We start from the raw sequence: 72,089 nt of genomic DNA on the forward strand, positions 1-72,089 counted from the left end.
TAGTCACACTGTTGTTGTCACCACCAAGCTTAAGTTAGGTAATCACTCTGTTGTCACCACCAAGCTTAGTTAGGTAATCACTCTGTTGTCACCACCAAGCTTAGTTTGGTAATCACAGTGTTTTTGTCACCACCAAGCTTAGCTTGGTAATCACACTGTTGTTGTCAACACCAAGCTTAGTTTGGTAATCACTCTGTTGTTGTCACACCAAGCTTAGTTTGGTAATCACTCTGTTGTCACCACCAAGCTTAGTTAGGTAATCACTCTGTTGTCACCACCAAGCTTAGTTAGGTAAGCACTCTTTTGTTGTCACCACCAAGCTTAGTTAGGTAATCACTCTGTTGTCACCACCAAGCTTAGTTAGGTAATCACACTGTTGTCACCACCAACCTTAGTTAGGTAATCACTCTGTTGTTGTCACCACCAAGCTTCGTTAGGTAATCACTCTGTTGTCACCACCAAGCTTAGTTAGGTAATCACTCTGTTGTTGTCACCACCAAGCTTAGTTAGGTAATCACTCTGTTGTTGTCACCACCAAGCTTCGTTAGGTAATCACTCTGTTGTTGTCACTACCAAGCTTTGTTAGGTAATCACTCTGTCCATTATTATCCTGGACACACACACTGTCATACTGTTAGCTTGGGACAGGAATACAAAACAGCTGGTAAAACACACACCCAGTGGCTTTAATTTGGCAGATCATTGGTAACCAGACTCTATTTTTTTTACATTTCACCTTTATTTAACCAGGCAAGTCAGTTAAGAACACATTCTTATTTTCAATGACGGCCTGGGAACAGTGGGTTAACTGCCTGTTCAGGGCAGCTCGGGGGTTTGAACTCGCAACCTTCTGGTTACTAGTCCAACGCTCTAACCACTAGGCTACGCTGCTGCCCCTAGTGGAATCAGTCATAACCCTCCAAACTGAACATAGAGTATTTGCTTGGCTATTTTTAGCTCTGGTCCATGTCGTTAGTGTGAGCTCCTAATCAAGGTTGTTAATGAGCATGGAGAAACTCACACTAACTTTTGCAGGTGTCTCTGCAAAAGTGAATGGGCCAAGAACACCATTTCATTTTCACTGATCACATTTAATTTTCACTGATGACATTTAATTTTGACAGAGACAACATCACCATTGGCTCTAGTTAAATCAGAGCACCGTATGCCGAGGCCTGGTCCCATCTGTTTGTGCTCTTGCAAACGACATAGCTGTCATTGAGAAGCTGAACACGACATTGTCATTGGCATGACAAGGAGTTGGCATGATAGCACAAACAGACTGGCCCCGGGGCTACCATAGGCCCATCCATGTGGAGGAAGAGGAAAGCCAACACGGTCATATAGGACCAGTATATTCCAACAACAATTCAGTACAAACCTAGCCTGGTGGTCCAAGATCTAATTGTGTTGTCTTGTCAACTACTAGGCTATATGGTCATTGTCATTGCCACACATCAGCCATAGGAGTCTGCAAACAGATCTGGGACCACCAGGCTAACACAAATCCTACTTTTATATGGGAAAACACAGTCTACTTTTAATTTCATGATTGAGATACAGTTAATTTAATAGCCTGGCTCCACTTCAAAATGTGGATATAGGGTGACTGCCTTGTGGCACAAACAACATTCATTAATAAATCACATCATTACTCTGCAGATACCACATAGTCCCATGTGATTAACATTAACCTTGAAGAATAACTTTAATTATAATTTCCCTATGGAGGGGAGGAGCAGGGCTTATTAGAAGACAATCAGGGTCAGCACAAACTCATTCATTATGGGGCTTTCGTGCCATGGATTTAATTACACCAATGAAAGACCCCTCCACACTCACACAAACACGCAAACGCACGCAAAACACATGTACAGACACACACTTAAAATTTGATATAGCTATCTCCTTGCAGTCTTTCAAATGTATTATAATGGGCTCCTCACGCTCTTGCGACTCCTTGTGGTGGGCCGGTTGCCTCAGGCTGACTTCGGTCATCAGTTGAACAGTGTTTCCTTCGACACATTGGTGCAGCTGGTTTCCGGGTTAAGCGAGTGGGTTTTAAGAGGTGCGGGTTTGGCGGATCACGTTTCAGAGGCTGCATGACTCGACCTTCACCTCTCCCAAGCCGTTGGGGAGTTGCAGCGGTGAGACAAGATCGTAACCACAAAATCGGGTAGGAAAAAGGGGTAAAAAATATCTATATATAAAAATAATATATATCTTTTTTATACACAGCTACATCAAAGTTTGATATTTCAAAAAATAAAATAAAGGGATGCATGAATGTGTACACTGAGTGTGGTGGACCTTCCTTGATACACACTGGAAATAGTTGAGCATGAAAAACCCAGCAGTGTTGCAGTTCTTGACACAAAGCTGTGAGCATGGCACCTACTACCATAACCTGTTCAAAGGCACATAAATATTGTCTTGCCCATTCACCCTCTGGATGGCACACATACACAATCCATGTCTCAATTGTCTCAAGGCTTTAAAAAATCCTTCTTTAACCTGTCTCCTCCCCTTCATCTACACTCATTGAAGTGGGTTTAACAATGGACATCAATCAGGGATCATAGCATTCACCTAGATTTCGCTGGTCAGTTTATATCATTGAAGGAGCAGGTGTTCTTAATGTTTTGTACACAGCGTATTTCTTCATCATACACGTGACATTTTAAGTTATCCAAAACATGTAGGCGATAACCTATTCTGTATACATGCGTGTAACCTAATTGTCAATGCTTCGACAATTATTTACACTTTTAGAGTCTAATGCATGCACAATACGGTCCTCAACATCTGTGTACAGTAAGTCATATAGTGGAAGAAAGCACTTCAAATACTTACAGATGGAGCCAAAGACGTCATGAAAATAATCCAATAGAGAAGGACACGCATCTTGAGTGTTCGATGCTGTTTGAATGCGTCAGATCAACTCAGCAAACCGTCCACTCTCACTGAACTGCCGTCTATTTAATTAAGTCTCCAATGAAGAAGGTAGCGGAAAAACGATCTCCCCACCACAGGGAGAGATGCATCTAAAACCATCTCTCCGCTGCGTCGGAGCCTGCGCGTGCCACCGGCTGTCTACACTACAAAGTCACATTACTGAAGCTAGAATCGGTTTGAAATTTGATTATCACAACTAACACTACCCATGTAAACTTTTATTGTGGGTTTACTGCGCTTTATGTGCGTTAAACCCAGTGTCCGATTGTATTCCAGTCATTTCTTGTGCATCATTGGACATTTCTGTAAGCATGTGTGGGGTGTAATTACAGTTGATTTATTTTCCTCTATATTTTAATCTTAGAAGTCAATACATACATTAACATTAAAGCACAATGCGCACTTAATTCACTAATGGCCTGGTAGCTCCGACGCACACATCAATGCACATTTTCGCCTCATATTGTTGTCACGGCTGCCCCCAAGCTGCGTGGATACGATTATCTATGATTCCATGAAGGTAGGGGGTACCGGAGCGCCAAGTCTAGTTCCAAACTGCTCCTTAATAGCTTTTACTCCCAAGCCACAAAACTGAACAATTAATCAAATGCCCCCCCCCGGCCTGGAACCCCAAAAAGCGCTTTGCCTGGTTGAGTGTTCCCTTGTTAATGTCCAAAAGCGGAAGTCAAGGGTGATATGATCCATCACTATCTGTTCTACGATTTGTCGTGTCTAGACATGGTATTGAAATGAGTATCTTATAAGTCCACTGTGTCTGCATTGTGACCAGAGTTCCTGGTGCCACCCTGTAAGAAAATTATTTAACAGATATTCTTTTAACATTCTTTTTTTAAATATTTTTTTTTACGACAATTATTGATGCCCTAAGTCAATGATACCTGTCAATGGACAAGATACAATGGATCCTCTGTAGGTGGTAAGGAAGATCTGATCACAATGCATATCTTAATTGAATACTTCTGTCTAAAACTGTGAGCCCAATCAGAATGTGGACAAGATGCATGTTATACCCAGTGCATGTTAGCACCAGATACCAGCACCAGATATAAACAGGGCTAAAGACTTCCAACCTGGAACAGGTGTGGGGAGTTAGGAGGAGGAAGAGAGTGACATCATTAACAAACTTTATTTTTAAGTTGAACTGTACATGTTTTTACATCATAGTGAATGCATAGATCAAGAACAGGGTCATGTGGATTTCACTGAAGTCACATGATGCTGGTGGCAGACTTGAAAGCCCTCAGTTTGTTAATTTAAAAAAGATAGGATATCTTTCCCTGCACAATCTCTTTTACAAACACCAGAAAATACTATCAAAATACTATTCCTTGTGACATTGTAAATCATTATTATTGCTAAATTCCATCCAAAAGTGCAAAACTGTAGAGAAAATATGAGGCTTTGTATACAAATTGCACACATGTAGACCACTTATAAAATACAAAAGAAAAGCTCCCAATAAAAATGGAAAACAGTTCTCTGTAAAAGCAGCATTCGATGTAGCTACTGAGCCCCATTGGTGTAGGTAGGGTGAAGTTGCCCCTAGAATCTGATCTTGGGTCAGTGTTGAAATTTTCCTCACTAAGGGTTAAGGTTATGACTGGTGGAGCGGAAGCTCATCCTAGATCTGTACTAAAGGAAAATTCACCCCAGAGCTGGCTTCATTAGTGAAGAACATTGGTCGCCTCCTTGACTGATGGTATAACTGAGATGTCATTCCTTATTGCTTTCAGATACTATAATACATACAAAGGAAAATATCAACACTTAGGATCCTTACAAGAACAAAAAAAACAGAGGTCCTATTTATACACGGTATCTAAATGTATGGCTATAACAAAATTCTAAAATCCCTTATAACGAAACATAACGAAATCATATTCCTATGATGGTATATAATCTATAGGCCTGCTGTTATGCTCAATCCAGATTTTATCCAAAGAGACCTTACAGAAACATAAGCTTGCCATGGTACACTACACTATGCTTTGGGGTGCTCAGGGAGGATAGCCTAAACACAAAAGTCTATAAGCCCTGGGCACAGCAGTGTATTCTCAAAGATGCGGACTATAGCAAGAACTGGCTATGCCAAACACGTGTAAATCCACACTTGGAAAATCATATTTTTTTATCTTTAAAGTGCAGTTTTATATGTGTCTTTTGTAATTAAAACATAATTCAAAACTATGTTGAAGGGGAATTTATCTCTTATAGGCAAAAGTTGGCACTTGCTTTGTCGGTAAGTGACATTGAGCTTATAGGTCACAGTAATAGATCATGTTAGTTGATAGTGTGCTGTATAATATAACCTTGAAGCAATACAACCAAACTATTATGTTGCAGTTATCTTAATGAAATTATCATTAAACATTATTTTGCATCAAAACCATTTGAAAATTGATTTCTTAAAAACTATCCTTTTGGGATATAAATGCTCCCCACGTGCTTTTTACATTAGAATAAATATTGCAGTCTTTCATTTTAAATCTTGGAGCTATGGAAAAACCTGAGGAAAGCCTATTAATGGTCGAAGAGAGTTCCTCTATAGTGTATAACCCATGACTCTGAGTTCAATTCATTTAAACAGAAGGCTTCAAAAGCTCCCACAGACACAAGAAATTGGTAGCAAAGCTTTCAATCTCTTGTATTACTTAGTGCCCATTTTCCCCCCCACACAATTATCTTCCCTTCAGCCTGGCAGCATTTGAGGATGACACAAAGTAACTGCCTCCTCCTAAACATAATGTAGTCTAGCTGGACTTGTTTTAGCATGAAAAAGATGCTATTTTGTCCAGTATTGTCCTCTGTATTGTGTGATTACAATGTGAGCAGTTGCTCAATAAGTGTCATCTTACTTGTGGACACTGTGTTAGTCCATGATAGAAAACAATCATAGCTAATAACATTGTATAAATGTGTGCGCAATAACCTCTCTATCTCTGTTTAACAAGACCATGTAGTGAACTCATAAGGCTACCCTTTTAACTCTTCACCTGTGGTTAAGTTTTGAATTCCTGGTTTTCCTACAGATGTAGGTTCTAAATTTGGACCCAGTTTGCTACAGCAGGAAAATAATCCTGCAGCAACAGAACATGTGAATTATATTGTGGATTATAATTAATGGGCATTTTTTAAATGGTTTGATATATTTTTGTAAGGGAAAATCAAGTCTGAAATGTAAAAGTGGAAATAACAAACTTTAGAAGCCTCTTTAAGCCTCAAATACACAACAGGTTTTAAATTTCATGAAAGTTCTCCTGCAAGAGGGTAATCAAATCAAGACCCTACATCTGTACATTTGTTTCACCACATACTCTATGTGAAGAGTCCATTAGGTCAAAACAACCACCATGTCTGTAGGGTGTTTTTGCTCTAACTAAAACATGACCAACACACTCAAAACATAAAAACATTAGTGTTAAAAATATAGGGATCCAACAAAACTTTTTTTTAATATATAAAAGAGCAAAACCAAACATAAAATAGTGAACTTGGTGGGGCATCCAGAAACAAATACGCATTTGAAAAAAAAACTATAACCTTCACCCTGCGTAAGTATCCATTATCCAGGCTTAGAAGTCACTCCCATCGTATATAATCGTCTTCTCGATTGTCAAGTGGTAGAGGACTTTCTTTGAGATGAACCTGTCAGGGTTGTAGTGAAGAAATAGAACAATATAACATTTTGCAACAAAAATGAAACCCTCACAAGCAACTTCGTAGTACTGCAGTGCTTCAGAGAGCTGTGTCATCCTTCACCACAAGGGCACATGGGAACTGGAGACTGACTTGATGCTAGCGATAGATGTTCTACAGAAGCACACTGCCATGAGAAGGTGGGTTTCAGTGTGGTTACGGTTAAGAACGTGACTGTTTTGCCTACCGTTCGCTGAGAAGGGGTAACGTTCTGCTCTACACAAGCACACAGAGAGGTAAAGAGTGTCGACTGACTACAAGGGTCATTCTAATAATAAAGGTGTGTGGTGTATCATACCTTGAGAAGGAGTTGTCAAAGATGAGAGTGTAGAGACCAGGGTTCCTGACTTTCAGCTGGCCTTGGATGGTCTCTTTGTGAGAGTTACAGCGAGTCAGAGGAATCAGCACCTGAGACGAGAACACGAGAATAAGTCAATTGATTCCTAGCTTATAACACTCAGTGATAATATTGTCAATTTGGAGCCGTTTATATTTGAGATATTAAAGCTCATGTTCAAAAAGAGGCCCCAATCTTCAGTCTTGTTGTAATCTGATAGGTTAATTGAATTGGGAAGTGGGGGAGCCCTTCTTTTAGGTGACCATTCAAAACCAAAAAGTTAATTTATTGAGAGTTTTAGCCCCCGCCCTCTCCTGTCCCTATGGAAACCTCTTTCTCAAAGCTAAGAATCCGGACCACGTTCTGCTCGTGTTATTTTACACACACAATGTAGCTACTGGTCACACTCCCCGTCCGTTTACGTTTCAGTCTTTACTCAACCTCTTCTGAACCATGATGATGTAGCCTATCTCTCTACCTTTAAACAGCTGAAATAAAAACCTTGTGGCGATTTAAACGAACATTCCCAACAAATATTTATTGTCAGTTGTAACATATATTGCAGTTCCACAAGCAGAACGCAGTCCCTAACACATTGCATTGAAGCAAAAACAATCAGTGTTTTCTGTGATGATGTAGGATCATCTTTGTAGTTGCTGCCATATTGTAGCCACTAGCCACCAGCCACTAGCCACCAGCCACTAGCCACCAGCCACTAGCCACTAGCCACCAGCCACTAGCCACCAGCCACTAGCCACCAGCCACCAGCCTGAGTCCCTGAAAAACAGAATGTAACTCCCTGCTTGAGTTTGAACCCTTCTATCAAATCAAACATAATGCAACGTAATGAGCGTTACAGCAAAAAAACATAAATAAAAAACAATGACAATAAGAAAATATTTATTTATTACACAACAAACATAAGAGGATAAAATAAACATAAGAATAACAATAAAAACTGAAAGACTAACGAACACCCTTTTTTTAACCGTAAGTTAGTTAAAAACTTCTTAGGGCTGAAATCCGTTAACGGGATGATATGACAACAGCCAGTGAAATTGCAGGGCGCCAAATTCAAAACAACAGAAATCTCATAATTAAAATTCCCCAAACATACATGTATCTTATACCATTTTAAAGGTAATCTTGTTGTTAATCCCACCACAGTGTCCGATTTAAAATGTGCTTTACAGCAAAAGCACCACAAACGATGATGTTAGGTCACCACCAAGCCACAATAAACACAGCCATTTTTCCAGCCAAAGATAGGAGTCACAAAAAGCACAAACAGAGATAAAATGAATCACTAACCTTTGATGATCTTCATCAGATGACACTCATAGGACTTCATGTTACACAATACATGTGTTTTGTTTGATAAAGTTCATATTTATATCAAAATCTGAGTTTACATTGGCGCATTACGTTCAATTCTAGGCTGTCTCCACCGGCTCACAATTGACCCAGCGTCGTATGGGTTAGGGGAGGGTCTGGCAGGCCGGGATGTCCTTGTCCCATCGTGCTCTAGCGACTCCTGTGGTGGGACGAGTGCATGCACACTGACACGGTTGCCAGGTGTACGTGTTTCCTACGACAAGAATTGCGAAGGTGTCCAATTGTGTCAAGAAGCAGAGTGGCTTGGCGGGGTCGTGTTTCGAAGGACACATGGCTCTCGACCTTCACCTCTCCCTAGTCCGTACGGGAGTTGCAGCGATGGGACAAGACTGTAACTACCAATTGGATACCACAAAATTGGGGGTATAAAAAATAAATAATAATAATAATAAAGTTCACTGATGTCATGTTTTGACCTCTTATTTTTCAGAGTTCCCAGCTGTCTTGAAAGCACCATAAAACTCATGGTAGGCTACCCTTCGCCAGCTCTTATCATTGCTCTCGTCTGCATTAAAACCAAATACCCATCCAGGTTGGATGTGACAGCAGAGATGAGGTGCTCACTGTCGACCACGCCCCCTGACTTTGAGAAACTCTGACGCGACATGCATCAAGCACACCCATCTCATTAGTGGTGGTGAGATAAGATAGATTACATCAGACTAATTTGCGATTGACTGTCATATCCCCACAATAAAAGTATGGATCATGAGTTGAGAAGACAATCAGAAATACTGTTAGGATGTTTTTCAATTTTCTGTCATAGCCCCAAATATATATATTTTTTTACATTGACTGTTAATTACATACTTTTTTTCAAATGGGTGGGGTCTCAAAAAATGTTCAGATGTCAAAATGGGGTGGTAGTCCCAAAAGGTTTAGGAACCCATGCTTTAAAGGGTTCCCTTTCACCTGTTACCATGGTTATGCATTTTGCTTTTCATAATTGTTTCCATCAGAAGCATTTACATTTAGGCCTGTCCATAGTAGAGGTTGACCGATTATGATTTTTCAACACCAATACCGATTATTGGAGGACCAAAAAAAAGCCGATACCGATTAATCTGATGGTTTTTATATATATATTTGTAATAATGACAATTACAACAATACTGAAGGAACAATGAACACTTATTTTAACTTAATACAGTATAATACAGAAATAAAATCTATTTAGTCTCAAATAAATAATGAAACATGCTCAATTTGGTTTACATAATGGAAAAACACAGGAGAAGAAAGTAAAAGTGCAATATGTGCCATGTAAAAAAGCTAACGTTTTAAGTTCCTTGCTCAGAACATGAGAACATATGAAAGCTGGAGGTTCAATATTCCCAGTTAAGAAGTTTTAGGTTGTAGTTATTGGAATTACGATGCGTCGACTATTTCTCTCTATACCATTTGTATTTCATATACCTATGACTATTGGATGTTCTAATAGGCACTTTAGTATTGCCAGCATTAGCTCCGGAGTTGATAGGATTGAAGTTATAAACCGCATGTGAATCAAGCATTGCTAAGAGCTGTTGGCAAACGCAGTAAAGTTTGAATGAATGCTTATGAGCCTGCTGCCGCCTACCCCCGCTCAGTCAGACTGCTCTATCAAATATCAAATCATAGACTTAATTATAATATAATAAACACAGAAATACAAGCCTTTGGTCATTAATATGGTCAAATCTGGAAACTATCATTTCGAAAAACGTTTATTCTTTCAGTGAAATACAGAACCGTTCCGTATTTTATTGAACGTGTGGCAACGCTAAGTCTAAATATTTCTGTTACATTACACAACCTTCAATAATATGCCATAATTACGTAAAATTCTGGCAAATTAGTTCACAACGAGCCAGGTGGCCCAAATTGTTGTATATACCCTGACTCTGCGTGCAATGAACGCAAGAGAAGTAACCAAATTTCCCTAGTTAATATTGCCTGCTAGCATGAATTTATTTTAACTAAATATGCAGATTTTTTAAAAATTACTTCTTTGTAATGATTTTTAAAAAGGCATTGATGCTTATGGTTAGGTACATTCGTGCAACGATTGTGCTTTTTTCGCGAATGCGCTTTTATTAAATCATCCCCCGTTTGGCGAAGTAGGCTGTGTTTCGATGCTAAATTAACAGGCACTGCATTGATTATATGCAACACAGGACCAGCTAGATAAACTAGTAATATCATTAACAATGTGTAGTTAACTGGAGATTATGTGAAGATTGATTGTTTTTTATAAGATAAGTTTAATGCTAGCTAGCAACTTAACTTGGCTCCTTGCTGCACTCGCGTAACAGGTGGTCAGCCTGCCACGCAGTTACCTCATGGAATGCAATGTAATCGGTCATAATCGGCGCCCAAAAATGTCGATTACCAATTGTTATGAAAACTTGAAATCAGCCCTGCCTATTAATCGGTCGACCTCTAGTCCATAGTTAATTCCCTGGAGTGCAATGGACTACCTGAGCTGCACCAGGCTGCTTGCTCTACTTTAGGTGAAAGGTCAATAAAGAGTTCTGTTCTCAGCAGGGGGAGCTCCTCTCTCATTTACACTGCTCTCGGGTGAAGCTTCCCCTAGGTACAGATTTAGAATAATCTTTCCGTTCCCAATCCAGAATTTAAACTTTAGTTTGGGAAATGCAAAACTGACCAAAGATCAGCGTCTAGTTGCAACATCATCCTACACTATTTAGACTCAACGAGGGTTATTATTTGCTACTGAGATAATCTGCAGCAACAGTCCTCCTAATCACGGCCCCTGGAGAGCAACAGGCCCAGCACTAACACAGTATGTATCAAGCGTCTCCCAGTAGGAATGCTGATTTAGGATCAGTTTTGCCTTTTAGATCATAATGAACAAGCTTACATGGACAGGTGCGGGTGATCCTAGATCAGCACTCCTACTATGAGACACTTGATATATACAGCCCCTGATTCAACTCATCTTAGTCTTGATGACTGCACAAAATCCTGCTTGTACCTCCAATAGCTCTTTAGGTCCAGGGTTAGTGACTGAACATTGGTCTATGAGCGGAGCTGGTCCATAGTGGTCCTACCTTGGACTGTTCCACCGGGACGTCGGTGGTCTCACGGTATACCACGCTGAAAGAGATACTCTTGGGCTCCGAGGAGAACACCCAGCTCACGGTAGGCCCACAATCGACCACAGCGATGTTGATCACGCTGTAGCAACTGGACTTGACAAAGAGCTCTCGGGAGCCATCGCCAAACTGAGAGATGTCTTCGATGCTGAGAGGGACAACCAGCCTGCAAACACAACCAGATAGCAGAGGAAGAGTAGGCATTGATTTGACTGAGATTACAACTTGAGTTTTCACACACAATACACTGGCAGTCTTGGCCAGGATTTGGTTTCGTGATCAGGGTAGGTATTGTGGAAAAAGGAAGTACTGGCAGAGGAAGCTGTAACGGTAGTGCTTTTATTTCCAACATACATGTGTGTGTGATTGTGTGTGAGCAATTGTGTCTGTGCGCGCGCAATTGTGTCTGTGCATGCAAGGTTCTAGACTCACGTGACTTCTCCAGACTTGAGAAGGGTGATCTCTGTGTCCTGCACAGTGGGTACATTCTCTTCCGGGTCATCTGGGGACACTGCTCCTGTGCCTCTGCAGGTCGTGGGTCATATTACAAAAGACGGTGTTGATTTACCACAAAGCTCCTCATAACCACATACAGTGGGGCAAAAAAATATTTAGTCAGCCACCAATTGTGCAAGTTCTCCCACTAAAAAGATGAGAGAGGCCTGTAATTTTCATCATAGGTATGCTTCAACTATGACAGACAAAATGAGAAGAAAAAAATCCAGAAAATCACATTGTAGGATTTTTTATGAATTTATTTGCAAATTATGGTGGAAAATAAGTATTTGGTCAATTACAAAAGTTTATCTCAATACTTTGTTATATACCCTTTGTTGGCAATGACAGAGGTCAAACGTTTTCTGTAAGTCTTCAAAAGGTTTTCACACACTGTTGCTGGTATTTTGGCCCATTCCTCCATGCAGATCTCCTCTAGAGCAGTGATGTTTTGGGGCTGTTGCTGGGCAACACGGACTTTCAACTCCCTCCTAAGATTTTCTATGGGGTTGAGATCTGGAGACTGGCTAGGCCACTCCAGGACCTTGAAATGCTTCTTACGAAGCCACTCCTTCATTGCCCGGGCGGTGTGTTTGGGATCATTGTCATGCTGAAAGACCTAGCCACGTTTCATCTTCAATGCCCTTGCTGATGGAAGGAGTTTTTCACTCAAAATCTCACGATACATGGCCCCATTCATTCTTTCCTTTACACGGATCAGTCGTCCTGGTCCCTTTGCAGAAAAACAGCCCCAAAGCATGATGTTTCCACCCCCATGCTTCACAGTAGGTATGGTGTTCTTTGGATGCAACTCAGCATTCTTTGTCCTCCAAACACGACGAGTTGAGTTTTTACCACCGTTCTTGTGATCATTTTTAGCCCACAGGGTGAGATCTTGCATGGAGCCCACGATCGAGGGAGATTATCAAAGGTCTTGTATATCTTCCATTTCCTAATAATTGCTCCTACAGTTGATTTCTTCAAACCAAGCTGCTTACCTATTGCAGATTCAGTCTTCCCAGCCTGGTGCAGGTCTACAGTTTTGTTTCTGGTGTCCTGGCCCAGTACAGCTAGGGCTTGGCTCCAGTGTAACCTGGCCCAGTACAGCTAGGGCTTGGGTCCAGTGTAACCTGGCCCAGTACAGCTAGGGCTTGGGTCCAGTGTAACCTGGCCCAGTACAGCTAGGGCTTGGCTCCAGTGTAACCTGGCCCAGTACAGCTAGGGCTTGGCTCCAGTGTAACCTGGCCCAGTACAGCTAGGGCTTGGCTCCAGTGTAACCTGGCCCAGTACAGCTAGGGCTTGGCTCCAGTGTAACCTGGCCCAGTACAGCTAGGGCTTGGCTCCAGTGTAACCTGGCCCAGTACAGCTAAGGCTTGGGTCCAGTGTAAACTGGCCCAGTACAGCTAGGGCTTGGGTCCAGTGTAACCTGGCCCAGTACATCTAGGGCTTGGCTCCAGGTAGCCTGGCCCAGTACAGCTAGGGCTTTGGTCCGTAGGGGGATCAACTAGATCACCAGAAGGATACAAAGTGAAAGTGTGGCAAGTAAAGCTCTTTATTTCTCAGATGACTGAGAAACCTGTAAAGGGAGTGACTTATTGATGGCTACGGTGAGTCACAAATCTATTTTTTGGAATGATCTTGGGTGACATCGCTCACTTTGTTCATGGTGTGTTTTTTGATTACGACACCCCTCACAGACAAGGGTCCAATCAAGCCGAAGCAATATCTGAGATTACAATATTCTCCAAAACGGGAGACGATGATATAAGAAATCACACTTATAAATGTGGATGTCTTAAATCGCACCTCTGGATGCATAAACTCACAGTCATGTTCTCTCCCATTGTTTACACCTGGGGTTCTCCTTGGTCTGCTCATGCCTTTCATTTACAATAATTTCAGCAGCAGGTGTTCATAAATGGAAGGCAGCAGAATGTGTGAAGGTCACACTGTACTTTTTGTCTTTCAGAGATTTGAGAGAGAGTTTGTCATGACTTTGACATGACTGTTTGAGAGAGAGTTTGTCATGACTGGACACTTGGACTGTGAATGCTGTGTTTGTGTGTGTATGTGTACGTACACATTTGTGTGTGTGTGTGTATGTGTACGTACACATTTGTGTGTGTGTGTGTGTATGTGTACGTACACATTTGTGTGTGTGTGTGTGTGTGGATGTGTACGTACACATTTGTGTGTGTGCGCGCGGGCATGTTTTATTTGGCTAGGTATCTGTCCCCGTCTGGTTGCACTCACATGTCTAGCACCCCCAGTGGCCGCGCGTCCTGTTCTCCCTCTAGTGAACCGCCTGTTGTTTGGGACAGTGAGTCGCTGTCGTAGGTCCCGTTCACTTCCTCCTGCGTGATGATGTCATAGGCCGCGTCATCAGACTTGGCGCTGGGGTCCAACACTGCACAGGACGTCAAACCAGTCATGTACCTGTAACACTTTACTGTAGCCTCTAATGTATACATTCATAAAGCCTTCATAAGAGCTACATAAGACATGACAGGAAGTCAAACCTATGCCTATTCCAATACCAGACAGTCATACACGTTTTACACAGAGAAAAGCCATTGTTAAGATAACATTGTGTGTTTATGCACAACAGATTGTGATCACCAAGGCTTTTCTCTTGATGTACTTACCAGCCTGTCTACTATCCTCAGAGGTAGACGCAGTGTTGCCAACTAATTTTCAGGGTAAGTTGCTAGAGGCAGGTTGATTTGTAATGACGTAAAACTGTGTCATTACGTAGAATACATAATAACGTTACTCAAATTGACTGGGCATCTCTGCAAAAAAAATATGATTTGACATTTGTTCAGGTACAGACTCCCACTCTTTTCTGTACTTCTGGCTGTACAATTTTGATTGAGACATGTTGATTGATGTTGTAAGTTCTGTTCAAGATCAAACATTAGTGACCAACTATAATCATTGGGTTTGGCTCATCGAAACCCGTACTACTGTTGCCGCAGTCAGCCAACAATGATTTGCAATTTGCTGAAATTGCTGCTGGCCTGCTGCTGCCTGTGCACGAGCTGAGCGCCTGCTGCTGACATCACTCACAATGCACTTTTGAAGCCAGGCACATGTGTTGTGACTGACTGTGTGACAGAGAAAATCACTTTTGTGTCATTTAGAGGGAAAATGCGTGCATTTTAGCGTTTGAGTCACTTTTCAGAAGTTGCTAAAAGTTCCAAATACATTTTTTAAAGTAGCTAAATTTGTTGCTAGGTGCTGTTTGAAAAAAAAGTTGCCAGGGTAGTCTGAAAAGTTGGTAAATCTAGCAACGAAATTGCTAAGTTGGCATCACTGAGTAGACGTATATCCTATATGTTCAAGCACTTCTCTTTTTATATGGGCATAATCATAGAATTACATATACAATCCCTATTCATTTAATAGGGTCTTTGTTACGGCTACAGGTATCCTGTGTGTATATGTATCCTGTGTTGTTTTCTCTCCTTCTCCCCTCACAGGTGAAAATCATCACTCCCCAATCAGTCACCAATCCAATCATCAATCAGAACACACACCTCCTCCTGTTTCCTACCCTATCACAGTTCCTTTCCCTTGGTTTAAAAACCCCATCAGTGGTTTGCTCTAGAGCTCAATCTCTCTGTAAATGCCATGTCTGTAGGTCTCTGTGTTTCACTCTCTCTTTGTGTATTGACCTCTCTTTTGTTTGAGCACCTCCATAGCACTTTGTCCTCACCTGTGAGTATTGTTTTTGGTTATGGTGTGTGTTTGTTTGCTGGTGGGAAAAGGGGAAACCAAGACAAGTCGCCCATGGGCATACACTACCCGTAGGTAGACTTTGTTAAATACACTAGTTAGAACTGGGCGGACCACCCACTGTATTTTTGGTTAGTTAGTTAGCTATTGTTAAAGTAGGCTAGTCTAGCTTAGGGGTGTTTTTGAATACTTATTGTTTCTTTCCTTGGGTCCAGCTCAGCCCCTTGTCCTGCTCCCCCCATTACCGTGTGTTTACAAATAAACCCTGAGTTTGACGGTAGATTTCAGTTGTCGTGGTTATTTCGTTCTCACTTTTACTTTGTCACAATTATCATTTGCATGAGTTATGTTACGGGTCTCACTACCATCCCCCCTAGACTGTCGGGCCAAAAGAGATTCGTAACAGTCTTTATGGGCCTAATAGTGAAGATGTGTTGTTTAACTTAAATGTATTAGCCTACCTATTTAATGTGGCATAAACACAACAAGTCATGATGTTTTTATCCGATTGTTAAAAAATTATTCCAAAGTGCTTGCCTGACGACTCAAACTGAATTATTCCGCTGCATAATATTCACTAGATACTTTTTGTGGCGACTTCAAAATGAGGGGTGTTGTACAAAACATTGTATTGGGACAAATTCACTTATGTGTATTAAAGTTTAGTCTTCAGTCCCATATTTCTAGCACACAAGGACCTCATCAAGCTTGTGACTCTACGAACTTGTTGGCTGCATTTGATGCTTGTTTGTTTTGGTTGTGTTCATATTATTTTGTGCCCAATAGCAATGAATGGTGAATGTATTGTCATTTTGGAGTCACTTTTATTGTAAATACGAATATAATGTTTCTGAACACTTCTACATCAATGCGGATGCTACCATGATTATGGATAGTCTTGAATGAATCATGATTAATGAGTTAGAGGCATAAATATCACCCCCCCCCCCCCCCCCCAAAAAAAATGCTAACCTCCCCTGTTATTGTAATGGTGAGAGATTAGCATGTCTTGGGAGGTATGATATTTGTGCGTTTGCATGTGTGTACATCTCACCTTTAACCCTGGGAGTGGGTTTGTAGGGGGCTGGTTCGGGGGGTGAGTGAGGACCAAAACTGGGGGGAGGTGGCTGGGTATCGGAGGGGCTCAGCTCACCCTCGGTAAACCTCTCCACCACGGCGCTGTGCTGGGAGTAACACTCCCTGCAGCAACGCTCCTTCTTCCCACTGTGCTTGGTCATCACAAAGTTGTTACTACAGTAGTAGCAGAAGACACGTCCACACAGCCTGAAACAAGAAGAGTGTACTGTAGTATTATAACACTGTGGAACATTCACCCAAAACCTGAAACATCTCAGATTTTCTCATTTTCTGGAAACTATTGTACAACAGTTCAATAGAGCGGAGCACCTTTTCTCTCAACATCAATTCAAGAGTTACATTGAAATTACTACTCAGACCGAAGTCTGTGGAAGCCACGATACAAACAAAACAAAGTCTCAGACTCTCTCTGACGTGTCCAGTCAGCTCTAAAAGCAAATCGAAGCACTACCATTACAGCTTCCTCTGCTAGAACCTCAATTACCTCCACCGGTGCACCCGCACATTGACTCTGTACCGGTACATAACCTCCACATTGACTCTGTACCGGTACCCCCTGTATATAGCCTCCACATTGACTCTGCACTGGTACCCCCTGTATATATCCTCCACATTGACTCTGTACTGTAACACCATGTATATAGCCTCCACATTGACTGTACTGTAACACCATGTATATAGCCTCCACATTGACTCTGTACTGGTACCACATGTATACAGCCTCCACATTGACTCTGTACTGGTACCACATGTATACAGCCTCCACATTGACTCTGTACTGTAACACCATGTATATAGCCTCCACATTGACTGTACTGTAACACCATGTATATAGCCTCCACATTGACTCTGTACTGGTACCACATGTATACAGCCTCCACATTGACTCTGTACTGGTACCACATGTATACAGCCTCCACATTGACTCTGTACTGGTACCACATGTATACAGCCTCCACATTGACTCTGTACTGGTACCACATGTATACAGCCTCCACATTGACTCTGTACTGGTACCACATGTATACAGCCTCCACATTGACTCTGTACTGGTACCACATGGCCTCCACATCTGTACTGGTACCACATGTATATAGCCTCCACATTGACTCTGTACTGGTACCACATGTATATAGCCTCCACATTGACTCTGTACTGGTACCACATGTATATAGCCTCCACATTGACTCTGTACTGGTACCACATGTATACAGCCTCCTGGTATTGACTCTGTACTGGTACCACATGTATACAGCCTCCACATTGACTCTGTACTGACTCTGTACTGGTACCACATGTATACAGTACTCTGTACATGTATACAGCCTCCACATTGACTCTGTACTGGTACCACATGTATACAGCCTCCACATTGACTCTGTACTGGTACCACATGTATACAGCCTCCACATTGACTCTGTACTGGTACCACATGTATACAGCCTCCACATTGACTCTGTACTGGTACCACATGTATACAGCCTCCACATTGACTCTGTACTGGTACCACATGTATACAGCCTCCACATTGACTCTGTACTGGTACCACATGTATAAAGCCTCCACATTGACTCTGTACTGGTACCACATGTATATAGCCTCCACATTGACTCTGTACTGGTACCACATGTATACAGCCTCCACATTGACTCTGTACTGGTACCACATGTAAACAGCCTCCACATTGACTCTGTACTGGTACCACATGTATAAAGCCTCCACATTGACTCTGTACTGGTACCACATGTATAAAGCCCCGCTATTGTTATTTACTGCTGCTCTTTTATTATTTGTTATTCTTCTCTCTTCCCTTTTTGGGGAATTTTCTTTAAACTGAATTGTTGGTTAAGGGCTTGTAAATAAGCATTTCACTGTATTCAGCGCATGTGACATAACATTGGTTTGATTTGACTTCCTTTTTCCACTACACATGCACTGATCACTAATCCAAATCTCGGCCATGACTGGCAGTGTATTGTGTGTGAAAACAAGTTGAAATCTCAGTCAAATCATTGCCTACTCTTCCTCTGCTATCTGGTTGTGTTGCTAGTAGCGCTTAACATGTTGTCCATTGTTCCTGTAACAAGACATAACAAGGCCATCTCGTGAGTCAGTGCCCTCTCTGTGCCCACCTGCAGTTATGTCGGCGTAACCACCAGGTGAAATGGGCCTGGCAGCCCAGGCAGTGGGTGGTCTCCTTGTCCTGCAACAACCGCTCCTCTGCCCACAGCTTCTGCTCAAACTCCAGAGCGTCCGATTTCTGCCACAGAACATCCTTATCCCTGCAGACGCACACACACACACACACACACACACACACACACACACACACACACACACACACACACACACACACACACACACACACACACACACACACACACACACACACACACACAAAAACAATACATTTTTTATGTTTGGATCCAGCATCGAAGTACAAAGGACCCAAAAGATCAGACAGACAGACAGACACCCACACACAGGTGGGCGTTTAAGGCGTCAGCATGCTTCAGTTCCGCTGGCGGCTAGCCGAAGTCTGCTCATTGAACCGAACAGGTGTGGTCACATAATAGACATTCACTTGAAAAACACGGAAAAAGCGTCAATAGTACTGTTTGTCTATTTTGAGATGCCGTAGCCAGCATTCACTTCCTCACAATATTCAGAATTACTCTAAGATAATTTAAGAAATCTGTCATTAACTTTGACGTTTTGGACGAGAAGATCTTAGTCACGTGGTTTTACATCTAACTAAGATGTTTGGAACAGTATTTCTCAATTAATAAATGTGCATGAAAACGAGTCGTCTCTCGTTGAATGACAACAAAGACTTTACTTAAGAATCCCTACTGTTGACCAATCACCGATGAAGGGGCGTAGACTTTGGCTACCAACTTCGCCGTGCCTCAAGGAAAAAATTTGTGCCCGAACAACCGGAAAAAAACATAAGTAAATCCAAAACTAACAAAAACATCACTAAATGTTGTCATAATATTTGCACAAACTCATCCGTCTGGGAAGCATGCGGATGCCTTTAGAGAGCAGGACCTGCTGTTAAAACAACACGGTTACATCCGTCTGGGAAGCATGCGGATGCCTTTAGAGAGCAGGACCTGCTGTTAAAACAACACGGTTACATCCGTCTGGGAAGCATGCGGATGCCTTTAGAGAGCAGGACCTGCTGTTAAAACAACACGGTTACATCCGTCTGGGAAGCATGTTAAAACGGATGCCTTTATGAGAGCAGGACCTGCTGTTAAAACAACACGGTTACATCCGTCTGGGAAGCATGCGGATGCCTTTAGAGAGCAGGACCTGCTGTTAAAACAACACGGTTACATCCGTCTGGGAAGCATGCGGATGCCTTTAGAGAGCAGGACCTGCTGTTAAAACAACACGTTACATCCGTCTGGGAAGCATGCGGATGCCTTTAGAAGCAGGACCTGCTGTTAAAACAACACGGTTACATCCGTCTGGGAAGCATGCGGATGCCTTTAGAGAGCAGGACCTGCTGTTAAAACAACACGGTTACATCCGTCTGGGAAGCATGCGGATGCCTTTAGAGAGCAGGACCTGCTGTTAAAACTTACATCCGTTATGCCTTTAAACAGGACCTGCTGTTAAAACAACACGGTTACATCCGTCTGGGAAGCATGCGGATGCCTTTAGAGAGCAGGACCTGCTGTTAAAACAACACGGTTACATCCGTCCTTTAGAGGAGGACCTGCTGTTAAAACAACACGGTTACATCCGCGGGAAGCATGCCTTTAGAGAGCAGGACCTGCTGTTAAAACAACACGGTTACATCCGTCTGGGAAGCATGCGGATGCCTTTAGAGAGCAGGACCTGCTGTTAAAACAACACGGTTACATCCGTCTGGGAAGCATGCGGATGCCTTTAGAGAGCAGGACCTGCTGTTAAAACAACACGGTTACATCCGTCTGGGAAGCATGCGGATGCCTTTAGAGAGCAGGACCTGCTGTTAAAACAACACGGTTACATCCGTCTGGGAAGCATGCGGATGCCTTTAGAGAGCAGGACCTGCTGTTAAAACAACACGGTTACATCCGTCTGGGAAGCATGCGGATGCCTTTAGAGAGCAGGACCTGCTGTTAAAACAACACGGTTACATCCGTCTGGGAAGCATGCGGATGCCTTTAGAGAGCAGGACCTGCTGTTAAAACAACACGGTTACATCCGTCTGGGAAAAACATGCTGGATGCCTTTAGAGAGCAGGACCTGCTGTTAAAACAACACGGTTACATCCGTCTGGGAAGCATGCTGCTTTAAAGGACCTGCTGTTAAAACAACACGGTTACATCCGTCTGGGAAGCATGCGGATGCCTTTAGAGAGCAGGACCTGCTGTTAAAACAACACGGTTACATCCGTCTGGGAAGCATGCGGATGCCTTTAGAGAGCAGGACCTGCTGTTAAAACAACACGGTTACATCCGTCTGGGAAGCATGCGGATCCCTTTAGAGAGCAGGACCTGCTGTTAAAACAACACGGTTACATCCGTCTGGGAAGCATGCGGATGCCTTTAGAGAGCAGGACCTGCTGTTAAAACGACACGGTTACATCCGTCTGGGAAGCATGCGGATGCCTTTAGAGAGCAGGACCTGCTGTTAAAACAACACGGTTACATCCGTCTGGTTGTTCCCCTCTTGATCATCAAGGATATTGTCTGCTCAGTTAGTTTTTTTTAGGCATGGTTTCTTTGTAGTCAGTGAATCATATATGTGTGTGATTTGTGGGTATTTGAGGACTAAATTTAGTGTCCACTTGCTCATGGACTCTCTAACATCCCCAAGGACTGCGGTTGAAAACGAGCTAAAACCGTCACTTTTACTGAAACGTCGATTAATGTGTACTGTCCCTGTAAAAATGAACTCAATAAAGTCAACAAAATCATTATTCATGCTATTCTGGTTATATTGTCCTAATCTAATTTTACATGCACTTCCAACGACCCCCTGTTCTGATGTACTGTACGTCTCTCTGCCAATGAGCAGTTGGAATAGAAAAAAATGTAGGAGTAACAAACAAACAAACAAAAAATATTGTGGTTAAATAAGGACACCCCAGGGGAGCTGGCATTGTGTTTTATGCCCTACAGGGGATGAGCGCTATGCAAATAGGAGAGACACACACAGACAGACAGACAGACAGACAGACAGACAGACAGACAGACAGACAGACAGACAGACAGACAGACAGACAGACAGACAGACAGACAGACAGACAGACAGACAGACAGACAGACAGACAGACAGACAGACAGAGACAGAGACAGAGAGAGAGAGAGAGAGAGAGAGAGAGAGAGAGAGAGAGAGAGAGAGAGAGAGAGACCCAGACGCAGAAAAAGAGAGAAGGAGCGAGAGAGCAATGCCTGCCAAAAAAAATGAAAATTCATAAGCAGACGAGAGCTGTCGCTTTCTGTTCCCTCTTAATATCCCCCTCTCGCTGTCTTCCTTCTTGATATCCCCCTCTCGCAGTCTTCCTCCTTGATATCCCCCCTCACTGTCTTCCTCCTTGATATCCCCTCTCACTGTCTTCCTCCTTGATATCCCCTCTCACTGTCTTCTTCCTTGATATCCCCCCTCACTGTCTTCCTCCTTGATATCCCCCCTTCACTGTCTTCTTCCTTGATATCCCCCCTTCACTGTCTTCTTCCTTGATATCCCCCTCTCACTGTCTTCCTTCTTGATATCCCCCTTTCGCTGTCTTCTTCCTTGATATCTTGGGATTCTTTCTGAATTCCGAATGGACTACTCCTAGGCAAAGATCCCTCCTTTCGTCAGATCCCTCTCTCCCTTCTTTTGTCAGATCCCTCCCTCCTTTATGTCAGATCCCTCGCTCCCTCCTTTATGTCAGATCCCTCCCTCCTTTATGTCAGATCTCTCTCTCCCTCCTTTATGTCAGATCCCCCCCTCCTTTATGTCAGATCCCTCCCTCCTTTATGTCAGATTCCTCCCTCCTTTATGTCAGATCCCTTCCTCCCTCCTTTATGTCAGATCCCTTCCTCCCTCCTTTATGTCAGATCCCTTCCTCCCTCCTTTATGTCAGATCCCTCCCTCCTTTATGTCAGATCCCTCCCTCCTTTATGTCAGATTCCTCCCTCCTTTATGTCAGATCCCTTCCTCCCTCCTTTATGTCAGATCCCTTCCTCCCTCCTTTATGTCAGATCCCTCCCTTTTCATCAGATGAGACTGTCAGGGGTGAGATGGCATTACAAAGACCCACACTGTGCTCGCTATTGGAGCGCATCCTCAGAGGACACACTCCCCACAGGACTCAGCCAAGAGGGTAGAACCAGACCTTGTTATCTGATCACCCAAACGAAGGCAGAAAACAACAACACCCTTTCCAGTTTCTAAACAAAAGCCTGTCTTAGATCTACAGATCAAAGGTTCAGCTGTCGCTTTGTCTATTTCTTCCCGCGCTCAGGATAGTGCAGAGGAGGGACTAGGTCGTACTTGATAAGTTCGATGAGGCGCTCCTCCAGGGTGCTCTTGGTTCGGTATAGGTCGTCGATCTCTGCGGTCGTCCTAAGGTAATAACTACGTTTGTCCACCTCGGCCTGCTCCAGTTTCTGCTTTAGCTCCTCACACACCGCCTGGACCGTTGAGAGAGCCTCCTCAGCACTAAATGACAGAGAGATAAGGGTGAGAAAAATATTAAAGTACAAGGCTCTGCATGGTCAATCCAACATCTGCAGTGGCCGTACAGCATTTACTGCGATGCGGACTCCACAGAAGTCAGAGCATTCATACTTCTTGCGCTTCGCAGAGCAGAGCCGAGCTGTTGTGAAGGAAGTTCTCAAGGAAGTTAGATTGTATTTATACAGGACCTCCTGCCCCCACCTACCATCAACCAATCATGTCAATGTGGAGCTATACGGAGCCCTTCGCAGTGCGGAGCTAGCTTGATTTGGCCTTCGCAAGCCTCCGGAGGCTCCGCAATTGCATCACACTCTCTGTACATAGCCTCTGGATCGAATTTCTGGATTAAGCATAAATTGGCTTTAACTGTCCACTGAATATTTGTACAAGTTAATATTCTGTTAACTCATCCCAAATAATGTTGTTGACTTGACCTATACTAGTATATGTGGCCAAAACATAAATTGGAGAAAAAACACTTTAAACCCCACCTCAAACTTGTATCTCAAAAAGATTGTATAAAAAATGCTTGCTATTTCCTCATAGAGCATGATGTCATGTTGGCTTGTTGGCTGAGCTGGCCAATCAGCGGTCTACTTCCATGAATATTTTAATGACTGGTATACGCCCACCCCATTTTGTTGTTGTGGTACTCCCACATATTTCCAACACATGAAAGCTGCTTTTTAACATACTTAATAATAACAACTTGAAATTAATTATAGGCCATATTTCATAGAAATCTGGAAATACTGGACAGTTACTTTAAGAGAATGGAAGATGGAGTGTGTACGACTACAGCCCCGGGCGTACTCAGTCCTCCTTTTCCTGTAGTCCACAATCATCTCCTTAGTCTTGGTTATGTTGAGGGGTAGGTTTTTATTCTGGCACCACACGGCCAGGTCTCTGACCTTCTCCCTATAGGCTGTCTTGTCGGTGCTCAGGCCTACCACTGTTATGTCGTTTGCAAACTTAATGATGGTGTTGGAGTCGTGCCTGGCCATGCAGTCGTGGGTGAACAGGGAGTACAGGAGGGGACTGAGCACGCACCCCTGGGGGGGCTCCGGTGTTGAGGATCAGCGTGGCAGATGTGTTGCTACCTACCCTCACCACCTGGGGGCGGCCCATCAGGAAGTCCAGGATCCAGTTGCAGAGGGAGGTGTTTAGTCGCAGGATTCTTAGCTTAGTGATGAGCTTTGAGGGTACTATGGTGTTGAATGCTGAGCTGTAGTCAATGAATAGCATTCTCGCATTAGTGTTCCTTTTGTCCAGGTGGGAAAGGGTAGTGTGGAGTGCAATAGAGATTGCATCATCTGTGGATCTGTTTGGGCGGTATGCAAATTGGAGTGGGTCCCTGGTCTCTGGGATAATGGTGTTGATGTGAGCCATTACCAGCCTTTCAAAGCACTTGGCTACTGATGTGAGTGCTACGGGTCTGTAGTCATTTAGGCAGGTTGCCTTTGTGTTTTTGGGCACAGGGACTATGGTGGTCTGCTTGAAACATGTTGGTATTACAGACTCAATCAGGGACATAATCTTTGACTCGCACTTACATGAGAAAATAGCAGACAGAATTGTCTTGTCGATTCTGTACGATGCGTTTAAAAATATCTTAAGACGGGCTACTTAGCTCATCTAAATGGAAAGGTTGTTTTCTGTGTGGGGTATAATAGGTAAATGCCGGGGTTACAGCCTTACCTGGTGACAGAGTCTCTTAGGTGCTGAATCTCTCCCTCACTCTGACAAATGGCTGCTTCGGACTTTGTGATGTGAGCATCCTTCTCTCCAATCAGCCGTGAGTACTCTTCATTCACCCCCTTCATCAAACATAATCATAATATGCAGTAGTTATAAAAATAGAACCAAAAAACTTTCAGAAACAGGTGTTTGATCGGTTGATAAATTAATACAGATCAAGGATTAAAGAAGTCTACAGAGGAGCGATGCTTTGTAAATGAACAGCCTACCTCTCTCCTTCACTCAGATAGCACAGTACAGGCAGATTAATTACAACGTGTCACATCCTGTCTATCCTGTCTGCTCTCTGTTTTATCATACTCGGCTGATGAACACCGAACTCTAATCTGTTTCGTATTAATTAACCCGGTCAAGTGTGTACAGGCCTGCTCTTCTTTCATATTCATTTCTTTGCCCTCCCTCATATGTATTCCTAGGCATCTCTAATGAAAACTTAAAAACATACGCCAGAGCAGACAGGCTGGACGTGTGCACATCTGACTTTGTCATCCACCCAATTATATGATCATCTTATGAATTCTTATCACTGATTCTTTTATTTCAATGTCAGCTATTTCAATTGGGTCTAAAGACAGTGCTGAACAGACATGCCATGTAGCCAATTATGTTTTTCTCTGCCAGTGTTTCCCAAAGTGTTTTACTGTATGTATCTTGATTGTGATTTATTAGGATCCCCATGGTGACGCCAATGGCGACAGCTAGTCTTACTGGGTTCCGGCATATAACGAAATATACATTACAGACAAAAGACATTACAGACAAAAGACATTACAGAGAAAATACATTACAAGACAAGGGATTGAAGACTGTCTGTTATATTGCACTATTGTCATACTGTGCATTCGGAAAGTATTCAGACCCTTTGACTTTTCCCACATTTTGTTATGTTACAGCCTTATTCTAAAATGGATTAAATAAGAAAAGAATCATCACGGTACCCCCTATTGACAAAGCGAAAACAGGTTAAGACATTTTTGCAAATGGATTACAAATAAAAAACAGAAATACCTTCCTTCTATACATAAGTATTCAGACCCTTTGCTATTAGATTTGAAATTGAGCTCAGATGCATCCTGTTTCCATTGATCATCCTTGAGGTGTTTCTACAACTTGATTAGAGTCCACCCGGGGTAAATTCAATTGATTGGACATGATTTGGAAAGACACACACCTGTCTATAAGGTCCCACAGTTGCCAGTGCATGTCAGAGCAAAAACCAAGCCATGATGTCAAAGGAATTGTCCGTAGAGCTCTGAGACAGGATTGTGACGAGGCACAGATCTGGGGAAGAGTAACAAAAAATGTCTGCAGCATTGAAGGTCCTCAAGAACACAGTGGCCTCCATCATTCTTAAATGGTAGAAGTTTGCAACCACAAGGACTCTTCCTAGAGCTGGCCGCCCAGCCAAACTGAGCAATCGGGGGAGAAGGGCCTTGGTCAGGGAGGTGACCAAGAACACGATGGTCACTCAGACAGAGCTCCAAAGTTCCTCTGTGGAGATGGGAGAACCTTCCAGAAGGAAGCAGCACTTCACCAATCAGACCTTTATTGTAGAGTGGCCAGCCGGAAGCCACTCCTCAGTAAAAGGCACATGACAGCCCACTTGGAGATTGCCAAAAGACACCTAAAGACTCTCAGACCAGACTCTCTGGTCTGATGAAACCAAGATTTAACTCTTTGGCCTGAATGCCAAGCGTGGTGGCAGCATCATGCTATGGGGATGTTTTGCTCAGGACCTCAGACTGGGGCAAAGGTTCACCTTCCAACAGAACAACAACCCTAAGCACACAGCCATGACAATCAAGGAGTGGCTTCGCGACAAGTCTCTGAATGTCCTTGAGTGGCCCAGCCAGAGCCTGGACATGAACCAGGTCGAACATAACTGGAGAGACCTGAAAATAGCTGTGCAGTGATGCTCCTCATTCAACCTGACAGAGCTTGACATGATCTGCAGAGAAGAATGGGAGAAACTCTCCAAATACAGGTGTGCCAAGCTCGTAGCGTCATACCCAAGAAGACTGAAGACTGTAATCACTGCCAAAGGTGCTTCAACAAAGTACTGAGTAATACTCATGTAAATGTGATCATTTCAGTTGTTTTTTTATTGTAAATTTGCAACAATTTATTGAAACCTGTGTTTTCCTTGTCATTATGAGGTATTTTGTGTAGATTGTTGAAGAAGATAAAAACATTTAATATATTTTAGAATAAGGCTGTATTATAACAACATTTGGAAAAATACAAGGGGTCTGAATACTTTCTGAATGCACTGTATGTGAATAATGTGAAGAGGTGAAGATACAGACCTCTAACTCTGAGACTTTGGCCTCCAGACCGGACACCTTTTCCTGCTCTTTTGGCAGCTGGACTCTCAGTTTCCCCAGCTCATCATTCACACTCTGGATAGATAGAGAGTAAAACACACAGGTGTTCTAATGGAGCGTAAAACACACAGGCATTGTAATGGAGAGTAAAACACACAGGCGTTCTCATAGAGAGTAAAACACACAGGTATTCTAATGGAGAGTAAACCACACAGGTGTTCTAATGCAGAGTAAAACACAGGTGTTCTAATGGAGAGTAAAACACACAGGTGTTCTAATGGAGAGTAAAACACACAGGTGTTCTAATGGAGAGTAAAACACACAGGTGTTCTAATGGAGAGTAAAACACACAGGTATTCAAATGGTGCCAAGTAATCATTAACTGTTGTATAAATCACATTGCTCTTAATGCTGCTTTTCGACTAACACCAGTGTTACACTAGTGCATACACCCTTATGATATACTAGGGAAATCGTGTGTCCGTAGCTAGGGCTGACAGTGAGGACTTGTGAAGAGCAGAATCAACATCCTCCGCTGGGTGTTGAAGTCCACAGTCAGACATTGTTATTTAAACGTCAGCTAAAAAGTACCAGTGGCCTGGCTTTGGCCCCAAGTTAGAGCAGGTCCGCCTGAGTCATGGCCTAGTGAGACACGGGTGCTGACCCGCGCAGATGGAAACAGAAAAGTCTGAGACTTTTGGGTAAACACTGGGTGGAAATACACCATAAACAGCCCTTTCATGTGCTGTCGTAATGATATGATTTTGCTCCTGTCCAGGATTTCCACAAGGCACACGCTTTTCACAGAACTCCAGTCAAACTCACCTTGATCTGGTTCTGATGATTCATACTCTCGGAGCTCATCTGGAACTTGACCGCCTCCATCTCCTCCCGACTTGAGTCTTTGAGGCTCCTCACCTGGCCCTCCGCCTTCTCCAGCTTCTCCTGGAGTTCCAGCATGGCTGCCGGAAGGTTCTCCATCATCCTCAGCTCCTCTCTCAGGCTGGCGTTCTCCTGGCGAAGGGCGGCCATGCAAGCCTCCTGCCGCTCCACCTCCCTGGACGTCCGCTCTTCTAGCTCCCCTATCTTGCCTGCCTCCCCCGCCCAGCCTTCCTTGGCCTCCTCCCTTTCTGCCGTCAGTCTACATAGGGTCATCCCAAGCTCTGCCATCTCTGTATTGGCCCGGTGGAGGCTCTCGCGTGTCTCAGCATTCTCCATGGTCAGCCTCTCGTTCTGGGTCTTGAATGTTGCCAGCTCTCCTCTGGCGGAGGCCTCAGCGGTAGCCAATTCTGCCCGGGTGGCTGCCTCCACCCGGTCACGCTCCCTGCTCAGTGCCTCTTCCCTCTCATTGCACTGCAGGAGCTCGGCTACGTGCCTCTGGTTGAGTGCCTCGGTCTGGGCTTTAAGCTGCTCCGTTAGGGTCCTGAGTTCGTCTCTCTGGGCCTCCGTCACCTCCAGCTGGGCCTGGCTCCTCATCCTGTCTTCCACAGAGGTGTTCAGCTGCACCCTTAGATCCAGCACTTCTGCCTGGAGCCTGGTCACTTCCTTCATGTTCACCTCCAGCTGGCCCTCTATCATGGTCATTTTGGCAGCTATCTCCTGGCTCTCCTTGGCCTGGGCAGAGCTCCTCACTAGCTGGGTTCTCTCCACCGTTTGCTTCTCGGTGGTGACCCTCTCTATCAGCTTTGTCTTTTTGGCGCAGGCCTTTTCTGCATCTGTCTTAGCCTTCTCCAGTGCCCTACCCCTGGCCTCTAGGGCCTCCACCCTGGCCTGGAGCTCTACACAGCCTTTCTCCTTGTTCTCGAGCTGGGCCTGCCGGTCTTTGAGCTGCTCCTGCAGGCTGGCTTCACTCCTGCGGGACCGACCCAAGCTCTTCTCCAGCTCTGCGATCTGCCCATGGATGGCCTTCAGCTCATCCTGCATGGAGCTCAGGGCCGCCCTCACCGTGGCCTGCTCCTCCCTCAGGCCTAGGTTCTCCTGCTCCAGCCGTTTGCCGGCGGCGTCTGACACCTCGGCAGCCATGGCTGCCCTCTGCAGACTCTCGTCCAAGGCCCGGTTCTCCTCACGCAGCCTCCTGTCCTTCTCATCCACAGTCACTTTGGCGTCGTCCAGCTGGCTCCTCAACTGCTTGTCAGAGGCCCTCAGAGCAGCCACCTCACCCTCAAGGGCTACCCGGCTTTCTGCCAGCTCCTTCTTCAGCTCCTCATTCCTCTTCACTGTCCCCAGCAACTTCCCGTTCAGCTCCATCAGGTTGGTGCACTGGGTCTTGTACTCCTCGATCCTATTGGCTTGCTCCCTGACGCTGGACTCCAGTTCTGAGAGGTTGGCGCTCAGGCCATCGCGCTCTGTGGTCAGGCTATGGCTCTGGACCTCCAGGTGCTGGAGCTTCTGCGTGCTGGAGAGCAGCTCCGCCTCTCTGGTCTTTAACTGCTTCTTCAGGTAGAGGAGTTCCACCTCCAAGGCTTCTTTCAGATTGCCCATGCTTCCCTGGATCTCCTCTTTCTCTTCCTGCGCCCTGTCCCTGGCCTCCTCGGCCTGTATCTCCCTTTCTTCCAGAGCACTCTGGAGGTCATGCAGTTGCCTCTGCAGATTGCTGGCCTCCTTGTCCCTCAAAGTCAATGCCCCCTGAAGCTTGTCAATGGCGTTACACTGCTCCTCTGCACACTCTGCAAACTTAGACTTCTCCTCTGCAGCAGACTTTAACAGCGCCTCCAGCTTGGCCTCATCCTCCTTTGCCGCCACCTCCTTGACCCTTAGCTCATTTGCCAGCTTCTCAGCCTGCCGCCTCCTATCCTCTCCCTCAGCCAGAGCCTCTATCTTCCCCCCCTCTGCCTCCTTCAGTCTGTCCAGCAGCTCGTGGATCTTCTGTGCTGAGTCAAAATAGCTGGTCACCTGCTGGCCCTTCTCATCCAACACACCGTCCAGCTTGGCCATTAGTTCTACGTTCTTCCCCTCTGCGGCCACCAGCTTCTCCTGGAGGTGGCGCTGTTCTGCTTCCCTGGCCCTCTCCCCAGCCTTCAGGGTCTCCAGCTCGCGGGACAAGGCCTCCTCACGCCTCTCCAGGGCTTTCAGGGTCCCTTGCATACCCTGCTGTTCCTCCTGTGCGGTCAGCGACACATCCAGCTGCCTCTGGAGCTCCAGCACCACGCCTTTGAGTTCAGCACCCTCCTCCCCCATCAGGCGCACCCTGTCCTGGAGCTCCCGCTGCTTCAGCTCTGACTGGTCCAGCTCCAGGCGGAGCTCGTCCAACATGCTCACCTCCACACCGGAAGGTAGCGACTCGTTCAGCTCGCTCAGCATGCCCGGGCCGTACTCAGGACTGCCGGGGAACTCATGAGCGTGCTGGGGGGGGGTATTAGAGAAACAGGGTACTAGAGTGAGTACTGCAGACTTGACACATTGTTAAGACTTCACTAGAAATACTGTATGATCTCACAAGATATGACTAGCTCCTTATAGAATCATATTAGTCCCAGTAGAGTAAAAGCTCTGAGGAGCTGTGTCAGTACCTGTGAGTATGTGCTGGCCAGGCTGTTAATGCTGGAGCTGCGACTGGGTGGTTTCCACATGTGGCCAGGTGAGTTGGGCATGCCCAGTGTCCTCCTGGAGATAAGAAAACACACATGTGATGAGGTGACATCACCAAGTGTCTACATTTGATCAATTCCTCAATCCAATGCGCAGCATCTTGAGTGTAGGGTGCATTTATAAACATAATGACTTTGCAATTGGTTACCTTGCAAAGGTGGGCCAGGACGAGTCAAGGTCATGACCCCTGGAAGCCACGTCAAACTGGATCTCGTTGAGCTCATACAGGTGACTTACGATGTCAACACTGAGGTGGGATTTCAGCAAGGGGCTGCGAGCATAGTACCAGTCACTGCAAGAAGGAGAGAAGCATATACAGGGAAATGAGTTGAGAGATAGGCATAACAACACACATGTGCATACATTCACGTAGAAATACCTTCACTAACACACTTGCATTGTTCCTTATATTAAATCACTTCGACACATAAAAAAAGTACTTTTTTGGACTAATGTACATGCCTTTTACAAACACACAGGTACATTTCACAAGTACATAGAGCATATAGACGTGGTTCTGTACAACGGGAGAAGTAACTTTTCGAGAAGCGGATTGGTACAAAATGCTGTATCTATACTGAGTTAGACAACGTCTACTCCCCTCCCACTGAACACTGCTTCCAGTAACCTTTGGCAACATAAGAACCAGCACACTGTGTTTACTCACCTGAGGAACAGGGAAATGTTTACAGAAGTAAAACACCACAAAGGAAAAGAGAAATGAAAGGCGCTAACAAGAATCAGGAAGGAGACGTTGTTCACTTGAAACAATCGATTTCAGAATAGTAGTCTGTAACATAAACAAGTCCCTTCATTTAACCAAACACTATCCCAGACGTGAACCTATGACCTCTGCACCCATGTTTAACGGCTAAAACTGTTGCTGGAGTGGGGTCAGGTTTGAGATTTGAAAAAAAAATGTCTGCTCACTTTGCAGTTTCCAAGTATGATATTTATTTGAGACTTGATCCCCTCTTTGCCGAGTTTTACCTGGTCACCCTTTGGTTCATCAGGCACTGCTGCAGCGTGTCGGCCAGTCGCTGGTGCACCAGGGAGTAACGAATGAAAGCCCTGCCTTTCCCCAGAGAAGTCTTCAGCTGGAAGGGAAAAGTACAGGAAATATTAACAGTGCTGTACAGCAAATATATGTGATAGTTGTTCCTCTGCCAATGAGGCCTTAAATTAGCGTATGTTTCCTGAATGTGTCCATTAAAGGGATAGTTCAAATCAAAGTTTGTCGGACATTTTCATTCCTCAAAAGTGGTCTATAATCAATCATCCATATTCAACTGAATCTGTTGTGTAGATCCTGTTAACAAATATGATTTGTTTCTTCATGGCTAGTATCCACTACCTGGCAGAATGCTAAATTCCCCCATGCCCTTATAACTACTTATCAGTGAGACTGACAATTGAATGCATCTATGTTAATTATGCAATCCGTGACAGCTGCAATGTCAGGAGTATTATCCGTTTCATCACACAAGGGAAATATGCGTCAAAGTAGATTTGGTAGATCATTTGTAGATACAGTTCATTTGTTCCTTCATTATTTCACATTTGGTGAAACTGTAATGGTATACATAACTTCAGATAGAGGGTACAAAGAAATGGTGACAGTGGTGTTTGCTGTGACCCATAAAAAAGTGGTAAAGAACTCTAAAAATAGAACGTCATTATGTATGAATTACTACGATACATTGTGTAATAACAGTTGACAATCCTTATAATTGTCCTTTAAAAGTGCTGATCTCAATACCTCAGGGATGGATTTGACAAAGCGGATACCATCGTTGGCTCCTTTGATCTTGGCCAGACAGTCGCTGAAATAATCCCAGTAGTCTTTTCTGGTGCCAAGAAATGTTGTCTTCTCCTTCTGGTCAAACTGAAAAGCGTAGATGACGTGTTAGCGACAAGTTGTATGTGACCTACTGTACAGAGATCTGAACAATGCCACATTGGTGAGCATAGCAGGTTGGCCTTGATTTGACTTGGACTCTGTGCGGCGCTTTCCTGGATACAGATTAAACCTAATCCTGGACTGAAAAGCATGTTGCTTAATCTGTGTCTGGTAGGGGGAAAAACTGATTGTTCTATAGATGTTTTGATTAATTAACCAGCCCTGGATGTTGCTTTGAGGCCTTGGTCCCGCCTAAAGAAAGGGAAAACACTGTTCGTACTATACCACTGTCTATGTACAGTGAGTGACTCACCTGTAGAAGGTACTCCAGTTTGTAGGAGAATTTCTGCAGATTGGGACTATCATCTGTGATTGGCTCCCCATTCTCCCTGTACTCTTTAGTGAGCTCAGCAACAGCATCTGTGGTTCAGAGAGAGGAGAAGAGAGAGAGAGAGAGAGAGAGAGAGAGAGAGAGAGAGAGAGAGAGAGAGAGAGAGAGAGAGAGAGAGAGAGAGAGAGAGAGAGAGAGAGAGAGAGAGAGAGAGAGAGAGAGAGAGAGAGAGAGAGAGAGAGAGATGTTTTTTCTCTATTTATACGATGTTCTACATTGAAGAATAATAGTGAAGACATAAAGCTATGAAATAGCACATGTAATCATGTAGCAACCAAAAAAGTGTTAAACAAATCAAAATATATTTTATGTTTGAGATTCTTCAAAGAAGCTACCCTTCGCCTTAATGACAGCTTTGCACACTCTTGGCATTCTCTCAACCAGCTTCCAACAGTCCTGAAGGAGTTCCCACATATGATGAGCACTTGTTGGCTGCTTTTCCTTCACTCTGCGGTCCAACTCATCCCAAACCATCTCAATTGGGTTGAGGTCGGGTGATTGCGGAGGCCAGGTCATCTGATGCAGCACAGCTGTTCTTGCCATAACGTGGACTTGATATTTTACCAAATAGGGCTGTCTTCTGTATATCACCGCTATCTTGTCACAACACAACTGATTGGCTCAAATGCATTAAGGAAAGAAATTCCACAAATTCACTTTTAACAAGGCACACCTGTTAATTGAAATGGATTCCAGGTGACTACCTCATGAAGCTGGTTCAGAGAATGCCAAGAGTGTGCAAAGCTGTCATCAAGGTAAAGGGTGGCTACTTTGAAGAATCTCAAATATAAAATATATTTTGATTTGTTTAACACTTTTTTGGTTACTACATGGTTCCATATGTGGTATTTCATAGTTTTGATGTCTCCACTATTATTGTAGAATGTAGAAAATAGTTTTAAAAAATAAAGAAAAACCCTGGAACGAGTAGGTGTGTCCAAACTTTTGACTGGTACTGTACATCAACGTTACACAAGTATTCCCCTCACTCATACACAGCTGACAGGAACTGAGTTTCTACTACACAAGCTTTACCTGTTGAGAGAAACACATTACTGTGATCGTCCCTGACCTGGTAGCCTCTTTCTCCTGAACTAAACAAAAAAAACAAAGTAAATCGATCTAGGCCAATAGGCACAGTATCTGTGGAACGTTTTAAGTGGGCACAGAAACCCTGAAATTTCTAGAAACCATTACAATGTACCAACAATACAGTACACACAGTCAGATGTAATATCCTCACGGTGGCCTGGATACATTTCAATGGTTTCCAGGTCATATACAGGTCAAACCAGATGGAGTCAAAATCCCAGTATATCCACCCAGGCATGTCTCCCCAACCCCTACCCACAACCTCTAACTCCACACAGATGACCCCTTCCTCACACATCCCAGCTCAGTACAATTACCCACTTGCCTCTCATCCAGCGTAAAAACAGGAAAGACACCCGTGACGGGTGCACCCTGAGGCTAAGCACCCCCTCTCTCTCTCGCTGCATGCTGACAGGGCCTCTCTGTCGCCCCAGCCACACCCTGGGGGGTACACCCCGGGGACTGGGGGAGAGGGTCGGCTCCATGATGTCGTCCCAATGAGGAGACTGGACAACCAATGTGTGGAAAGAAATGCTGTCGGGCTTGAAGCCGAGGCCAAGCCAGTTACATCGAGGCCACTGCAACCCTTCTGTCACTTTCTCTACCTCTGTGATCCTACTCTCTTTCTATCTTTCTCTCCCTCTCTGACTCTCGATATCAGCCGACAGTGGTGGTCTACCCCTGTAACTATCACACAGGCCCACACGCACTGGTTGTTACAAAGGGACCGACACGCGGGCAGTCACACGCAGTCACGCACATGCACACAAAAACACACAATGGCAGTGTACCATGCAGATCTCTGATAATCCTCTGAAGCTGGCTCTCCCCCACACCGCCGGCCATGGTCCGACTGGCTCTATGGCAACCAGGTCACGGGGTGATACACAGTCTGCTGAATCAGAGAATCAGATGGACAGTCAGGAACAAAAGACAAGCATGTACTGACACACACACACGCGGGCGGGCGGACTGGGACCAAAAATCTACCCCCATTATTAGCTACATAATGATCATTTAGACAAGTTAGACAATCCGACTGGGCAAAAATGGACCAGCCCAACATCTCAGTACTACATCCCTTTCTCATTCTATCTGTCATTCACTCACTATATCACACACACACATGCATGCAAACACACACATATAGTCAAACACACACATATAGTCAAACACACACATATAGTCAAACACACACATATAGTCAAACACACACATATAGTCAAACACACACATATAGTCAAACACACACATATAGTCAAACACACACATATAGTCAAACACACACATATAGTCAAACACACACATATAGTCAAACACACACATATAGTCAAACACACACATATAGTCAAACACACACATATAGTCAAACACACACATATAGTCAAACACACACATATAGTCAAACACACACATATAGTCAAACACACACATATAGTCAAACACACACATATAGTCAAACACACACATATAGTCAAACACACACATATAGTCAAACACACACATATAGTCAAACACACACATATAGTCAAACACACACATATAGTCAAACACACACATATAGTCAAACACACACATATAGTCAAACACACACATATAGTCAAACACACACATATAGTCAAACACACACATATAGTCAAACACACACATATAGTCAAACACACACATATAGTCAAACACACACATATAGTCAAACACACACATATAGTCAAACACACACATATAGTCAAACACACACATATAGTCAAACACACACATATAGTCAAACACACACATATAGTCAAACACACACATATAGTCAAACACACACATATAGTCAAACACACACATATAGTCAAACACACACATATAGTCAAACACACACATATAGTCAAACACACACATATAGTCAAACACACACATATAGTCAAACACACACATATAGTCAAACACACACACACTTTCATTACGCATCATGCTGTGTTTCCCAACTTGTGGTTTGAACTCCACCTACCTTGGTCGTGGCTAAAAAAATTGAAATATTTGATTCTGGTACATAAGCCTGTGAGCTCAGTGTTACCTCAAGACAAGTCTGAGAAAGAAATAGATGAGCTTTCTATGAGTTCCACAGGGAACTCACTTTTAGAATATGGTATTCTTGGATTTTGAATATGGTGTTCTTGGATTCTGAATATGGTATTCTTGGATTCTGAATATGGTATTCTTGGATTCTGAAAATGGTATTCTTGGATTCTGAATATGGTATTCTTGGATTCTGAATATGGTATTCTTGGATTCTGAATATGGTATTCTTGGATTCTGAATATGGTATTCTTGGATTCTGAATATGGTATTCTTGGATTCTGAATATGGTATTCTTGGATTCTGAATATGGTGTTCTTGGATTCTGAATATGGTGTTCTTGGATTCTGAATATGGTGTTCTTGGATTCTGAATATGGTGTTCTTGGAATATGGTGTTCTTGGATTCTGAATATGGTGTTCTTGGATTCTGAATATGGTGTTCTTGGATTCTGAATATGGTGTTCTTGGATTCTGAATATGGTGTTCTTGGATTCTGAATATGGTGTTCTTGGATTCTGAATATGGTGTTCTTGGATTCTGAATATGGTGTTCTTGGATTCTGAATATGGTGTTCTTGGATTCTTATGGTGTTCTTGGATTCTGAATATGGTTCTTCTTGGTGTTCTTGGATTCTGAATATGGTATTCTTATGGTGTTCTTGGATTCTGAATATGGTGTTCTTGGATTCTTGGATTCTGAATATGGTGTTCTTGGATTCTGAATATGGTGTTCTTGGATTCTGAATATGGTATTCTTGGATTCTGAATATGGTGTTCTTGGATTCTGAATATGGTGTTCTGAATATGATTCTGAATATGGTGTTCTTGGATTCTGAATATGGTGTTCTTGGATTCTGAATATGGTATTCTTGGATTCTGAATATGGTGTTCTTGGATTCTGAATATGGTGTTCTTGGATTCTGAATATGGTGTTCTTGGATTCTGAATATGGTGTTCTTGGATTCTGAATATGGTGTTCTTGGCTGCCTGGTTGCATAGAGATCACCCTCTGCGAGGCCAGAACAAACAGATGCATCTGGTTTTCATGGGAAATGGAAAGAGATCCTGTGACGCAACTACCACATTTGGACGTTAACAAAAAAGATTGTACAGTATGAAGATAGGCAGAAACTGCTTCTCCAGGTGAAATCCCTGATCACACTTGTAGGTGAACGTCATGACGACGTTGGCTAGCTAAGCTCATGCGTAGAAACACGTCAGCAGGTTTAATGGTCATCTCGCACTGAACTGCGCATGTGCAGGCCGTCAAATCAAAAGCACTTCTTCGATATAAGTTGTTTTGGACAAAAATGATAAAGCGTCAGTTTGTCACTTTCACGAGGTTGGAGTATTAAGATGTTCAACTAGTTAAGACATTTGCTCAAATCTAGGTTGTGCCTTTAGATTTCAAGAAAATTAACTAAGGAATCATTTTTCACTTCTCTCATTGACTTCTCAGACTCCAAACACCGGCCTGGTCTGCTTAGTCTGTTTCGCAAGTCCCGCCTATGGTTATTAGAAACGTTGTATTAACAAGGCAACACCAGGCAACACGCCACCTTTACATACTGGCCACACCAGCTGTGTTGCGTGTGCGAGTGTGGCAAAATAAATGTACACATACATTACATGGCCAAAAGTATGTCACCTCCTCGTCGAACATCTCATTCCAAAATCATGGGCGTTAATATGGAGTTGTGCCCCCCTTTGCTGCTATAAACAGCCACTCCTCTGGGAAGGCTTTCCACTAGATGTTGGAACATTGCTGCGGGGACTTGCTTCCATTCAGCCACAAGAGCATTAGTGAGGTAGGGCACTGATGTTGGGCAATTAGGCCTGGCTAGCAGTCTGTGTTCCAATTCATCCCAAAGGTGTTCGATGGGATTGAGGTCAGGGCTCTGTGCAGGTCAGTCAAATTCTTCCACACCGATTTCGACAAACCATTTCTGTATAGACCTCACTTTGTGCACAGGGGCATTGCACAGGGGGCATTGCACAGGGGGCATTGCACAGGGGCATTGGGGTGGCAGGTACCCTAGTGGTTAGAGCGTGGGCCAGGAAACGAAAGGTTGCTGGATCAAATCCCTGAGCTGACAAGGTAAAAATCTGTTGTTCTACCCCTGAACAAGGCAGTTAACCCACTGTTCCCGAGTGGGCCTTCATTGCAAATAAGAATTTGTTCTTAACTAACTTGCCTAGTTAAATAATGTTTAAATAAATAAAAAACAATTACATTGTTATGTTGAAAGAGGAAAGGGCCTTCCCCAAACTGTTGCCACAAATTTGGAAGCATAGAATAGTCTAGAATGTCATTGTATGTTGTAGCATTAAGATTTCCCATCACTGGAACTAAGGGGCCTAGCCTGAACCATGACAAACAGCCCCAGGCCATTATTCCTCCTCCACCAAACTTTACAGTTGGTACTATGCATTGGGGCAGGGAAAATAACAATCCAATGTTTATATCCCAGGGACAAATTAGCTGGCAACAGCAAGCTATATAAATGTCCATGAATGTCTCATGTGTTTCTTCCTGTCCCCATTAATATAGTTGCTTCAGAGTTATTTTTGATATTTCAACCTGCATGTCCTGATTTCATCCTGTGTGGATGGACAAAATCAACATGTGCAAGATGGCACACGCACATGCCCAGTGTAGTCAGCATGTAACTCCTCCTCCACATTTACTGGATTGGTTCTCCAGAGCAGAAGATAACCTTCCCCGACAGGGCCATAAAAAATGAAACACTGCTCAGGCGTTTCTGTTATGCCTGCTACGTTACATGCTGTCTAAACTGGGCACGTTGCATGCGTCCACGTGCACCATCACACACATGTTGATTTTGTCCATCCACACCAAACGCAATCTAGACACGCAGATTGAAATATCAAAACAAACTCTGAACCAACTATATTAATTTGGGGACAGGTCGAAACCCATGAAACTTTCATGGACATTTAGCTAGCTAGCTTGCTGTTGCTAGCGAATATGTCCTGGGATATAAACATTGGGTTGTTATTTTTACTGAAATGCACAAGGTCCTTTTTTTCTGGAACTTTGTAGAATTTTGACCCATTTTGAGATAAAAGGTGAAACCTAGTTAGTTTCTAGTAATCTCCCCTCCTTCAGTCTTCGTCTTCTGTGGATTTTATATGGCGGTTGGCAACCAACGTTAAGGTGCATTACCACCACCAACTGGACTTGCCAAATTCTATTCTAGCGCCTGGCTACTCAGACACCCGTTGACGCGCACAAGCGTTTTGGATTAAATGATTAAATAACATGTATGTGTACATTTATTTTGCAACGTTCTTGCAGACAACGCAGGTGGTGTGGTCAGCATGTTAGGTTACATAGAGATTCTTCCATTTACCACAACATCCATTGCCTCACCTCCACAACTATCATTTACTGTACTGAGAGTTTTGCTTAGTCTTGTCTACGATAGGTGAAGTGGATATTATTAGGTTGGCACTCAGGCTACTAAGGCAAATATGTCTATAAAATATGCAGGCCGACCTTCAGGCCAATTCTAAAATAACGTATCAGACTTCTTAATTCAACTGTCTTATTTTGGTTCTTCCTTTCTTTTTTATCAAGGTTCTTTCTCTCTCTATCTATCTTAGCCTAGTAACTCAGTTTAATGTGATGGCTGCAAATGTGCACTGTATTATCTACAGTTGAAGTCGGAAGTTTACATACACTTAGGTTGGAGTCATTAAAACTAGTTTTTCAACCACTCCAAAAATGTCTTGTTAACAAACTATAGTTTGGGTAAGTTGTTTAGGACATCTAAAGTAATTTTTTAACAATTGTTTAAAGACAGATTATTTCACTTATAGTTCACTGTATCACAATTCCAGAGGGTCAGAAGTTTAATAATTACACTAAGTTGTCTGTGCCTTTAAACAGCTTGGAAAATTCCAGAAAATTATGTAATGGCTTTAGAATCTTCTGATACGCTAATTGACATCATTGGAGTCAATTGGAGGTGTACCTGTGGATGTATTTCAAGACCTAACTTCAAACTCAATGCCTCTTTGCTTGACATCATGGGAAAATCAAAAGAAATCAACCAAGAAAATCAGCCAGTCTACAAAAAATTTGGTTCATCCTTGGGAGAAATGTCCAAACGCTTGAAGGTACCATGTTAATCTGTACAATCAATAGTACGCAAGTATAAACACCATGGGACCACGCAGCCGTCATACCGCCCAGGAAGGAGACGCGTTCTTTCTCCTAGAGATGAACGTACTTTGGTGCGAAAAGTGCAAATCAATCCCAGAACAACAGCAAAGGGCCTTGTGAAGATGCTGGAGGAAACAGGTACAAAAGTGTCTATATCCACAGTAAAATGAGTCCTATATCGACATAACCTAAAAGGCAGCTCAGCAAGGAAGAAGCCACTGCTCCAAAACCGCCATAAAAAAGCCAGACTACGGTTTGCAACTGCACATGGGGACAAAGATCATACTTTTTGGAGAAATGTCCTCTGGTCTGATGAAACAAAAATAGAACTGTTTGGTCATAATGACCATCGTTATGTTTGGAGGAAAAAGGGGGAGGCTTGCAAGTCGAAGAACACCATGCCAACCGTGAAGCACAGGGGTGGCAGCATCATCTTGTGGGGGTGCTTTGCTGAGGAGGGACTGGTGCACTTCACAAAATAGATGTGAATATATTGAAGCAACATCTCAAGACATCAGTCAGTAAGTTAAAGCTTGGTCGCAAATTAGTCTTCCAAATGGACAATGACCCCAAGCATACTTCCAAAATGGCTTAAGGACAACAAAGTCAAGGTATTGGAGTGGCCATCACAAAGCCCTGACCTCAATCCAGTAGAACATTTGTGGGCAGAACTGAATAGTTTACACCAGCTCTGTCAGGAGTAATTGGCCAAAATTCACCCAAATGATTGTGGGAAGCTTGTGGAAGGCTGTCCAAAACATTAAACAATGTAAAGGGAATGCCATCAAATAGTAATTGAGTGTATGTAAACGTCTGACTCACTGGGAATGTGATGAAAGAAATAAAAGCTGAAATAAATCATTCTCAATACTATTATTCTGACATTTCCCATTCTTAAAATAAAGTGGTGATCCTAACTGACCTAAGACATGGATTTTTACTAGGATTAAATTGAATTGTGAAAAACTGAGTTTAAATGTATTTGGCTAAGGTGTATGTAAACTTCCGACTTCAACTGTATATTGCGTGTGTGTTTAAATTGCATAGTTGTATCCTCTGAGTGGAACAAACTGTATTGTGGCTGCAACAAGAATCAGATCATTGAAAACTGTTGCGTAAGAACAGGGTAATGTTTAGCGTAAGAACAGGGTAATGTTTAACTATCAATCCCCGGAATGCGAAAACATTCTGCACTAGTCCTTTAAACATTTTACTTGACGCTTAAAGTTGCTTATGTTCGCACACCACAAGGTTTTATTCATGAGAAAATCCATCGATCGATTGTAATACGCGAGAGACTAAAAAGGTTCACTCAGACCGCGATGTTGCCAAAAGAGGAAGTGGGGAGGAACTCTAAACTAAGTTAAACTATTCCTACATTGTTGTATAATTTTGCTTATTGTTGGATAAAGGGAACCGAAAACTGGGAGCGGATTTATTATGGTTTGTATTTAAAAAGAACAAGCTGTCCAAACGTTACAATATAGACTGTACTTCATTCTTAATAGCTATTCAAATTAAACACTAATTGCCAAATCATTTCACTCTAGACTACATTATGTTGCACAACACATTTGACTAAATCCCTAAATATAATGGGCTGGTATGTCCACATAGCTAATAATGTTGTTATTATCTGACTATATCCAGTGACAGTCTGTCCTTGGCATGTATATAGCCCTAAATCAGTTATTTCATTCTAAGTGAATGTACATAAAACACATTTATATTAATATAAACAAATAGACATTGATCATTTAAGGAAAAAAAATACTTAAACGTACGTTAAACTGCGTGATCCATGAAAATCCAGATAGTTTACGTCCACACACAATCTTGCTATGTATGGGCCGGCAACAATAACTGGATTGACAAGTACGTCAACCACTTACAATGCGAGGATGAGGACAAGGGCAGGGGTTCCCACTAGTTACCACAGCCACAAAGTAAAAATTGGCTATTGGCCTACCGTTATTTTTTAAAGCTTTTTGGTATTTATTTAAATTTACGGTTAGGCATAAACTTAGCAGTGCGATTGGGTTAAGGTTTGCGGTTAGGGATAGGTATAAAATCTGATTTTAAGAAGATACATTGTAGAAATAGGCGGTGTGTATGACTTTGTGGCTGGGGTAATTAGTGACGACCCAAGGGCAGAGGACTCGGTATGTGTAGTTTGGTTGTAGAGTATGACAAGGTAAATAGTAAAATCATGTGGGATGATTAATGTAGGACTGGTTTATTTCTCAGGACTACCACACCCAACTCAGGCATGATTTGTAAGAAAATAGGCTTTTAGCCAGAGCTGCACGGGCGAAGAGAAAGGGTTTACTTCTACCCAATATCTGCCCGTGAAAATATGACCACGATGTGGGATGAAACCTGATCTCAGAGCATTTCGTATTCTATTACGTAAATCCGAGACACTCCATTTATACTGAACAAAAATATAAACGCAACATGTAAAGTGTTGGTCCCATGTTTCATGAGCTGAAAATAAAAGATCCCAGAAATGTTCCATATGCACAAAAAGCTTATTTCTCTACAATGTTGTGCACAAATTTGTTTACTGTCAAATCAAATTTTATTTGTCACATACACATGGTTAGCAGATGTGAATGCGAGTGTAGCGAAATGCTTGTGCTTCTAGTTCCGACCATGTAGTAATACCTAACAAGTAATCTAACCTAACAATTTCACAACAACTACCTGCATAGGCAAGATGCAGTAAACGGTATAGAGTACAGTTTATACATATGAGATGAGTAATGTAGGGTATTAAACATTATATAAAGTGGCATTGATTAAAGTGGTTAGTGATGAGTCAGTATGTTGGCAGCAGCCACTCAATGTTAGTGATGGCTGTTTAACAGTCTGATGGCTTTGAGATAGAAGCTGTTTTTCAATCTCTCGGTCCCCGCTTTGATGCACCTGTACTGACCTCACCTTCTGGATGATAGCGGGATGAACAGGCAGTGGCTCGGCTGGTCGATGTCCTTGATGATCTTTTTGTCCTTCCTGTGACATCGGGTGGTGTAGGTGTCCTGGACGGCAGGTAGTTTGCCCCCGGTGATGTGTTGAGCAGACCTCACTACCCCCTGGAGAGCCTTACGGTTGTGGGCGGAGCAGTTTCCGTACCAGGTGGTGATGCAGCCCGGCAGGATGTGTGTTTTTGTTGACAAGCCGAATTTCTTCAGCCTCCTGAGGTTGAAGAGGCGCTGCTGCTCCATCTTCACCACGCTGTCTGTGTGGGTGAACCATTTCAGTTTGTCCGTGATGTGTACGCCGAGGAACTTAAAACTTTCCACCTTCTCCACTACTGTCCTGTTTATGTGGATAGGGGGCTGCTCCCTCTGCTGTTTCCTGAAGTCCACGATCATCTCTTTTGTTTTGTTGACATTGAGTGTGAGGTTATTTTCCTGACACCACACTCCGAGGACCCTCACCTCCTCCCTGTAGGTCGCCTCGTTGTTGTTGGTAATCAAGCCTACCAGTGTAGTGTTGTCTGCAAATTTGATGATTGAGTGAGAGGCGTGCATGGCCATGTAGTCATGGGTGAACAGGGAGTACAGGAGAGGGCTGAGAATGCACCCTTGTGGGGACCCAGTGTTGAGGATCAGCAGGGTTGAGATGTTGATACCTACCCTCACCACCTGGGGGCGGCCCGTCAGGAAGTCCAGGACCCAGTTGCACAGGGCGGGGTTGAGACCCAGGGTCTCGAGCTTAATGATGAGTTTGGAGGGTACTATGGTGTTAAAGGCTGAGCTGTAGTCGATGAACAGCATTCTTGCATAGGTATTCCTCTTGCCCAGATGGGTTAGGGCAGTGTGCAGTGTGCAGTGTGATTGCGATAGTGTCGTATGTGGACCTATTGGGGCGGTAAGCAAATTGGAGTGGGTCTAGGGTGTCAGGTTAGGGTGGAGGTGATATGGTCCTTGACGAGTCTCTCAAAGCACTTCATGATGACGGAAGTGATTGCTATGGGGCGATAGTCATTTAGCTCAGTTACCTTAGCTTTCTTGGGAAAAGGAAAAATGGTGGCCCTCTTGAAGCATGTGGGAACAGCAGACTGGGATAATGACTGATTGAATATGTCCGTAAACACACCAGCCAGCTGGTCTGCACATGCTCTGAGGACGCGGCTGGGAATGCCGTCTGGGCCGGCAGCCTTGCGAGGGTTAACACGTTTAAATGTTTTACTCACGTTGGCTGCAGTGAAGGAGAGCCTGCAGGTTTTGGTAGCGGGCTGTGTCAGTGGCACTGTGTTGTCTTCAAAGCGAGCAAAGAAGTTGTTTAGTTTGTCTGGGAGCAAGTCATCATGGTCCACGAAGGGGCCAGTTTTCCTTTTGTAGTCCGTGATTGACTGTAGACCCTGCCACATACCTCTCGTGTCTGAGCCGTTGAATTGCGACTCCACTTTGTCTCTATACTGACGCTTAGCTTGTTTGATTTCCTTGCAAAGGGAATAGCTACACTGTTTGTATTCGGTCTTGTTTCCGGTCACCTTGCCCTGATTAAAAGCAGTGGTTCGCGTGTTCAGTTTTGTGCGAATGCTGCCATCAATTCACGGTTTCTGGTTGGGAAATGTTTTGATAGACGCTGTGGGTACAACATCACCGATGCACTTGCTAATAAACTCGCTCCCCGAATCAGCATATTCATCCATGTTATTGTCCGACGCTATGCAGAACATATCCCAGTCCACGTGATCGAAGCAATCTAGAAGCGTGGAATCCGATTGTTCGGACCAGCGTTGAACAGACCTGAGCAAGGGTGCTACCTGTTTTAGTTTCTTTCTATAGGCTGGGAGCATCAAAATGGAGTCGTGGTCAGATTTTCCGAAAGGAGGGTGGGGGAGGGCTTTATATGCGTCGCGGAAGTTAAAATAACAATGATCCAGGATTTTGCCAGCCCGGGTCGCACATTCGATATGCTGATAAAATTTAGGGAGCCTTGTTTTCAGATTCGCCTTGTTAAAATCCCCAGCTACAATAAATGCAGCCTCAGGATATGTGGTTTCCAGTTTACATAGAGTCAAATGTAGTTCCTTCAGGGCCGTTGATGTGTCTGATTGGGACGGAATATACACGACTGTGATTATGATCGAAGAGAATTCTCTTGGTAGATAATGCGGTCGGCATTTGATTGTAAGGAATTCTAGATCAGGTGAACAAAAGGACTTGAGTTCCTGTATGATCTTATGATCACACCACGTCTTGTTAATCATAAGGCATACACCCCTGCCCTTCTTCTTACCAGAGAGATGTTTGTTTCTGTCGGCGCGATGCGTGAAGAAGCCGGGTGGCTGTACCGACTCTGATGACGTATCCCGAGTGAGCCATGTTTCCGTGAAACAAAGAATGTTACAATCTCTGACGTCTCTCTGGATGGCAACCCTTACTCGGATTTTGTCTACCTTGTTGTCAAGAGACTGGACATTGGCTAGTAGTATACTCGGGAGCGGTGGGCGATGTGCCCTTCTACAGAGCCTGACCAGAAGACAAATCCGTCTGCCCCTTCTGCAGCGCCGTTGTTTTGGTTCGCCGGCTGGGATCCGATCCATTGTCCTGGGTGGTGGACCAAACAGAGGATCCGCTTCGGAAAATTCGTATTCCTGGTCGTAATGTTGGGGAGTTGACATTGCTCTTATTTATATCCAATAGTTCCAAAAGAATTTAAATTTAAATTAATTCTAAAATGAGTCGTTTTGTCACACAACACAATGCAACAGATGTCTCAAGTTTGGAGGGAGCGTGCTCAAAACAAGAACAGTTCAAATAAGCAAACGACAGTCCGTCATTACTTTAAGACATGAAGGTCAGTGAATGGGGAAGGGGGGGTTACCACAGTAGCCTACCATGGAGGGGGGGGATTTACCACGGTAGCCTACCATGGGGCAGTGGCTCTGCATATAATTACTGAATCATGAATTCTTATATATATTATATATGGCTGTACATATGGTTTGTGTGGTTCTGGTTAATTTATGTCACTATTTTCTCCGCAGGCTCTAGGCCTAATGTGAGCTTCAAGAGTTATATTATTCCATGTGAAAACCTACAACATTTATCTTGAAAAGAATGCAGATGTTTCAATGTCGTTATAACCATGAGAAATGAAACACAGAAAAAAAATCAAGAACAGCTTGACAAGACACCATAACATAACAAAGGTTGGCCGGATGCAGTAGATCGCCTACAGGGTGAAAACAAACAATACAATACAAACAATGGCGATTCTGTCAGGATTTGGCCAGGGTTGTTCCGGTTTTTGGTCACTAGATGCCCCCATTGTGCCTTTTGACCTTTTGTTTTCCCTTGATCCCCATTATTATTTGCACCTGTGCCTCGTTTCCCCTGATTGTATTTAAACCCTTTGTTTTCCTCTGTTCTTTGCTCTGTGTTTGTATGTTAGCACCCAGCCCTAGTACTCTGTGAACTCTTGTTGATCCCGGTGGACTCTCTTGTGGAATTCTGTTTTTTTTGTTCTTGTTTGTTTGTTTTTGAGTATCTTTTGAGGCTTTTTGTGCTATACCTTCCACCTTGTGGATTTACCTTTTTGTCTTGGAGGATTACCTTTGTTCTTGTGGAATTCCTTTTGAGGTTGTGGAGTAACATGTTTTCCTGAACTTCACTTGTTACTTCATTAAATACACCATCTCAAGTACTGCTGTGTCTGCCTCATCTTCTGGGTTCTGCCGACTATTCGTGGCTCAGTTGGTTAAGTGACTGTTTCTCACTCCGGAGACCCGGGTTCGCAACCGGGTCCTGACAGATTCAACACGTAGAATCGTCTGGAAATGAAATAGACGGCCTGTGGTCAGAGACAATAGCACAATCACCTGCTGCTTTTTACTGTTCAACAGCACGGTCTGGTTTGTCCTTTATTTGTTGATTATTCTGGTCTCTAGGGTGTTCCATTTCTTTTTAAGATTTCTTGGAGTCCTCGTAATGAACTGCTTTCCTTCTTGCTTACACACTGGGCACATTGGCCAGACATGTTAATATTGCTGTTTGAGCCTCACTACCTCTTCCCCTCAAGAACATCTGGACATCCACAATGGAAACACACATCTGGGAATGACACTGTGACTGCTGAGTAATACTGCGTCTCCATTTGCATTCCACAGGTTAGCCCCTTGAAACCATCTATCTGCTCGTGATATGGATTGTCTTCTTGGAAAAGTCTGAACCACATGTTAAAATTGTTCTCATCCCAAATGCGTTGGACTATTTTCTGTTCTTCTTTAGGCAGCTTGCTTTTGGCATTCAAGCACCTTGGTTTCTCACATTCAACACAGTTGATGGTCGCTCTCCCCTTTGCACTGACCATGGCAGCACACCTCTTTACACGTTCTATATTTGGTGTCAGATAAGGACTATCCTTGTCAGTGGTTTCCAGGCTGTACAGGTCATCAAATGTCTGATGCTCACGTCTGTCTGCTGTCAATATTGGATCAGGCACAAAGTTTAATTTCTTAAATTGTTCTTATGGCAAGAATTGATTAAGCAGTACCAGCATGGATTTTCTTCCTCGCATTTCTTTATCTGTACCATGTATTGTGACATCTTGAAATGTATGTCCCGGAATTGCTTGTACTTTCCTGGTTAAGGACTTTTATGCTGAGGCCATGTATCATGTCAACTTCTGTATCAATGATGTTTAATTGTTATGTAATATTGGCAATTTCTTCCTGTGTTGCAGGCTGATGTACTCCTACGTGTGTTCCTTTCCAGGCGCTCAAACCGGCCAATCACAAGAGCTGCAACAGGATGCACACGCTTTTCAAAAGCCTCTGGTTGTTTGGTGGCTGTTTCACGTGGGTGTGTCATTGTGCCTCACTTCTTCACACGCTTCTCATTTGATTCTTCCATCTTCTCCCTAGTGTTGGCCCAGCTGTCAGCTGGTGCTGTTCTACAGGCGATAAGCATGTCAAGATCCAGTTGAACAAACAGGAGTGTGCGGCATGCTTAAACAAAGGCATATATGGTTCTGTGGTCTGGCCCAGATTGATTGATCAAGATTGACTTGTTGAGAGAGACATCATCTTCACTGTAGTTCTCTCCTCTGAGGATGCTGAGATTTTCAACTGTGTGTCGAAGGGGGCTGGATGGCTGGAAAACCTTGTCCTTCACAGTGACATGAACTTTCCCATCATATAATGAACTAGGTGGGGGTGTCTGGGATGAACATGACAAAGGGTACCATCCAGGACCTCTACACCAGACAGTGTCAGAGCAGAGTCCCCAGCCACCCCAGTCATAGACTGTTTACTCTACTACCGCATGGCAAGCGGTACCGGAGTGTCAAGTCTACTGTATATAGCCTGTCTTTTTACTGTTGTTTTATTTATTTGCACGATTGGTTAAAGCCTGTAAGTAAGCACTGTAAGGTCTACTACACCTGTTGTATTCAGCATTTCACTGTAAGGTCTACAACACCTATTGTATTCGGCGCACGTGACAAATAAACTTAGATTTGATTTTGAATCAAGTTCGGCAGCTGCTAGAACTGGCCCACTCACAGGAGTAATGCTTGGATGTGGACTAAGGCATTGGACTAAGATACAGTGGCATAGTAGAGAATACAGCAACTAAGATATCGTAGAATAGTATAGAGGACAGTATATATACATATGAGATGGGTGATGCAATATTTACACACAATTAAAGCAACTAAGATATCGTAGAATAGTATAGAGGACAGTATATACACATATGAGATGGGTGATGCAATATTTACACACAATTAAAGCAACTAAGATATTGTAGAATAGTATAGAGGACAGTATATACACATATGAGATGGGTGATGCAATATTTACACACAATTAAAGTGACTAAGATATCGTAGAATAGTATAGAGGACAGTATATACATATGAGATGAGTAATGCACTATTTACACACAATTAAAGTGACTAAGATATCGTAGAATAGTATAGAGGACAGTATATACATATGAGATGGGTAATACAATATTTACACACGATTAAAGTGACTAAGATATCGTAGAATAGTATAGAGGACAGTATATACATATGAGATGGGTAATGTAAGATACAGAGACATTATTAAAGTGGCTCGTGTTTCATTTCCTTAAAGTGGCCAGTGATTCCTTAGCCACTGTATTGATGGGATTTTAGTTTCTGGTGGAAGCCGCTTTTCCACTGTGTCACGCATGTCCTCAACTGATATAGCAAGAGGTAAGTACAAGTACTCCCCATGTCTGATCTTTGACCTAAACTGTGTATTCGTAAAAAATACTTCTGTACTTCATCCCAAAAGGACTGGAATGAGGATTGTGGTTTGCCATTCAGCTTCCTTAAATCCATGATCAGGTCTGGGTCATCACCATCAAGGAGGAATAAGGATACTCTCTCATCAAGTAGACCCTGTTCTTCATTGTTTGCTGACCTCTTTGTCATCAGTTAGAAACTGATACATTTCTCTCAGGAAGTAGCTGTTCACTTTGGCAGCATGTGCATATTTTTGTTTACTTGAGTAAGGCAGCTCCAAAATGTAGGTGTTTCAGCATTGGAGTGGCAGGGTAGCCTAGTGGTTAGAGCGTTGGACTAGTAACCGAAAGGTTGCAAGTTCAAATCGCCGAGCTGACAAGGTACAAATCTGTTGTTCTGCCCCTGAACAGGGAGTTAACCCACTGTTCCTAGGCTGTCATTGAAAATAAGAATTTGTTTTTAAACTGACTTGCCTAGTTAAATAAAGGTAATAAAAAATATCTCAGTGCTTTTTGTGGTGGGGCAAGCCAGCAGAAAATACAGAGCGTTGCGCTGTGATTGGCTCATGGAGACACTACGTCAACGCCTAAGGGTCGACCTCGAAAAGTCTAGCCCCTTGGGTGCTGTCATAGAATTACATTAGAAGTTCCCAACCAAGAAGGCTCAAGGTCATTGTCACAGATAAAATTAAGTCAAATCACGCTATGTCTACAGTATCTTTGATTGGACTGACAATATCATACTTTCAAAATCTTAGCTAGCAGTCATCATCATGAATCAAGTTGACAATCTACTGGCAAATCATTTTTAATCCTTGTTATATGAAGAGAAATAATGAAGAGAAATGATAGATAAAACATATCGATGCTCAACGGACATTGGACATAAACATTACACAACAAGTTGGAAATTGCAAATTCAACAATGAATGGTTTGGAATTAATCAGTGGCTAACTGCAAGCATTGCAAAGAAATAATATAATAATATAATATATGCCATTTAGCAGACGCTTTTATCCAAAGCGACTTACAGTCATGTGTGCATACATTCTACGAAATCATTAGTCTGCTTTTCAGTGGAGTGGCTGTGTGCTACCATGTCTAAGATTAAGGGTCTCTTTTCATAGTTTAGAATTATAATTCTACATTGGTCATGTGTCACGATCGTCTAAAGAAGTTGACCAAAGCGCAGCGTGGTGAGCGTACATTTTTATTTATTATTATAAATGTCACCAACAAAACAAGAAACAAAGAAATGACCATGAAGCTTACAATGGATATAGTGCCACTAACAAAGAACTTCCCACAATAACAAAAGGGAAAAAGGCTGCCTAAGTATGATTCCCAATCAGAGACAACGATAGACAGCTGTCCCTGATTGAGAACCATACCCGGCCAAAACATAGAAACAGAAAAACATAGAAATAAAGAAAACAGAATGCCCACCCTAGTCACACCCTGGCCTAACCAAAATAGAGAATAAAACCCTCTCTATGGCCAGGGCGTGACACCATGCTATGAATGAAGCATGATTTGTGGTGCGCTCAAAACAACTGTTAACTTGGAACTGTAAAATCTGACTTAAGTGAGTTCAAGACAACTGGGAACTCAGGGAAAATTAGCTACGACTGGGAAAATACGTTTTGAACTTTCATCCAACTCGGAATTGTACATTCGGAACTCGGGCCTCTTTCTAGAGCTACGACCTGAAGATCACTGACGTCATCATGATGTATAAAAAAAAATCTCGAGTTCCCAGTTGTCTTGAAAGCCCCATAAATCCAGAGAATGTCGGACTTTGATGACAAAGTTTGATTCGAAAATTTGCCCACAAAGGACTGCCACGTCACCTTCCTGTCCAAGTAAACACAGCACAACAAGGTGTCCAAAACTGTCTTGTATGCTACTGCATAAATGATGTAATATGCCAGGGAGATATGCATGCTATAGCTAATAAAATAATACGAAGTGTATGTTGTGTAGTAAGCTGTTAGTAGCCCATGTGCCTCACCCTAATCATTTGATCTATATTCACCTCTTAATTTTGCCTACTCTTCTGACTTGGTGTGCACATGTAGCCTATTACCTGTTTTTAAGAAATGTAATCATCAAATATTGTAAGAGCTTTCATTGACTGCTTATATGAATGCACCCTTTATTTATCATACGGTTCTGACTTGGTGTACAGGGAGAACACTGTAAGAATGGCCCATGTTCTGAATTCTGTCTGTACATTTCAAAAGTGCTGAACAAATAGTTATTGACTACGTCCGTCCTAGCTCGCTCCTGAATGTCTTAATCGAAATTACGGATTGCCTCTTATCCTCTTGTCATCCCATTATGCCATAGTTTGGACATCTCAATTGTCTGTAGAAACCACATTTGCTTAAGCAAGTCACCCATATCAGTTATGTTTTTAATGGCAGTAAATGAGGCTGAATGACCTGTTTTGCTGCAAGACAAGGCTCTGCAGATAGCCAGGTGTAGCAGTGGTAAGGTGTTTGGTCTGCTGTTGGGACTCTGCTGTTGGGAAAGCTTTATTTAGGCCCTAACAGTTTGTGGGCACCGTTTGTCACCGTTATAGTTCAATTAATGTATTGTTTGGTGTTGTGTAGCCAAGATTTACAGGCTAAAATCGCCACTGCAGCTGACACACTTAGATTTCATCAATCATTTTGACTTCAATTTTGTTGTCCAAAATACTAATCAGCTTGCTCTGCGTCTTTGCTGATTAATGCCCTGATCTCTGGCAAGTCCATTGGTTCAATGACATTGTTGTTTCATCGAAAAATCGCTTCTAATAAAATATGCATTAACCAATAACCTTTAATTTAACCGACTGTTTGATTATAATGAGGGACGTCCCACGTTTAATCTGGACACAACAACAGTAGGAATTTGCGCTGGTTTCAGCGATGACTGCATGAGGGAGAAATTAAACATCTGCACGTCGGCTGCAGGTGCGAGGGTGTGCGTTTCACTGTCCAATCCAAGACTCGAACATAATCTGAGCGCTTGATCTGTGGTGGTTTGGTCTCTTGCGCATCAATTTGAGAAAGCCGAGTGCATTATAAAGGGAGAACGTACAGTTCATTTACAACCAAAGCGCCGCATATATTGGCCCAAAAATAACAAATCAGATTTTTTTTTTGGTCGGGCCTTTGTCCGGTCTTACGCTGGAGCTGTAGAGGAAGAGATACGTTATGGGGGGTGTTTATAACAGAGATGCAGTACCTTACCTTCATCACAACTCCCCTGTCCTCATATCATTGTGTAGCCTAGCAGGGACAGTGAGGCCATCACGCTAAACCATTATGACGGCTACAACAGGTAAGTTTGATTTGGTTAATGATATAGTAAGCCACATTTTTCAAACTTCATTCTAGAGTTAAACCCAAACCAAACTATAGAGCAAAAACAATATACATTTTTTACATTTTAATTGTTGCAGTTTCAGGTGTTCTCTTTTTTATGACTTTTTATATTTCTGTAATTGTAGTCGTAGGTGTGTTACTAAATCATCTGAATTATTTGAATTGCTGCTTTAAAAACAGTGTATTGTGAATGAAGATGTGAATGAAGATGTGATGTAATTGATTTAATCTGCACTATTCACTTTTCAAGATTTCAGCCATGCCATGGGCGATATTGAAACCAACGGCGCCGATTACGAATATGATGAGGGTTATACAGACGAGGTCTGTAACAAGAACGGCGTTGTCAAGTTTGGCTCCATCGCCACCCCTGCCTTCTTCTCTGTGGTGACTATCCTGAGTCTAGCGGGCAACATCCTGGTCCTGGCCATCCTGGCCAAGTACGAGAACCTCAAGTCTCTCACCAACATCTTCATCCTCAACTTGGCCCTATCTGACCTGGTTTTCACCTTTGGTCTGCCCTTCTGGGCAGCCTACCACATCTGGGGCTGGACCTTTAGCCTGATCCTCTGCAAGACCGTTACCTTTGTCTTCTACGCTGGCTTCTACAGCAGCGTTTTGTTCCTGACCATCATGACTATCCACCGCTACCTGGCCGTGGTGCATCCTCTGTCCGACCACGGTTCCCAAAGGGGCTGCTACGGGGTCACAGTCTCTCTCGTCATCTGGGTTGTTAGTTTTGTGGCGGCCGTCCCTGCTTTGATTTTCAGCTCTGTCCAAAAGAACCCCCATGAAGAAGACAACCATTTTTACTGTGAATACTGGGATCCGCTGTGGAAGAGAGTGGGCAGCTACCAACAGAACATCTTCTTCTTGGCTGCTTTTGCAGTGATCGGGTTCTGCTACGTGAGGATATTGAGGACAATCTTCAAGTCAAGATCACACATGAGGCATCGAACCGTGAAGCTGATCTTCAGTATCGTGGCAGTATTTTTCATTGGCTGGGCGCCTTACAACGTGGTGATATTTCTGAGGTTGTTGACCGACTACTCCGTAGCACCTTTCAATACTTGTGAGGTCAGCACATGGCTTGACTATGGGTTCTATGTGTGTCGACTGATTGCTTTCTCCCACTGCTGTCTCAACCCTGTCTTCTACGCATTTGTTGGGATTAAGTTCAGAAATCACTTGAAGGTGATCTTGCTGAAGCTTTGCCATCGCCAAAGCACCATGGATACACAACAGATTAGATTACCCAACATTTACTCGATGGGATCAATGTACTAGCACAGGGGTCTTCAATCTTTTCTTGCCCAGGGACCCACGCCAGGCAAACCGGCGACCCAAAATAAGTCACATCTGGTCAAATCAAAATCTAATTTATTGGTCACATACACGTGTTTAGAATATATTATTGCGGGTGTAGTGAAATGCTTGTGCTTCTAGCTCTGACAGTGCAGTAATATTTAACAAGTAATATCTAACAGTTTCACAACATATACCCAAAATACACGTAAATCTACGTAAGGAATGGATTAAGAATATAAATACATATGTCAGAGCGGCACTGGACTAAGATACAGTGGTGTAGTAGAGAATACAGCAACTAAGATATCGTAGAATAGTATAGAGGACAGTATATATACATATGAGATGAGTGATGCACTATTTACACACAATTAAAGTGACTAAGATATCGTAGAATAGTATAGAGGACAGTTTATACATATGAGATGAGTAATGCACTATTTACACACAATTAAAGTGACTAAGATATCGTAGAATAGTATAGAGTACAGTTTATACATATGAGATGACTAATGCACTATTTACACACAATTAAAGTGACTAAGATATCGTAGAATAGTATAGAGGACAGTTTATACATATGAGATGAGTAATGCACTATTTACACACAATTAAAGTGACTAAGATATCGTAGAATAGTATAGAGTACAGTTTATACATATGAGATGAGTAATGCACTATTTACACACAATTAAAGTGACTAAGATATCGTAGAATAGTATAGAGGACAGTTTATACATATGAGATGAGTAATGCACTATTTACACACAATTAAAGTGACTAAGATATCGTAGAATAGTATAGAGTACAGTTTATACATATGAGATGACTAATGCACTATTTACACACAATTAAAGTGACTAAGATATCGTAGAATAGTATAGAGGACAGTTTATACATATGAGATGAGTAATGCACTATTTACACACAATTAAAGTGACTAAGATATCGTAGAATAGTATAGAGTACAGTTTATACATATGAGATGAGTAATGCACTATTTACACACAATTAAAGTGACTAAGATATCGTAGAATAATATAGAGGACAGTTTATACATATGAGATGAGTAATGCACTATTTACACACAATTAAAGTGACTAAGATATCGTAGAATAGTATAGAGTACAGTTTATACATATGAGATGAGTAATGCAATATTTACACATAATTAAAGTGACTAAGATATCGTAGAATAGTATAGAGTACAGTTTATACATATGAGATGAGTAATGCAATATTTACACATAATTAAAGTGACTAAGGGACTTATACATATGAGTAATGCAAGATACAGAGACATTATTAAAGTGGCTAGTGTTTCATTTCCTTAAAGTGGCAAGTGATTCCTAATCTATGTCTATAGGTAGCAGCCTCTGATGTGCTGGAGATGGCTGTTTAACAGTCAGTGGTGTAGTATATATACAGTATATACATATGAAATGTGTGACGCAATATGTAAATACAATTTAAAAGTGACTAAGATACCGTAGAATAGTGTGGAGTGCAGTTTATACATATGAGATGTGTAATGCTAGATACGGAAACATTATTAAAGTGGCTAGTGATCCATTTCTAAGAGTGGCCAGTGATTCCTAATCTATGTCTATAGGTAGCCGCCTCTGATGTGCTTGTGATGGCTGTTTAACAGTCTGATGGCCTTGAGATAGAAGCTGTTTTTCAGTCTCTTGGTCCCAGCTTTGATGCACCTATACTGACCTCGCCTTCTGGATGATTGTGGGAAGAACAGGCAGTGGCTCGGGTTGTTGATGTCCTTGATGATCTTTTTTGCATTGTTAGGGCATCATGTGCTCTAGCTGTCTAGGAGTTTGCCCCCGGTATTGCGTTGGGCAGACTGCACCACCCTCTGGAGAGCTTTGCGCTTGTGGGTGGTGCAGTTGCCGTACCAGGCAGTGATACAGCCCGACAGGATGCTCTCAATTGTGCATCTGTAAAAGTTTGTGAGGGTTTTAGGTGTTATGTCAAATTTCTTTATCCTCCTGAGGTTGAAGAGGTGCTGTTGTGCCTTCTTCACCACACTCTCTGTGTGGGTGGCTGCCCACTCATATCATCAGGTTTTGTAAGGGGCACAGCTTTGGGTTTAGAAATGGGGGGGACCAGTGGATGCTCCTCAGAGGAGGAAGGGGAGGACCATCCTCTTAGTGAATTTCATAAAACTAAAAATGGTAAAGCATTGAAAAAGTTATCCTTTTTAGATAAAACTATACTACATAAATATTCACATTTCACCAAATAATTGATTAAAGTACACTGAGAAGGATGGTCCTCCCCTTCCTCCACTGAGGAGCTTCCACTGTTCTACACAATCTAATATGACCCTTTTGGGGTCATTTTGAGGTCACTTTTATTATAAATAAGAATAGAATATGTTCAGGGCCTAAAATAAATACCTGCCAAATGCGGGTAGATGTCTGGCATTGGAGCATAAGATGTCTATTTCACTAGCCACATTGGAGCATAAGATGTCTATTTCACTAGCCACATTGGAGCATAAGATGTCTATTTCACTAGCCACATTGGAGCATAAGATGTCTATTTCACTAGCCACATTAGAGCATAAGATGTCTATTTCACTAGCCACATTGGAGCATAAGATGTCTATTTCACTAGCCACATTGGAGCATAAGATGTCTATTTCACTAGCCACATTAGAGCATAAGATGTCTATTTCACTAGCCACATTGGCGGGTGGGTAGGGCTCCACAGTGTGACCATTTCACTCGCATTTGTGAATAAAAATAGTCAAGTATGATAACAAAAACAGCAGTAGCTGTTTCAAAGTAGTTCTGCCGGTTTGTTTCATACCTGGTAAATTAAATCGCACAAAGTCAAAGAACTACCTGTCCAATGTATCCTATGCCACCTCGCGCTGCAACACTGCTTGGCTGGGGGCTGTGGGCATATGAAGATCTGAGTGAAAGATTCATTTTTAGAAACAGGCATAAAAGTTGGCCTAATTTACTTTTTTAACCCTTGTGTGGTGTTCGGGTCTGTGGGACCCATTTTCAATGTTTATTAAAATAAAAATTATATAATGAATAATTTTTCCAAGCTGAGACTCATTGGCCTTGCTTTTCTGTGAAGAACATGTAAAAGAACACATTTTCCTTGAGTGCCCACCGTACACATGTTACATGTGTGGTGTTCAGGTCCACTGTGGAAAAGTGTGTGTGTAGGTGAAAACAAGTAAAAATTAAACAAAAAGGTTTGCTGTGTGCCTTCACTCCTGCCTTCACTCCTGCCTTCACTCCTGCCTTCATTCTTGTGTTCCTCCTCCCTGGGCCTGCTGTTTCTACACAGCACCAAGAACCTGTCTGTCTCCCTGCCTGTCTCCCTGCCTGTCTCCCGCTTTTCTTGCACTCTTTACCCTTTGTAGTGTGTGAAACTATGTCTTGTGGGAAACTGCACAATGTTATTACAATACATTATTTCGATACATTGTAAAAAATGCAGTATTTTCCCACACTCGACCCCAGCACAAACATGATTGGAGTTGCGTAACCACGGTAACCTCCTGCCCTTTAAGGGGCAGGTGAAAATGTTTGTCTCATCCGTGATATTCTGGTAAAAAAAACTCAGGTCACAAATATGTAATTAAACAATATACCACATTACTTCTTACTACTAATACATTTATTGTTTTATAAAGATTACAAATCATGATCATATTTATTTTTGTGTTTTGTTGGTGTAATTTTAGCTGGGAAAAATAGTTTTGGCTGGTAAAAAAAATCTGAGTGACTGGTAAATATTTAAATCTACCTGCCACAGTGGCTGGTGGAACAAAAAGCCAATTTTAGGCCCGGAATTTTTAACACTTTTACATGAATTTGGATGCTACCGTGATTATGGATAATCCTGAATGAATTGTGAATCATGATGAGTGAGAAAGTTATAGACGCACAAATATCATACCCCCCCCCCCCCAAAAATGTACCTCCCCTCTAATTGTAATGGTGAGACGTTAGCATGTCCTTGGGGGTATGATAATTGTGTGTCTGTAACTTTCTCACTAATCATTATTCACGATTCATTCAGGATTATCCGTAACCATGGTAGCATCCACTTTTTATTATTGTAAATAGTGTTCTTTAATTGTATCTTGTTCTTTTCAATCGGTTGTATTTTAATAACAACTGCAATGTATAAGAATCACATTTCAAATAAAGTTAGTATTGGTATCTAAACAGATCTGAAACACTTACTGTACAAAGGTTACTACAATGCAATGGATTCTAGGGCAGATACAGAAGAGGACAGACATTTTAAAAATCACTAATGAGAGATTTAAATATCGGGATGTAGACCGAGTGGTTTAAGGGTATAGGTTAGAACTGGGTGATGACAGTGTGCTCATCCCTGACCATCCCTGTTAAAAGCAAGGATGGAAGTCAAGGATGAGTGTGAGTTCTGGAGACAGCTTCACACACTCCTGTAGTTTGACAAGCTCTGTCCGCCTGCTGTTCCTACAAACAATTCTCTGTCCACATTTTTGGACTGTGTGATGCTTTAAAAATATATAATTTTAAGAAACTTCAACTAGGGTTCCACTGCCCTCTGCTGGGGAAAGAGAGAAAAAAAGAGGAAAGGTTTACATAACCAGACCCCTTTTAATGCTTATCAGAGTAGGATCAGGTCCCCTCTGTCCATCTTAATCTTATTAATTATGATGCAAATGGGAAAACTAGATCCTACTCTGAGACGCTTCATGAATATGTACCCTGGTATTCCCAGGCGGTCTGTCATCCAAGTAGAACCCAAGCCTGACCCTGTTTACACACACACCCACACACACGGTGGGTTAAGGTGTCAGCATGCTTCAGTTTGGCTGGCATCTAGCCTAACTCGGCTAGCATACTCCCTTAAAATGCTCCCTTCGCTTGAAAAACGAGAATAAAATGGCAATAGTACTGTTTGGCCATTTTGAGACGCTGTACCCAATATACTCTTCCTCAAAATAGTCTGAATTAATCTAAAATAACTCAAGAAATCGGTCATTAATTTTGACATTTTTTCAGAGGAGATCTTAGGCGCACAATTTTACATCTAAGATCTTTGGTGAAGTATTTCTCAAGTGAAAAAATGTGCATGAAAACAATTTGTCTATCTTTAAATGACACCAAAAAAATACAAACCGAACGTAAAGCTACATACAGTGCAGAAAGCAACTACACACAAACAAGATCCCACAAACCAAAGGTGGAAAAACGTCTGCCTAAGTATGATCCCCAATCAGAGACAACGATAGACAGCTGCCTCTGATTGGGAACCATACCCGGCCAACAAAGAAATAGAAAAACTAGAATGCCCACCCAAATCACACCCCGACCTAACCAAATAGAGAAATAAAAAGGCTCTCTAAGGTCAGGGCGTGACACCATGGTGCAGAGGTAATTACAATATTGCAATTAAAACACTGGAATGGTAGATGTGCAGAAGATGAATGTGCAAGTAGAGATACTGGGGTGCAAAGGAGCAAGATAAATAAATAAATATAGTATGGGGATGAGGTAGTTGGATGGGCTATTTATAATAATAATAATAATATATGCCATTTAGCAGACGCTTTTATCCAAAGCGACTTACAGTCATGTGTGCATACATTCTACGTATGGGTGGTCCCGGGGATCGAACCCACTACCCTGGCGTTACAAGTGCCATGCTCTACCAACTGAGCTACACAGGACCACATATTTACAGATGGGCTATGTACAGGTGCAGTGATCTGCTCTGACAGCTGTGAGCTGCTCTGACAGCTGAATATTACTTAGCCAAGCTTCTAGACCAAGATCTCAGTCTAGCAGTATAACACTAGCCAACCATGTGACTTATTTACATGTTGCCACAGACAGGAATTAGAATGGAGCGTGTGCGCGCGAACATTGACATCGGTTTTGATTTGAAGGGGGTGGTAGCATCTAACAATTGGATTTAATTATTTCCTGACCACCGCTCGGTGATGCAAACAACTCATTTATTTTCAGAACCGTCCACTGACCACGGATGTACCCTCCGACGTGGTAAAAGCGTAGCAAATCAGGCACAGACTTTCATTGTCATTCTTACTTCTTACTATTGTATTGTTGATGTGTTGATGTATTTCAATCTATAACTGCCATGTGGGTATATTAACTCAAATCAACAAGTTCAACAACATGACCCAGCTGTTCCACACAAAAACTACTTTTTCATATTTCAATCTTAAATATTGCCAGGTTGTTTTTGTCCCACTGGGTGTTCATTTAATTAGTTCAGTGTTGTAAATCCCTTTTGGTATTTGTGAGTTCAACATTATTCAACTATCTGTGTACTGCATTGTATTCAACCACAAGTATACTGCTGTATTACTGAGCTATGGCATGTGGTGGAAGAAGGGGAACATAATCATAATAGGACTAATAGCGTACAAGACAAGACACGGGGAGGGAAGCTCAAAATAAAAATATGCCAGCCAGAGGAGCCAGTGTATGAATGAAACTGATTTGCACATAGTGGCCGATGACATTATTGCAGGAAAACTTAAATCCAATTGACCTAATCTCTACCAGCCTGTCACATGCAACTAGAGTGGGAAAAAACTAGACCACTTTTACTCCACACACAGAGATGTGTACAAAGCTCTCCCTCGCCCTCCATTTGGCAAATCTGATCATAATTCTATCCTCCTGATTCCTGCTTACAAGCAAAAACTAAACCAGGAAGCACCAGCGACTCGCTCAATACGGAAGTGGTCAGATGTATGCTACAGGACTGTTTTGCTAGCACAGAGTAGAATATGTTCAAAAATCAAATCAAATGTATTTGTCGCATACACATGGTTAGCAGGTGTTAATGCAAGTGTAGCAAAATGCGTGTGCTTCTAGTTCCGACCATGCAGTAATATCTAACAAGTAATATATCTAACAATTTCACAACAACTACCGTATACACACAAGTGTAAAGGAATGAATACGAATATGTACATAAAATGATATGAATGAGTGATGTCCGAATGGCTTAGGCAAGATGCAGTAGATGGTAAAGAGTACAGTTTATACATATGAGATGAGTAATGTAGGGTATGTAAACAAGATGCAGTAGATGGAAAAGAGTACAGTTTATACATATGAGATGAGTAATGTAGGATATGAAAACATTATATAAAGTGGCATTGTTTAAAGTGGCTAGTGATACATTACATCAAGATGGCAAGATGCAGTAGATGGTATAGAGTACAGTATATACATATGAGATGAGTAATGTAGGGTATGAGAACATTATATAAAGTGGCATTGTTTAAAGTGGCTAGTGATTGTTAAGGAATTTTTTTTATCAATAATGACTAATTATGTATACATTTCAATCAGGACTGACTAATCAGAATACTATTATGTTACTGTATATGTATGAATTTTATTTTTTATCCTAGTACTGAATATAATGTGTGTAATTATAGTCAAGAAGTAGAACAATGACTGTCTGTTCCTTGGTAGAAATGAATGAACTTATCAGACTGGCTAGAATGCTTATCTACACAGGCAGACCTTGGCTCGGGTAATAAATTATCTAAATTAGGAGAAACGATGTGGGAAGGCTTGAAACTATACAGCCTTTGTACCAGGGTGAAGAAGAGACGGGACAGTTCGAAAACTAATGACGTCATTTTCAGTTTATAACCTGTGGTAAACTGTATCATGTTCAGTAGTCTCGGGAATAAAAGCTGCTGATTGATTTTGAGACTGGTCTCTGTCCATTTTATGCAAATAAGAGTCTTACAAATTCTTAGGGATTGACAGAGTGTTTAATTTTAATTGGGTATTAAAACATATAGGAATATAATTCCTGATGCAGTAGATGGTATAGCGTACAGTATATACATATGAGATGAGTAATGTAGGGTATGTAAACATTATATCATATAAGTGGCTAGTGATACATTACATCAAGATGGCAAGATGCAGTAGATGGTATAGAGTACAGTATATACATATGAGATGAATAATGTAGGGTAAGTAAACATTATTTAATATAAAGTGGCAAGTGATAAATTGATTACATCAATTTTTCCATTATTAAAGTGGCTGGAGTTGAGTCAGTATGTTGGCTGTTTAACAGTCTGATGGCCTTGAGATAGAAGCTGTTTTTCAGTCTCTCGGTCCCAGCTTTGATGCACCTGTACTGACCTCGCCTTCTGGATGATAGCGGGGTGAACAGGCAGTGGCTCGGGTGGTTGTTGTTCTTGATGATCTTTTTGGCCTTCATGTGACTTCGGGTGGTGTAGGTGTCCTGGAGGGCAGGTAGTTTGCCCCCGGTGATGCGTTGTGCAGACCTCACTACCCTCTGGAGAGCCTTACGGTTGTGGGCTGAGCAGCTGCCGTACCATATCAAATCAAATTGATTTATATAGCCCTTCGTACATCAGCTGATATCTCAAAGTGCTGTACAGAAACCCAGCCTAAAACCCCAAACAGCAAGCAATGCAGGTGTAGAAGCACGGTGGCTAGGAAAAACTCCCTAGAAAGGCCAAAACCTAGGAAGAAACCTAGAGAGGAACCGGGCTATGTGGGGTGGCCAGTCCTCTTCTGGCTGTGCCGGGTGGAGATTATAACAGAACATGGCCAAGATGTTCAAATGTTCATAAATGACCAGCATGGTCGAATAATAACAAGGCAGAACAGTTTAAACTGGAGCAGCAGCACAGTCAGGTGGACCGGGGACAGCAAGGAGTCATCATGTCAGGTTGTCCTGAGGCACGGTCCTAGGGCTCAGGTCCTCCGAGAGAGAGAAAGAAAGAGAGAATTAGAGAGAGCATATGTGGGGTGGCCAGTCCTCTTCTGGCTGTGCCGGGTGGAGATTATAACAGAACATGGCCAAGATGTTCAAATGTTCATAAATGACCAGCATGGTCGAATAATAGTAAGGCAGATCAGTTGAAACTGGAGCAGCAGCATGGCCAGGTGGATTGGGGACAGCAAGGAGTCATCATGTCAGGTAGTCCTGGGGCATGGTCCTAGGGCTCAGGTCCTCCGAGAGAGAGTACCATACAGCCCGACAGGATGCTCTCGACAGGATGCTCTCGATTGTGCATCTGTAAAAGTTTGAGTGTTTTTGGTGACAAGCTGAATTTCTTCAGCCTCCTGAGGTTGAAGAGGTGCTGCTGCTCCTTCTTCACCATGCTGTCTGTGAGGGTGGACAAATTCAGTTTGTCCGTGATGTGTACGCCGAGGAACTTAAAACTCTCCACCCTTTCCACTACTGTCCCGTCAATGTAGATAGGGGGTTGCTCCCTCTGCTGTTTCCTGAAGTCCACGATCATCTCCTTTGTTTTGTTGACATTTAGTGTGAGGTTATTTTCCTGACACCACACTCCGAGGGCCCTCACCTCCTCCCTGAGGCTGTCTCGTCGTTGTTGGTAATCAAGCCAACCACTGTAGTTTCGTCTACAAACTTGATGATTGAGTTGGAGGCGTTCATGCCTACGCAGTCATGGGTGAACAGGGAGTACAGGAGAGGGCTCAGAACGCACCCTTGTGGGGCCCCCGTTTTGAGGATCAGCGGGGAGGAGATGTTGTTGCCTACCCTCACCACCTGGGGGCGGCCCGTCAGGAAGTCCAGTACCCAGTTGCACAGGGCGGGGTCGAGACCCAGGGTCTCGAGCTTGATGACGAGCTTGGAGGGTACTATGGTGTTGAATGCCGAGCTGTAGTCGATGAACAGCATTCTCACATAGGTATTCCTCTTGTCCAGATGGGTTAGGGCAGTGTGCAGTGTGATAGCGATTGCGTCACCTGTGGACCCATTGGGGCGGTAAGCAAATTGGAGTGGGTCTAGGGCATCAGGTAGGGTGGAGGTGATATGGTCCTTGACTAGTCTCTCAAAGCACTTCATGATGACGGAAGTGAGTGCTACAGGGCGGTAGTCATTTAGCTCAGTTACCTTAGCTTTCTTGGGAAAAGTGACAAAGGTGGCCCTCTTGAAGCATGTGGGGACAGCAGACTGGGATAAAGATTGATTGAATATGTCTGTAAACACACCAGCCAGCTGGTCTGCGCATGCTCTGAGGACGCAGCTGGGGATACCGTCTGGGCCTGCAGCCTTGCGAGGGTTAACACGTTTAAATGTTTTACTCATGTTGGCTACAGTGAAGGAGAGCCCGCAGGTTTTGGTAGCGGGCCATGTCAGTGGCACTGTATTGTCCTCAAAGCAAGCAAAAAAAGTTGTTTCGTCTTTCTGGGAGCAAGACATCGTGATCCGCGACGTGGATGCTTTTTCTTTTGTAGTCCGTGATTGATAGACCCTGCCACATACCTCTCGTGTCTGAGCCGTTGAATTGCGACTCCACTTTGTCTCTATACTGACGCTTAGCTTGTTTGATTGCCTTGCAGAGAAAATAGCTACACTGTGTGTATTCGGTCATGTTTCGCAAGTTCAGTTTTGCCCGAATGCTGCCATCAATCCACGGTTTTTGGTTTGGGAATGTTTTAATAGATGCTGTGGGTACAACATCACCAATGCACTTGTTAATAAACTCGCACACCGAATCAGCGTATTCGTCAATGTTGTTGTTCGCCGCAATGCAGAACATATCCCAGTCCACGTGATCGAAGCAATCTTGAAGTGTGGAATCCGATTGGTCGGACCAGCGTTGAACAGACCTGAGCAAGGGCGCTTCCTGTTTTAGTTTCTGTCCATAGGCAGTGAGCAACAAAATAGAGTCATGGTCAGCTTTTCCGAAGGGAGGGCAAGGGATTTTTTTTAAATGTATTACCTTTATTTAACTAGGCAAGTCAGTTAAGAACAAATTCTTATTTTCAATGACAGCCTAGGAACAGTGGGTTAAATGCCGGTTACTAGTCCAACGCTCTAAACACTAGGCTACTCTGCTGCCCCATGTGTTGCGGAAGTTAGAGTCAAATGTAGATCTTTCAGGGCCTTCGATGTGCCTGCTTGGGGGGGAATATAAATGACTGTGATTATGATTGAAGGGAATTCCTTTGGTAGATAATGTGGTCGGCATTTGATTGTGAGGAATTCTAAGTCAGGTGAACAAAAGGACTTGAGTTCCTGTAGGTTGTTATGATCACACCACATCATACACCCCCGCCCTTCTTCTTACCAGAAAGATGCTAGTTTCTGTCGGCGCGATGCGTGAAGAAACCAGGTGGCTGTACCGACTCAGATAGCGTGTCTCGAGTGAGCCATGTTTCCGTTGTTGACATGTTAGGGTACCCAAAAGTAGGTCCAAGTAGTGTTTTTATCTTAAACAGCGATATTGTTGCAGAAATCAGCTTTGTCTATGATAATAAAGTTATTTTGGCTGTAATGATCTCCAAAATCTGACACTATTTGGCATGACATACCCCAAGGGGTGCACGTTTTGGTTTTTGCCCTAACACTACACACCTGATTCAAATAATCAAAGCTTTGATGATGAGTTGATTATTTGAATCAGCTGTGTAGTGTTAGGGCAAAAACCAAAGCGTTTGGGAAACCAAGTTTGGGAAACGCTGCCCTGGCAGGTTTAGCTGAAATGATGCCCCTTCGTGTGTTGAAGGGTGATATGGACATAAGCACGATAAGGGAGAAAAATAGGCCTTTTAAAGATGTTATTTAAAAAAAAATGTTTTATTTAGCCTTTATTTAACTAGACAAGTCAGTTAAGAGCAAATTCTTATTAACAATTAAGTCCTACCGGGGAACAGTTTGTTAACTGCTTTGTTCAGGGGCAGAACGACAGATTTTTACCTTGTCAGCTCGGGGATTCGATCCAGCAACCTTTTGGTTACTTGCCCAACGCTCTAACCACTTGGGGCTGCAGGTGTGATTAGAGCATTGGGTCAGTAACCAAAAGGTTGGTAGATCAAATCCCTGAGCTGACAAGGTAAAAATATGTTGTTCTGCCCCTGAACAAGGAAGTTAACCCACTGTTCCTAGGCTGTCATTGTAAGTAAGAATTTGTTCTTGCTCAGTTAAATGAAAAATAATAATTAAAAAATAGGCTACCTGCAGGGTACAAACATTATTGGGCAAAGACAGCAGCACAAAGGGCAAGAAGGTAGAGACAACAAAGCAACCACAACTGTCAGTAAGAGTGTCCATGATTGAGTCTTTGAATGAAGCGATTCAGATAAAACTGTCCAGTTTGAGTGTTTGTTGCAGCTCGTTCCAGTCGCTAGCTGCAGCGAACTAAAAAGAGGAGTGACCCAGGGATGTGTGTGCTTTGGGTACCTTTAACAGAATGTGACTGGCAGAACGGGTGTTGTATGTGGAGGATAACACTGCAGTAAATATATCAGATAGGGGGGAGTTTTTGGAGCCCTATTAGGGCTCCAAGATACATTTTCTTGTGATGCCAGCCAATGACCAGCAGAGGACGTTAAAGCATAACATAGGAATTCACATTCATAGGCTTCTGAAATAACCCATGAAAAACTGATGTGGTTACTCCGCTCAGGCGTCTCTTTTTTTAACCAAAGGCGATACAGTATGACGATAGGTAGAAAGTGCATATCCAATAGAAATCCACGATCACACGTGTAGGCGATGTCATGGCGACGTTAGCTAACTAAACTCATGCGCTGAAACACGTTAATATAAAGTTGTTTTTGACGAAAATAAAAATGTAAGTTTATCACTTTCACAAGGTTGGAGTAATTAAACTACTTAAGACATTGGCTCTTATCTCGGTTGTGCCTTTATATTTCGAGAATATAAAGGCACAATAAACTAATTATTAATTTTTCACTTCTCTCATTGACTTCTCAAACCCCAAACCTGGCCTGTATGGTCTGTTTCACAAGCGTTCCCGGAAGTCTCACGATGTTGCACTCTGGGTTTAGAATGTGTGTTTTTTTGCCTACTACGGTAGTTTACATTGTGTGACACTTGGATACTGACAGGATGGATGTTGGTGGTCATGAGCCGTGACCACACTGTTTTTCTATGGTCGTGACAGAGGGAGCTGCGTTGACAAAGAACAGAAGGAAATATTTCAGCAGTTTTTCTTTTTTTCCAGGCCTAAATGTTGAATGTCTGACATAGGCTAATTAGCCAATCTGCTAGAAAATATATATATATTTCAAATAGACTCACGCATATATATTTAGATACTTGTTCTGTTCACTAGGCCTACTGATTATTGAATATTCATTTAATGTCGGCATATGTCTTTGAGATTTACCCCACAAACACTACTTTGAAACATGGGATCGAAAATGGTAGGCCTAAGGACAAAGGAGACATGTAGGCCTAAAATACACCTAATGCTGGACCTAAGCTTGCATCTCTGAGCAAACAGTATACTGTACCGCACCATAACCACATCGAGTGTCTCGCCTCTTACTTTGATGGATGACCCTGCAGGTTGCTGACGTACTGATACCACCAAATCCCCGTCGGCGAGGTGGTCCTGTGAGTTTTACACCTAATTCTGCCAAGTTTCCAAAGGCATCAGGGACCCTGTAAAGACTGCACTGAGGTAAAGACATTTTGTATTCCTAGTTGAATTAGTTAGAGAGCGTAAACAAAGTACAAACTTTTTTTTACATTTGAAATTCAATAACTCCTTGGTCATGTGACCTACTGACTTCAAACAAGGTTCAGAATGTCCACTGACCACCCTCCTATATTGCACATCCTTTAGTTTGGGGGGGGGGGGCGGACTCCGAGTCCAAGCAGGGGTCCGTAGGTCACATGACCAAGTAGCTATTGAAATTAGATACATTAAAAAAACATAGAAAATGAATGTAAAATTGCATGAGATGAAAATGGACAAACTAAAGGGGGGTGCAATGTGTAGGCCCGCTGAGTGTACATTCTGAACCTTGTTTGAAGTCAATAGGTCACAACCAAAAAGCTATGTGTGTGTCTATGCCATCGGGTTAGCTAGAACCAGTTTTGAATGTTGTAAGAGTAATGGTTGAAGAGCTATTGACATTTTGAATTGTCACTATGTTGACGGTCCCTAGCTGCTGTTGGTGGACGTAAGGAAAACTACAAGCGAATGCATATCCAGCCTGAATCTGTCTTTACCTCGGTAATGACTGCAACCCCTGAAAAATGAACAAAGCAAGATAAAGGCTTCTGATAATTTAGCTGATTTAGCCTACTATTTTTTTCTGTAAATCTATATGTTTATTTCATATAGACTATTTAGCTATAATAATAGACTACATCATTGTAGAGCCAGCTAAATAATAATGATAACCATAATTGGCAAGGTAGGTTACCAGGTGTAAGCTATGCTGTTTCAATTGAGGTTTTTCATGCAAACCTCTCGTGTGAATATTGAATATCTGGCCCAAGAGACACTTGTTAGAGAAAATTGATTGACAGTGTTCTGGGTGTTGTCAAATGCATTAACTTAAGAGTTTGATCCAAATGACAGAGAATTCATTAATTATCATTGTTGCACAATACAATATTATCAGAAATACATTCAGAAGACCAATGCTATTAATTGTACATGTCGCATTATTTTATTCAAATTCATTAATGATTTTAGCACGCACTGTTTAGTTATTCTCCGTCATAAAAGGTTAAGATATTAGTCAAAACAAACACGGCCTAATAGTATTTTTCTCAAGTCAACATCTTCACGGATATGATTTTAAATACGCCCCATTGCTCTATAATTAATTTTGGACTAAGCCTTGGAGCATTTTACAAGGCACATGGGATGTTTTCCTTTCAAATTTCCCGCTTAGCCTATATTTCAGTGCAAATCCATTCTCAATAGGCCTATAAGACAACAACAAAAATGTCATCCCATTTGCCCTCGATAAAACGTCAAATAATAATGAATCATTGTATAAATAATGGTTAAGGGGGCGCAACTGCGCGCCCTTATCTCTCGTCACCACATTGCACCGGTGTTCAGCTCGTTCCCCACACTAAGCGCCACACTGGACATGATGTGGAATTATATAAAACCTCACTTCCAGTTTCCACACAGTACGTCAGTGAATCTAAAACCTCAGACATGGACGACCCTCGACAAAATGGCTCCACACATACTCTATCAACAAAACTCCGGCTATGGTAAGGACAGCACACCCAAATAGGCATTATTTGGAGATTAAGAACATTCGTTTATTATATTTGTTGTTGGTGTGGATATGTTATCTGTAATGGAAATATAGAAAAGTGTTTATCATTGTTCGTTCCTATTTCTTATTGAAAATGCAGGCCAATTTGTTTCTCGGTCAAGGGAAATACAGCAGTTTGCCTGTCGATTTGGCGTTCACTTTATCTACCAATATAATAGGCTTCGACATTTTCCTTTTTTATTCGTTTAGTAACATATCCTCAGTCAATTTCCAATATCCACATACTTTGGGAAGGCTATAGGCTAAGAATAATTAGTGGATGATAATTTCATTCTGATATAGGTTACGGAGCAATAGCCTAATATATTCGTTATGTAGGCCCAGTCTAAATATGTTCTTAATCTCTACATCTTTATAGGCAATTGTGAAACAGAAAATGACCACTCTGTTTCTGTAAAAATGTGTGAAGCCAAGGTCTATCTACACAGTTTGGCTATGGAATGAAAAGGTTTTCGCCTCACATTTTGTGCACTCTAAAACCTGATTCAATTCGGTTCAAACGTTCAAAACCATAAGTCAATAATGAATGATAGCCTAAAATAAACGACGCAAAAACGTACTCTATACCCTGTTATTGTCATTACCTTTTAAACGCACGAGCCATAACCTTGTAAGTCGCTCTGGATAAGAGCGTCTGCTAAATGACTTAAATGTAATGTAAATGTAAAACAATATTGGTTGTGAAAAACACTACACCTATTATTTTAGCAGCATGGGAAGAAATAACATTTTGCAGCATGGAAGAAATAACATTTAGCAGCATGGAAGAAATAACATTTAGCAGCATGGGAGGAAATACATTTAATTTTAAACTAAGTTATGCTCAAGCAACAAAGTAAGAATATATCAAATAAAATACATTCAAAAGAAAAAGACAATGAACGAAGAATTATGAGCTCAATTGAAAAATATGTGCTCAAGAGTGACAGCGGTTATCATTGCAACTTAATGAATATGAGTGTGGTATAAGCTGCTATATTATAACGATAATGATCCAGCGAAAGACAAAGGCTAATTATATTGATGTTTAATTTAGGGGATCCATGTATGTGAAATGTTGTCTATTGTATTTTGTCTAAGTCTATTGTCTGTAATAGACATTAAAAGGAAGCGTTATCTCTGCGTGGACATTTAAAAATATATATACTTTTTTATTTTATTTAGACAATTGTCTAAAAAACCCAAATAAAAAATATATATATTTTTTAAATAGCCACGCAGAGATATCGCTTCCGTTTAACGGCGCGACGATTGTTGGGCAAATGCAACAATGTGGAAGAATGATTAGGACCCCTCCCTGTTAAAACCTGTGCGTTATCAGAATTGTTATCCACCCTGCCAGTTAATAGCAGCTTATAAAGTCATGGTCACGTGAACGTGGAGTAGCACTTAGAACAAAGCCAGCTATGTTACATTCTTTATTTATCTTTTATGTACAGGGCAAATAGAACAACAATTGTTTTAAAAACTATACTATTCTCTAAAGTAGTAGCCATGTCATGTGATATGGTATTTCCGATCTGATGGACTACAAGAGTGCCGTCAATATTGTTAATTGGTTAGCCTGTAATTGACAAGGGCGGCAGAAAATGCAACAGTGTGCTCAAACAGTTGAACACGTTGATAGTATAGGCCTATGCACCCACCTCTAGACCAAGAGCAAATGAATGGATGCAGCTATCTGCCTGCTGAATTGGTTGATGAGGTGGGGTGCGCGGGATTGACAGTACTGGACCCGCAGTGACGCGACCGCAGGAGTCTGCATTTTTGTATACTCATTAGAAAAATGAGTTTATTCATTAGAAAAATTGTATATTCGTAACAATAAAGCATAAGCATAAAAGCTATCTTGTTTTTGCAGGTGACATCAAGGATTAATATCGCCAGATGAGTGGGCTCTTTTCGATGCTCAACTCAGTCAATCTCGGAAAAGCCTACCATTAAGCCTTTGCGTTTTTACTAGGCTATTTCATGCATTTTTACGCACGGTCGAATCTATCGAATAGCCGTTGAAATGATGGAAAAACGGAAACCAGAATTTAGGCATCTCAGTCCTATTGTCAATGGGTGCAAGTCCCCACAGCATGACAGCCTGATTACTTCCATAACAGGTCGTGTCAGTGGGGAGGGGGGCGAAGCTGTTAGCGAGACACAGGAAAACACGACTGCGGCGTCGGGGGACTCAGCTGAGAGGAAGCGCGTCCCCAGGGAGCACTGCAACGGGACTATCTTCATTAATGGCGTTTCCAAGGAAACGGCGTAC

At 42.6% G+C, this 72,089-nt stretch overlaps 3 protein-coding genes across 6 annotated transcripts in view; 2 read left to right on the forward strand and 1 right to left on the reverse strand.

Moving 5' to 3' along the window:
• Positions 1-4,083: 4,083 nt before the first annotated feature.
• LOC123997562 (FYVE and coiled-coil domain-containing protein 1-like) lies at positions 4,084-42,655 on the reverse strand. Of its 2 annotated transcripts, none has more exons than XM_046301938.1 (18): positions 42,588-42,655; positions 35,344-35,444; positions 33,383-33,489; positions 32,929-33,054; positions 32,160-32,266; positions 31,318-31,461; positions 31,091-31,184; positions 28,407-30,923; positions 27,564-27,656; positions 25,198-25,316; positions 23,314-23,481; positions 18,966-19,115; positions 16,790-17,019; positions 14,251-14,404; positions 11,935-12,027; positions 11,458-11,668; positions 6,971-7,080; positions 4,084-6,621 (listed from the first exon to the last, which is right to left on the reverse strand). In XM_046301938.1, exons 2-18 carry the CDS (start codon positions 35,396-35,398, stop codon positions 6,549-6,551), a joined length of 4,551 nt encoding a protein of 1,516 aa, XP_046157894.1. In that variant the 5' UTR covers positions 35,399-35,444; positions 42,588-42,655; the 3' UTR covers positions 4,084-6,548. The 2 variants fall into 2 exon arrangements, with proteins under 2 accessions (XP_046157894.1, XP_046157903.1); XM_046301947.1 differs by having other exon boundaries at positions 35,344-35,447; positions 42,588-42,645.
• Positions 42,656-53,211: 10,556 nt separating this feature from the next.
• On the forward strand, positions 53,212-55,122 carry LOC123991249 (chemokine XC receptor 1-like). The gene is made up of 2 exons (XM_046292658.1): positions 53,212-53,367; positions 53,662-55,122. Exons 1-2 carry the CDS (start codon positions 53,352-53,354, stop codon positions 54,696-54,698), a joined length of 1,053 nt encoding a protein of 350 aa, XP_046148614.1. The 5' UTR covers positions 53,212-53,351; the 3' UTR covers positions 54,699-55,122.
• Positions 55,123-67,584: 12,462 nt separating this feature from the next.
• The window catches only part of tal1 (T-cell acute lymphocytic leukemia 1), a 7,070-nt gene continuing 2,565 nt past the window's right edge, over positions 67,585-72,089 (forward strand). The window contains exons 1-2 of one of the 3 annotated variants that reach the window (XM_046301966.1): positions 67,585-68,196; positions 71,688-72,089. The exon at positions 71,688-72,089 is cut by the window's right edge and continues 269 nt beyond it. In XM_046301966.1, the coding sequence (XP_046157922.1) occupies positions 71,841-72,089 (249 nt within the window). In that variant the 5' untranslated portion in view covers positions 67,585-68,196; positions 71,688-71,840. Of the gene's footprint in view, positions 68,197-69,577; positions 69,759-71,687 lie in introns of those variants that run through there. The other 2 variants (XM_046301971.1, XM_046301957.1) reach the window with 2 other exon arrangements.

The sequence above is a fragment of the Oncorhynchus gorbuscha genome, linkage group LG02 (genome assembly GCF_021184085.1).
Source record: "Oncorhynchus gorbuscha isolate QuinsamMale2020 ecotype Even-year linkage group LG02, OgorEven_v1.0, whole genome shotgun sequence".
NCBI lineage: Eukaryota > Metazoa > Chordata > Actinopteri > Salmoniformes > Salmonidae > Oncorhynchus > Oncorhynchus gorbuscha.

Excerpts from the sequence above, each read along its gene's own strand:
- LOC123997562 (XM_046301938.1), bottom strand. The coding sequence starts at position 35,398 with ATGGCCGGCGGTGTGGGGGAGAGCCAGCTTCAGAGGATTATCAGAGAT. Across the intron at positions 33,490-35,343 it reads GATTATCAGAGATCTGCATG|ATGCTGTTGCTGAGCTCACT; the intron begins GTACACTGCCAT and ends TCTGAACCACAG. Across the intron at positions 25,317-27,563 it reads CCAAAGTCTCAGAGTTAGAG|GGGGTGAATGAAGAGTACTC; the intron begins GTCTGTATCTTC and ends TGTTTGATGAAG.